This window comes from Microtus pennsylvanicus, chromosome 19 (genome assembly GCF_037038515.1).
Source record: "Microtus pennsylvanicus isolate mMicPen1 chromosome 19, mMicPen1.hap1, whole genome shotgun sequence".
In the NCBI taxonomy this organism is placed as follows: Eukaryota; Metazoa; Chordata; class Mammalia; order Rodentia; family Cricetidae; genus Microtus; species Microtus pennsylvanicus.
In genome coordinates, this window is record NC_134597.1 from 10,160,378 (window position 1) to 10,232,466 (window position 72,089).

A 72,089-nucleotide genomic window follows, 5' to 3' on the forward strand; every position below is an offset into this window, starting at 1 on the left:
GTCCATTATGTGAAAAATGAGATTCTAATACTGTCTCAGAGCCCCCATGTTCCTTGTTCGAGCCCCGCCCACTCTATACAGCACCTTGATGGAATTCTCTTCCCTAGGTTCAGGCAACAGGCACAGGCTTTCCTCATCCTTCCTCTAGGTTTGCATGTCATTTCCTCATCCTGTCATGGTTCCTTCCTAACGACTCAAACCTCAAGTCACGATTAGAACAACTCTGGTTCTCAGATTATCTTGTTTTCCTTTATCCTCACACAGCAGAGAGAGAACGGAGAAATAAAAGAGAGCACATGAACATTAAATTACCAATGCTTTAATCCTGGGATTTCAGCATCCAAAATTGTAAGCATAAGTAGTTGCTGTTTAAACAGTCTGAGAATCTCATGGATAGCAGCTCAAGCTAAGCAAAACAGACACTTCCTTTAGCAGGGTCTTTCTTCCTTCCTTTCTTTCTTTCCTTCTTTCTTCTCTTTCTTTTGTTCTTTCTTTCTTTCGTTCTTCTTTCTCTCTCTCTCCCTCCCTCCCTCCTTCTTTCCTTCCCTCCCGTCCTTCCTCTCTTTCTTTCGTTCCTTCTTTTTTTGGATAATCAGCTCTCAAATAATGACATGGAGACATTATTAATTATGAAATCTTGATCTTAACTGAGGCTTGTTCCCAATTAGCATTAATAACTTAAGTTACCCTCTTTATATTAATTTACCCTATGCCACACGACTTGTACCTCTCCTCAGTACCATGCATCCCACTTCATCTGTGTCTGGCTGGCGAATTCCACTGCCTCTCTTTCTCCCAGAGTTCCTGTCTCTTTGTAAGTCCCACATATCATTTCCTGCCTAGCTATTGACTGTATAGCTCTTTATTAATCTGATCAGAAGTTTCCTTGGTGGAGACACTTCTTCACATTGAAAAAAAAAGATTAACCCACAATTTCCCCTTATATCCCATTATTTGCTACCTTCCTGCTTTGTTTATTTTCTTAAGAGTATTAAAACCCTTAGTACCTTACGAACTGACATAGTAATAGTTATTAGTTTTCTCTCTATCAGTTCCATGAATGCATACTATTGACTTCAATGACAAGATTATACCAGGCATTTATCTTATTTCACGACCCATATTAGATATCCATCAAATATTTGTTGGAAAGAAAGGAATGGATATTCAATACTTCTCTGTAAAGTTTTGTTCACATTGTTTTCATTTGGAAAAATCTTTTTGTCGCTCAATAACAAAAATAAAGAAATACCAAGATACTGTATTTGCTACAATTTAGGGGTTATTAACTATTATTATTTCCATATTAAGATTTAAGATTCATAGTTAATTTATAGCTATTTCAGAGGTCATACTATATTGTAAAAATTACAGGACTAATTATGTTCAGCTCACCAATTTTATATGAGTTTCTTGGAAACACAAATGACAATGGTAAACTTAGGAATGACCTAAAATAAAAGATTTAATCTTGTTAAATAAAACTTTTAATTTACTTATTTAAGACAGGGTTTCACTGTGTAGTCCTAGCCAGCATGGACCTCCCTGTGAAAATAAGGCAGACCAAGAACTCACAAAGACCTGTCTGCTTTTGCCTCCTAGAATGCTAAGATCAAAGAAACCACCTTTCCTGCTCAAAATAATAAATTTTCAAAAGATAACACTTTCCCACTTTTGAAGAAGCAATTTTAGAAATCAGGAAGAAATACATAAGTATAAAATTATTTATACATCTCATAGTTATTAGAAAACTTCAATGTTGATGTAAGTATTGCAGGCTATGACTCAATTACATATATTTTGACTGGCTAAACTAAAGTTTGTTTTAGTACTATCAAGTTAGAGGATTGAAGTGGTTTATCAAAAATATGAATTTGATCATTTTCTATAAAATTTATCCCAAGGCTAATTGCTTATGATCTCAATATATGCCAAATAAATGAATTGGTAATTTTCTTCAATGCATTCTTTTGTGATCTTTATAAATATGATCTTCACCCTTAGGTAGAACAATGCTTAGCAACAAGGACTTTAGGACAGGCCTACTAGCCTTGTCACTTACAGAACCACTTAGACATCTTTTTCTGTTATCCAGAAGATAATATTTATCTCACTGGGAGTTCCTGAGACTCGTTGCCTGTGGAATGGTTTACATCTCATAAGTATCCAGCCAGCTATTACTGAACATCATTGTAAGATAGATCAATAGACAGTATGATAATTGGCTATCCCTTCTGCCTCCTTTATCAAGTAATTTCCAACACCTTTTGAAAGGCCTTACCTGGACAGTGTTCTCTTGAAGCTATAGTACCTATGTAAGATGTAAATGTGTTCAGTATTAGCTAATAACCGAAAGAATTTGCTTATTTATTCTTCAAAGTACAGAGTCTTTATCGGTAATTAGAAAATAATTACAGCAAATTGTAGAGGAGCTCTTGATGACTACTAAAGCCTTTGTATGCTCTATCCACACAGTAACACACAATAGCACCTTTTGTCTTATTACAGAGCGCTTCTTTCCCTAATTTTACCTGCAGGGGTCACTGGTGTCACAGGACGATCTCTATCCCTTTTGATGGGCAATTACATGTTGGCAGGTAATGTATTATAGGAATAAGGTAATATATTCGTTCAATTTACTATTCAGTAAGAATTCATTAACATAAAGATTATGACCCAGAATATACCCTTGGGAAACTTTCATGTTGATATGCTTTTATTTGGAAGGTGAGTCACTGTGTTTGCTACAGGAAAATAGTTGACAGTGATTTCATTTTAAACTTTTTCTTGGATGTAACTGTGAGGCTGAATCAAATGACACTGAAACAAAGGAAGGTGAGTAAGTTTAAAAAAAAATTAAGGCATACATTCTTGAATGCCATGGAGCTGCTCTGGTTGTCAGAAGAAAAGTGCATTATGTAAACTTGGTTAATAAAATATGTATATTTTATGTTTCTAATAAATTTTAAATAGTAGCCTTCATTCCATCATGATTTGTTTTTTATTAGAGGAGTAAAAAGACTTACTGTGAGATATTGAAATAAAAATGTGACAATTAAATTTGATTTAGTTCATTATATTTAGTTCAATTTTTATGTCCAATTAAGTTATATGCATACACTCTTTGTTCAAGTATCAAACACTAATTTTAAAATAAATTTTTTATGGAAATGATGCAATCGACTTTGGTTCTTCTCTTTGAACAATTAATTGCTAAGATATATTGGTGAGCAGTAAACTGAACTGAAAACAAGCCAATACTTTTTCTAACACACACACACACACTGAGTAGGGAAGAAGATACTTTACCATTTAAAAGCATCCATGCAACTATTGTCTCAGGAGAATATGCCCGTCATAGGCATATATATACAGGCAATAGAATAGGAAATTCATTATTGTTATGTTTGTTGTTCATGGAAAAAGAAAAACGAAAAAAGACCCAAAGAAGAAATAGCATTGAATAATTTCACACTAAATGACAATACAACGAATTTATTCTTAAGAACTATCTCTTCTTTCATAATAGCCTGAATTGTTGATGAGGTCATTCCACACATATAAGATTATTCTGCAACATTACAGTGTTTTAAGAATGAATTAATCAAGTTTTTGAAAAATTAAAGGAAATTTTTAGAGTTAAATTTTAACTCCTTTGAAGGTTCTATATTACTTTTTTGTATTTCCCCTATGAAAGGCAAACACTATTTTGAAGTTTAAATGCAAGTGAATTAATTCTGAAAAAAATGTATATTTGAAGTAGAACTGTAAATGTTTGACAGATATTGGAAAGTGGCTCTTAATGGAACTCTCAGAAGGAGAACCACAATTATTTGTAAGATTCACATCTACTTACTTCTCAGACCAACATGACGCTGTTTGTCATGGTATCTGAAAGTTTCTAGAATACATTCAGCCTTCAAAGGTCAAGGGGCATGTTTACCATGACCAAAGAGCATTCTGAAATATGAATCAGCTATCACAAAATTCTCATACAAAGGCCATTTCACTGAAAACCAAAATTTTTTATGTCAAAAATATATTGAGACTTTTAATAGTCTGAAAAAACTATGTCTGCATCTGTCTCCTATACTAGCGATTAGAATATTTTTTGAAGAAAATATAAAATACATTTTACTCTATCATAGATATGTGGTCTAATCGTGAAGAAATGGGAAAAACTTACACACACACACACACACACACAAATCTAATAAGGTTTTTAGCTTACTGAAACCATGGCAGCTAAAGGAATGAAAATTTTACTTTTCCATGTCAGATTTGTTCCAAAACCTAGGTCTGGATAAGCTGTGCTTCTCTGGAAAATGGCTATTATCACTGCACAGAACTTCAAACTATTCTTAATGAATTAAATAGCTAAGTATTATCAAATCTATACATATATTCTTATTTTGCTTAGAGATAAATATAAAAATAAGATCATTCTCTTAATTAACTTAATTAACTTGCTTTAAAAGAATACAAATAAGAAAAGAAAAGAATGGTTCTTAACAGAGTACATTGTGCCATTTGAATAGGTTGTTTAGGGAATAAATAAAAGTTAGAATTTAATGCAAGATGCCCATAAGCCACCGTGATCAACAGAAATACTTGTAAAAGCATTAAGTACAAAGTAACACATGAATGACTTGTGACTTCCTTAAACTGATGACCATGTATTTATCAATTTGTCTTCCTTATTTTGAGATGATGCAACAGAGGATTAAAAATAATAGGAGATGATAAAGTTAAACCAGGCATCCAGCATGCTGTCAGAATGTAAAGGGGAAACAAAGCGGCAGCAGACCTTGTTCACTTCTCCTACCCTCCCTGCCTCCACTCCAAGCTTTTTTACACAGAAGGTGTTTGCAAATGTGCTTTTGATCTGGGACTGGCTTACTTGAATACTTCTGAAAGCTACATAAGAGCTGAACTTAGGACTGCTTCCCTGACTCCCAGTATCTTCCATCACCCCTGTGTAAACAAGCCACACTGTTCTCTAAAGATAAGCTGAACATTTCGAGGACCACTTGCCTTAATGTGTGCTATCTCTAGCTTCAGAATCTCCACGTCCCACAAACTGAAAACTCAATCCCACATATGCTCTCAAGGCTTCTTGGCCTCCCCATCTAGAATGAAATCTTTATTCTCAGCCCATTATGTTTCTGATCTGGTTTGTGTATCTACTTATTCCAGGATGCTGAATGGTCATGGAAGAGAAAGATCTAATTGCTGTATTTGCGCTATTTGTAGTACTTTAGAGACTTTATACATTGCTACAGAGGAGTAGCTATAAAACAGTATTCTATTGTAGACAATTGCAATACAATTAAAATAATTGACATGCATTAGACAGTTTCTCAGCACCAAACACTGATCTCGCAAGCTCCTTACGTAGTATTAACATTTCAAAGGTAAAGTATTTACTCAACATGCTGGTAAAATCCTAATTTCATTTAGTAGTTCCCATACAGGAATTGCTTTGGTATGTGAGCAACCACACTCAGTATTCTAGGTTACATTAAAGATTTGTTAAAGAGGTACTCTATAATGATTTGTTTTCCTATAATGAAAACTCAGTATGTGCCAGGAATTGCAGCTGAAGAAGATCAAAAGGACCTGGTAACTTACAAGGCCAATTGTATTCCACACTATTGTTTGAGACAGAGACACAAATGAAAGGGGAGAGGCAGCAAGGAGCTACATTGGCACTGATGTATTTTTTTGCTTGGTTCGTTGAAACCAAACATAACATTAGCTTAAGTCAATCATTAGCTATATGATTCTCAAGATGAAGACAGTTTTTCAACCCTTTTCTTTGGTGGAAATAATCTATATACTGTTAGATATTGTTTTATTTTTTAGAGGTTTTCCAATTTAGTGTGGTAATAGCAAGCACTAATGGGTTTTAGCTTTGTCCTAAAGTTTCATGATATGTTTTATTTTTAAGTGCCTAAAACCATCTCAGGCAATGGTAAAATACTCTTAGTGACAATGATTAGGAAGAAAAAAGAAAGTGGAATATAAAATGGATAAGTCAATGGCAGAAGGAGTGTTAAGAAGTTCAACCTTGAATCCTCTCTCAGGCCTCCCTGTGGGATTTCATGCTTCTGTGCAGGCCTGTTCCTTCCTACTGTGGGAGGTATGTGAAATAATAGTGTTGACTTCAAATACACAGATATGGATCATTTAACAAAGTTAGCCTGATTTCACCAGTCTTACGGACATAGATGCCAAAGCTCTGGGAATCCTTGGTGTTTACAAAACAGGCTGTTGTATAGAATGGCTCAGAAATGTTCCTAATAAGTCATTTCCTTCTCATGTAAACAGCAAATATTTTGGAAATGATAGAATTTTTTGTATTTTAAAAATCTCACAAAAAGATATAGTATAATGTATTAGTATATCAAAAACAGTTGAGAAATTTCTTCTCTACACTACAAATTCTAATTAATTTTAAGATATGCAGCACAGTGCTCATCAAAAAGAACAAAATACAACATAACCAATATCATTAGCTTTTGTTAAAATTGATATTGATTAATTAGTTCTTCTAAATAAGGCTTTTTATTGGAATACACTGGCCAAGGATAATCTCAGATATATATATGTTAAAGCAGAAGCATCTGCTATACCAAGCATCTCCCATTTCCCTTTTGTATCAACTTTACCTAGTATGGTGTGGCTTACTTTTTATTCCACCATTAGGCTCCACTCTGCCATATCCTAGAAATGACACAGAAAACAAGGGAACAATTGAAAGGAACATATGATAATGTGATCCAAAGCAAATGTGCATATGACATGAGGACAGAGAAAAAAGCTATAGCTAAATTTTGAAACAAAACATGATCAACCAGGCAGTGCATACACTCACTGAAAACAGCAAACTTACTTTACTTTTAATACTTCATGGCATTTTTATTACCCATATAACTCACATGATCCGGACCTAGTTAATTTATCTAGTTCTCCAGCAGAGTACTGAAAACGCTGGGGAAACACAAACAAAACAACAACGAAAACAACACAAACTCAAACAAGCTATTGAAATAGTGAGAAAACAAAAACAAACAACCTCAGAGAAAGTTTTGATATAAAAGAGTTGATGAAGCCAAATGTCAAACAATTATATGAAACTAAGTCCATAACTAGAAGAAAAAAAAATGTTCTAAGTTAGATTATCTTCATGGGACATTCACATGAAGACTTTCAGTATCTGACCTGATTGATAAGGACAGGAGAAACTTCTTACTTTTAAAGCAGTAATGAGGCATATATTGTGTTAGTATTAATGTTTTTTTCTGAGCTAGAAGCATACTGTGTATCCCAAGCTTGTCTTTGTTCTCTAGCTCACCTGGTAACCTCAAACTCATAACACTCCTATATCCTGAGTTTGTTGGGTTGAAGGCATAAAACAACAAAAAGCTTATTTAAAAAATTTTATCAAGACATGAAAAAGTAAATTCAGTATTCTTATATATAATATGTAGTCATGAGATTTTGAAAGAAATATCTACTAGATATGAAAAGGAGAAAAATAGTAAATTAGAAAGGCATTTTATGAAATTATTAAAAATGTAACAGAAAATAAGAAAACAAAAAATATTAGCTTAGAAGTATTGAGAAAATAGAAGTATTTAAAGCAAACCTGAAAGGAATTATAGATGGTAAAAATGATAGAGAATTATTATTTTAGAGTTACAAGTAAGAATTATTGACAATTTGGAGAAAATCACACATTGTGAATTGAAACCCACAGTCTGGCTCCCAAGAAGAAATGCTTACAGGCTTAATGTTTTCTCTGGAAGCTTTTGTGGATGAGTTCCTCATTTTCAGAGTTCTGGAATTTTATGACGTTATGCATTCATCTGTATCAATGTATAATCCTTTGCTAGGATTGCCAATGAGGTTTTCTAATACAACCATCCGCATCCTTCAAACACCAGCGCGCCTCTCCTGACTAGCGATCTCTGATCACCGCACTTTCGGTTGCTATGTCTTAGTTGTGTATTGGACTTCTGAACTGATGCTCATCCTCTGATTTATTTTTCTATCCTTTTTCCTTCAGTCTCTTGTCACTTCCTCCTAACATTGTGGCATTTCTTCTTTTTTCTCTCAGCCTTTAAATTTTTAAAAAGCTCATGATTATTTGTTTTCTATACCATCTCACCATTTGCAGAAGGTTTCCTGTGTTTAGTGTTCATTGTCAGCTATTTGAGAGTACCAGTAACAATTGTTTGGGATTTATTTTCCGTTCCCGACTTGGTCTCTTTTGATCAGTCCATTTGGTTCAAATGTATCTTTAGGTTTCTGCCTTTATTTCAAAGAATTTCTTCAAATAACTGTTCATACTGCTTTCTACTAACATTTTAGAATATGTAACAAGATACTGGAGAGCAAAATAGATGTTGGGTGTGCTGAGAAACATAGGGGTTTACATTGGTTTTATTTCTCACAGTAGAGTATTCTAAAAGAATGTTGCAATGAGGAGTCTCCAATGACTCTCCAAGTTTGATTATCCCCAAAAGCTTTTTTTTCCCCTTTACTCTATTCATGGATTATCAGTTTACACAGAAAAGTATAGTCCATCCAGGACTGAGGAACAGAGTTGAATGGCTGTGTCAGCAGCAATTCCAACTTGGAATCTGACTGTATCCTGCATTAAGATTTTGTACATGTTTCTTATTTCTCCAGCCTTTCAGAAAATGTTGGTGCCCTAATGCTACATTCCTAGTAGCAGGTGGTGCCAATGCATTGCTTCTGTGGCCCTGCCATTGCTTAGATACATTTTAACCCTACTGGAGCTTTGAAGTCAATTATGACTTAACATGTGTTAGAACTTAGGAAAGTTTGCTGAAACGTTTTTTGCAAGTATTTTTACCTCTGTAGTTCTTTACATTATTTTATCCCTTCATCTCATTTTTATGGAATTTTAAGAAGGAGAAAAATTAATAATCATTTTGGCTGTGGTTCCCATTAAGGAGAAAAATGTTACAAGTTCATCCATGGGATAACACAGACTACCTGCTAAGAAGTCAGTAGATAAAGCAGTATCATCAAGTGCCACACTTAATATGAAGCAACACCAAAGAAAACATCTGCCAATTTCCAAAGGTTAAGAAATTTAGGCATACACAACATCCTCACTAAAACAATGCTCATTGTATTTACATGAAATGAAGAGATAACTCAGCTTGATGTTACAAGTTACCAATATTAGGAGTGAGCATCAAATTGGATGAAATAGTCACAAATTCTTTCTTAAGCATATAAATAGAAAAGAGGAAGTTTTTACTCTTTCAAAATAGCAATAAAATCTTTAGCATGAGAATAAATATAGTAGTAATTGTGCACCATGTTCATAGACAGAAATAACGAAGAAACAACAATGATACACTAGGATTATTATCAGATTATCTTTGACCCTAATAATAACAATAATAAATGTGGTGGAGAGAGAGATGGCTCAGTAGGTAAGAGCATTGACTGCTTTGCCAGAATACCCAGGTTCTATTCCCAGTACCCACATGACAGCTCATAACTGTCTGTAACTACAGTACCAAAGGCTCTGATGACCTTCTCTGTCCTCCATATACACCAGGCACATGTTTGGTGCATAGACATACATGTAGGCAAAACACTCATAGATATAAAAGTAAATGAAATTTTAAAACAATTAAAAAATTCATGGTGCCCAACTTTTGAATACCATAGTCTTTCTACCTCCAAGAACAGATCATTTTTAAAGTACCTGAGGGTGATTCTAATGCTATTTTTGAAATCAAGAAAGAGAAAACAGTTTTAGGAAACTGTTTCTCTATCTCTTGTATGGAAAAAGTGTTGAGGCAGTGGAGACCTGAAAAGCTCTTAGATAGCTATGCTAGTTGTTGACTAACATATCAACATATTCTTTGGCCCTCAGTAACTATAATACATTTTGTATAAGACTATCAAACAACCATCAAGCTTACTTGTAGGAAAAACAACCCGTTTTCAGTCTTCCTTTCAGTCTTACTCCAGTTACAGCTATAATCCTTCAAAGGCCAATATGAGATGTCATGAAACTCCTTTGGCCCTCAAATATCTTTCTCTCTTCATACCATAATAAGCATCGTATGTTGTTTATATTGTCATCTATTTTGTTACTTTGGTAGTATCTTTTAATTTTGATTGTTATGTCTTAGTGATATGATCTAGTTATATCGTCTCAATTTTTGTTCCTATTTATGGTAAGGGGAAGAATTACATTCATAACAAAGCTTCCAGCAACATATAACACTATAAGTTTGTTGGTTAGGATAGCAAGCACAATGACATACATACACAATCTTCTCAAAAGTTTCTTCAATTTTATTCCACTTTGGGTATCTTGGATCATAGAAAGATGATGGCTTAAGACATATAAATAGGATATATGTTGCTTCATGATGCAATCATTATTGTCTGTTATCACTTTACAAATGATATTGACATACTTGGAACAGCAACTTCTTTTAAAAATCTGTGTTTTCCTTCCCTGGTCAATTGCCCTCTACCTAACTGAATCTACAAAAATATTGCTGTATTTTCCTGGATGACCAGGGTCTGATGAATGGTAATTATTGACTGTGGCCCTGAAGACAAGGATGTCAAGTTATAAATGTTTGTGTTAGAAACTTCTCTTCATGCTCATGAGACACTTCGTTAGTCACATCCACTGTGCAAGTTCATTTGTTTAAGTTTTGCGCATGAATTTAGTGTTCATTTGTTTTATTTTAGGTTCATTCTAAAATTCGATATTCAAACCATGTTGTTTTTAAATGTTTAGATGGATATTAGTATTTGTTCCTCATCCTGGTTATTCTATGTATTGTATGTATGCTAAGGTGCATTGTAAGAAGGCATTTAGTAGGTCTTGTGATTTCTTATGGTGTCAAAGAGATGACCTATTGCTGAAAAGAAGAAGTTAGGAAAGGGACTGAGCTGTCTTTTTGGGTGTTACTTCTAATCCTGCATTTTTACCTTTATTTCTGATTTTCCTTCACAACTTCCAAAGACTGTGAGGTACATTTAGAATATTTCCACTACTGCCTATGAGAGAAAAAAATAAAGACCCTTAATATTGAGTCCTTTCTTTACCTCGAACTCGGGATCTACTTCACTCAAGAAATGGTGAAAATTATATTCACTGATGTCAAATTCCCCTCTGTATACTGTGAATATGTTTTAGTACCATTGGTTAATAAAGAATGTGATTTGGGTCTACGGCAAGGCAGAAAGAATATAGTCAGGAAGGAAATTTGAATAGAGAGAGAGTAGGTGGAGTCAGAGAGATGCCATGTAGTCGCCAAAGGAGCCAGGTGTCCAGGAAACTTTCAGGTAAACCACAAGCCTCATGGTACAATACGAAATAATAGAAGTGAGTTAATTCAAGATGTAAGACATCGTTAATAAGAAGTCTGAGTTAATAAACCAAGAAGTGTTGTAAATAATGTAGTTTCTGTGTGATGATTTTGGGTCTGGGTGGCTGGGAACCAACTACTGGCTTTCACCTATAATTCCCAAGAATTAGTCTACTAATTGAGAATTTTCTGTTGTGTAGTAAAATAATACATCATATTAGAGTGTATGAAGTGATTCAAACGTGTAATGCTTTCATTTATTTTTCTTGTTAAACATAAACTCTATTGTTCATACTTCATACATGTAATTCTAAAAGTACATTATGATATATTTATGTATTTTCATTGAGAGCTTGCAGCTTCTTATGATTCTTAAGCACCATCTATGTTGTTGTTTGATATTGTCTTTTATAGAGTGTTTCTTTTGTATTTTAAATTGATTTTCATCCAGAACCAATTCAATTAATACAAGATATTAATGAATTCTAAAAGAGAGTGGAGTGTGTCAGGTTTTCCCTCCAATCTTAAGTGACCAATTCCCGATGAACTTGAAATGTTAGATAAAAAGCTATTGCATTCCCTGCCTGCATAGTGTTTTTCTTTGGCCTAAACCTCTAGAATGTATATGTGTTTATAATACCATTTTATCTACTTGATGAAAAATAAACTTTTGGATATTTCAAACATTACCATATGAAATATTTGTAGGTTGCTGCATTGGTGTATGTTTTATCTGTGTGTGCTTTCAGAGTCTCTCTTATATGTTAGTTAGGCAAACACTTTTCCTCTTAAAAATACACAGACTATTTTCTATTCCAAGTTCTGTTTACTTACCCTGAAGGTTGACAAGCAGAACAGGTGTGGAGTGGAGAGATCAGCCATTTTCAAAGGGCATGGCAGCAGCTGGGCAGATTGGGTTTCTTGAACTTTATACCTTGTGATGTTTGCTGATTTCAAACCATGGGCCACACTCACTGACAACGTTTTGTGTTCTTTTAATTTCCACCTTAGCCAGTTAAGTAAGTAATGCATTATTTCCCATAAATTCAGAATAATTTAGCTATTTTTCATGAAATAAAATGACAGGGATAGTTTATGTACAAGAAAGAATAATTTTTGTTTGTTTTTTGTTTTTTTCAAGACAGGTTTTCTCTGTGAAACAGTCCTGGCTGTTCTGGAACTCACTCTTTAGACCAGCCTGGCCTCAAACTTACAGAGATAGGTCTTCCTCTGCTTCCTGAGTGTGGGGATTAAATGCATGCACCATGACACCAACAGAGAAAGAAATTTTTAAGATGGAAAATAGATGACATTGTTAAGGGAAATGTGAAGAAAAAGCCATTTTCCTTCTTCCATATCCCAAACCCAGCACATCATTCAATCTTGCATCTCCACATTCTCTTTGCCTTTTTGACATTATCTTCAGGTATCTAATCATCCCACCTACAATTTAAGGAAGTTTAGGAAGTTTTAATTATATAGCAGGGAACAAGAGGAAGATCCATCATTGTGACCAGTACTGGCTCAGCCTTCCTGCAAACTAGACCATGTAGGATAACTGGAAGAAAGAGAAAATCAATATTTGTTTCCAAAAATTATAATCAGTTCTGTTGGGATAGCCAAATGACAAGTGCAGGCAAGGGCAAAAATAACATAGAAAGAAATTTTAAAAAATCTTATAAACTATGAAAGGAGGTATGACAGAAAGGATGGGACTTGAAGTATGCATAGAAAATTTGCAGCACTAACCAGGAAGAGAAGGATAGCCATGCAGTCTAGGCAGAGGGTACACATACGTAGTGCTAAGAGAACTAATTTCATTTGTTCAGTTAGCAAGGGGATTTGGGGACAGTAAGGATGGCTGAGTTATTAGAGCAGTGAAATAAAAAAAATCTGCACCAATTTCAACCAAGAGAAGTAATTTAATTATGCATCACAGGCTATTGTAAAGTCAGATATTGGAGGCACCACAGCCAAATCAAAATAATTTCATAACCTTTTACCCTTGTTGACCTCTTACTTTATTTTCTATCAGTTTGCAAGAATTGAATATAGTAGAAAAAGACTTGGGGAAGCTTTCATTAAAATTTTGCACAATATATTGTTTTGCTTTCGAAAAACCAATGTCCTGTTTATGAATTTGAAAATATTAAAATGATATAAAATGAAAATCTTATACTTTTTAAATAGTTGTTTTTTTAATAAGGTTTCAGCAAACCACAATAGAACAATTTATTGTAAAATACATGCACATGCAAAGGTAGGCGAGAAGCTTCATTAAAATTTAATTTATAATTTTAAAAGTTTGGTATATGTGATAGAACATCATATTCATGACTAAATATGTTTTAAATGAGGAAAATTAAGTTGTGTTGACAATATTTTTATTAAAAAATTTCCAAAAAAAATACAAAAGCAACCAATAGTTAATCAGAAATAAAATAGTAGCCTTTTTAGACGTTCTTTTCAAAGATACACAGCCCCAGAGGTACCTGGCAAGCATGGCCTGCCATTTCACATCTTATATAGTTAAAATGGATCTTCTTCGGTTCTGCAGGAACTGATTAAGACAGGATAACACCAAAAGGAGGTCCTATTGTAAAATTCAATTTCCAGAAGCCCTCAATAGACATTTAAAAGAAAAAGCCTATTATCATAAAGGAGATCACTACCGACCGCCTATAATTTTATGAGGCCTATTTTATTTATTTGGTGTTTATTTTATTCATATACAAAAGGAACCTTGATAATGTAAAAAAGGTTTTTAGCATGAAATAAAATTCATTTCTGCAAAAGAAAACATTTAAAATTCTCCATGAATACTATTGAAGAGAGACAAAATATCTTACTTATTTCCCTTTATTTCGTCTGGTTGTTTAAAAGTTTTCCATTTAACCAGAATACTAGTGTAAGATGAGGTATAAGAATTTCCTGTTTTGACAAAATATTGACAAATATTTAAATATAGATAAACATATAGTCCTTAATAAACTTTCCTATTGACATATTAGACCTTCTCAGATATATGTTGTTCTATTAGCCTATCATCCCTCAATACTGAAGAGTAATATTATCTATGAATTCACTCAATCATGGCTGAGAATTCTATTGTGATACAGATAGCTCAGAGAAGTCAGATTTCTTAAAGAAGAGTTGCAGTTACTACTTATACTTCCTAGACTTGTCAATTAATTTTCAGGGCTTCATGTCTAAGAGTGAGAAGTCCATCGTGATAAAGAATGATAACAATTATATCAAATTTCTTATTCAAAATGAGAATGGGATAAAGTTCCTCACTGCTAATTACTCTGCCATGTCCTCATTATGCCTAAAGTCAATGTTGGTGAGACATGAAGCACACAGTTATGCATTAAAAATGGCATTTACCAACATGGTCCATAACGAAACCCTTCTTAGCAGAGGCCACGAGTTCTTCCTGCTACCCACTCTTCTTACTCAGCATAGCGAAGTGATCAAAAGAGACTACTGAGCTTTACCTCGCCACACAACAATCACTTCACATGTTCTTGTGACTTTGTTTCAAATTCCTCATACATAATGTTTGAAGAATCAGTTTAAATCAGCATTTAAAATCTTTTGACTCTTGTTCCTGTTTTATTAAAAATTCATGAGAATGGTTTGTGAGTTAATGTTACCAGAAAACAAATAAAATTGATAAAAGAAGTTGGATTGATCATTTCAGAGAAGAATTCCAGTTGGGGCACCTGTGCTCATAAAATAATAGTGTTCTTTACATTAAAGAGAAATGATATTGACCAAAACTCTTAAAACTTAGACTTAAGAAACTCTAAGTCAAAAGACTCTGAAGGAATGCTAACTTTAACTCCAGCTTAGTCCTGACTACAAAATATAATGGCAACAATTTTAGAGATAATTTCTAAGGACTGCTTAAAGAAATTCCACTTGTATTTAATGGAAATGTGCTTCTGAAAAAAATAAATATTTGATCTACATTCTACTTCAGGATGTTTGCATTTGATCAACTAGAGAGTTGAAGCCAGGCAGTCATTTTCAAGAGGACTTAAGAATAGCATGCAATTGTAAGATTGAGAAATAATTGTGTACATAAAGAAAATTAAACAAATCTCTAAGTATCAGATAAAAGTCATTCAAAATATTTTTATTTTCTCATAAATGCATATTTCTAAAATGAAATGATACGTAAGTTTATCATTATAAGTAAAAATACCATTTTAAATTAAAGATTCCTTGAAAAAGTTCTCATAAAAGATGACCATTTAAATAGGCTCGCTCTATGTGACATTTTTCATGCTCCAAGCAAGTGAAAAATATATTATTTTGCTATATAAAGGGATCCATATATGTTCATTGTATCAAAGGACTGTCACAGAATAGAGCATACAGTGACTTGTATATTACAGTCATCCAAAAATTGCTGAAATAAATTATATATTTTTCTTGGCAGTATCATCATCAAAAATTCTATTATTTCACATTCTTACACATAATTACAGTGGTCCAGACCACTGCCATACTTAATGATTACTTATTTTCTAGTATGATTCCAGCTATACCTATTTTTCCTGCTTTCAATTTTGAATCATCAGCTCACAACTTAAAGATCACATAATGAGGATCAGCCAAGACAAGGTGTTTGTTCTGTCCATGTACAGTAGGTATAATTCTTCTCCTCATTACTTGAAAATTAACAACTAAGTTAAAAGCAAAAGAACTATCATAAAGAGCAAACCATTCTATTATCTATTTTATTATTGTCATTTGAGGCTTTATGCTCTATAGCTGTGATTCTCAATATTCCTTTTCTTGTGACCTTTAATACAGTTCCTCATGTTGTGGTGACCCCCAACCATAAAATTATTTTGTTGATACTTCGTAACTAACTTTGTTACTGTCATGAATCATAATGTAAGTATCTGACATGCAGGATCTCTGCTTTGAAGCCCCAAATAAGTCACGACCTACGGGTTGAGAGCTTCTGCTCTATAGGTACAACATAGTCCAAACATGACGCTTACAGGTTTTAGTTTTCATGTCTGGACACTACTTAAAACTAAAATTGTTAACTCTGTTATAGTCTACCCTTCCAATTGAAAAATGTTGCTTAAAATGGGCTATCCACAAAATTTGTAGAGTTGCATGAAAATTTTCAATTTGATACATAAGTATTGGTCAAATTTGTTTCATAAACACCCTGCTATTGTAGGTGTAAAGAGATACAAGGCTATGCATATGAAGTATAAAGTGAGTGTGCATAATACATGTTTCCATCTTAAGGTTTTATATTGTAACACACATGGGCATGTTCTTGAAGGTATAAAATAGAAATTTCAGTATTTGATCTATAAATATGTGCTGATAAATGACACGCTGCTAAATGAAAATTTCATCGCTACTTCTAAGGGCTAAAAGAAAAAAAATTCTCTGCTATTGTCTGTGTTTTATCTATTTTTAAAAACCAGAGGGGGAAAGAAAGTGCTTTGAGGGAAAAAAATATCCAAAGCTTTACTGTGAAAGAAATGATTCCAAGAAATAGCACTTTAAGTAGCAAAGAGATATGAAGCATTGCGACTTCACAGCCTGCTAAGGAACAACAGCTGTACCTAATTTCAACTTGACGTGCTTCAGACCTCATATTCATATAGGTGTTTAATGATCCAAGCATAATGGTCCTATATAGAATAATTACTTATATGAAGGAGCTAACTTCATACGCATTCCTTTTTAAATTTTCCTTCAAGAGAAAAACTGCGCTCTTTGAACAATGAATAGTCTCTCTCACCAACCCAAATGTTTGGGACTAAATAGCTTATCATTCAAGAGAATAGCTTATCATTCAAGAGAATAGTTTATCATTCAAGAGAGGACAATCATTGTGTCAACCTCACTTCTTTTTGACTGACTCTCTTTGCCTTCCCCCTTCCCAGTATAACCAGGACAAGGAAAAAATGTAGAACGCCAAGCCAATCATTAAGTCATAGTAGTAGATAGTCACAAGAAATATCAGAAACAAAAGGAAATAAGGTATTTTAGAGTTGATGTATGCGGAGAGCAGAGACTCTGTAACCTGAGCTTGGACATTCTGGTCAGAAAGAGTAGCAGAAGCAGGGCTCTCTGACCCTTTGTCATCTGAATGGCTTTGTGACTTTTCAAAACACCTTACTTCTTCAATGTCAGACCTTGCCTCCTCCAGATTCTCAAGAGGTTCACTGATTAAAATCATTGGACCTTGGGACTTTTCCAAGCTTTTACCTTCTTTTTGTTGGACAATCCGACCTACATGTCTTTCTCTTCCTCTACCTGATTCCATTATTTCCAAACTATTGGAAACATCATCAGATTTAGACATGGCATGGCCCAGGATCTCACTTTCTGGATGGCAAGTATATTCTGATTTGGTAGGAAAGGACTGGAGTATTGTGCTTGTAACTGCTTTTTCTTCAGTAACTGGCCATCCGGAAGAGCGTTCTGAAGTTTTTGACTGGCTTTTGTAAACTTGAGGGCTGCTCTGGGAAGGGCTGCCACTGTCTGAAATAAACACAGAATGAACAGCATTGAAGTCTGTTCTCCGTGATGATTCTTGAAGCAGCCCAAGACCTTTATTTTCCGGGAATATTGCTTTGTCTGTTGGTAACACTCCCAAATGTAAATCCAGGTTTGGCGTAGCTTTTTGATTGCCTGTAATGACCTGTGAAGGTTTGTCTGTAGATGTTACAATTCCAATTCCACGTTGTTCCTCGTCAAGTGTCTTCCTAGGATTGCGTGATAATGTGGTTGCCTCCTTCTCCATTTCATCTACATATACATTACAAATAGCTGAATGGGATTCCTTTTCAAAATCATTGACATGGATTACACCTGCTGTATCTCCATGACAAAGGGTATAATGCGAATCATCCCCTCTGCCTTCATGTGGATCAAACGCTGTTTCTTTTACCTCGATGGGCCTGTCACTTCGTGCTGTCTCTTGAGGTAGCTTAGCAATTATTGCCTTTCCTCTAGCAGACATGCTTTCTGGAGTACTTTCTAACGTTGTCTTAATTATATAAGCTGTAAGTGCTTCTGCTTTCTCAGTAATACCACGATGAGCTGGAGAAGACAGTTCATAGCCCTCTGTCTCTTGGCAGGTAAACAATTGTTCTGCAGGGGGAGCTTTCACACCTCTCATGTCGTCTCTTTTTTCCCACACGTCTTTACACTCTGCTTGTTCTTTGATCTGCTTGGTTATATTTGTTTCAATCCCTCTTGTTTCTGGCTGACTTTCCAGAACATTCCAATTTTCTTCATGCTGTGTATTCATATGCTGATCTTCCTGACTACTAGCATCTGATTTTCCCCTTTCACCTTGAAAAAGATAATCATCCGTCAGAACATTGCCATTTCTTGGTGAACCAAGATGAGAAGCTCTTGGTTCCAAATTGGTACCGTTGCCAGCTTCTCTCCAATTCCCTTTTCTCTTTGGCGAAGGATAGGGATCTACTGTCACTGTCCAGGGAGCAATTGTAGTGTCTTTGCTTAGTAGAGTGGTTAATTCTTTGTTATTCTCTTTAGTCCCTTCAATGTGTATTTTGGGATGCCCCATTTGTCTATCTTGGTTCTGGAATATTGATTGAAAATCCGTGCTTTGATTTTCATTAACACCTAAGCAAGTGTTCTGTTCCTCTGCAACACTGTCCTTGGTGTAATCATCTTTTGAAAATGTATTTGATTCTTCCAGATTTGTGGATGCCTCCAAATAGAAATCACTTCTTGAATATTCGTAATCTTTTATTCCAGTTTTCTTGACTTCTGCTTCATTCTTTTGAAGACTGCCTGCCATTAGCTGGTCATAGGAGGAGTATACTGTTTGCATTTTGTCAGACCCGTGGGCTGGGTTGGCATTGTCATCGAGGACTTCCTTGCTGCAGAGGTTCAGTTGAGTTAATTCATCAGAGCTAGCATCTTCCAGTGCTGGCCCAATTTCGCCTACATGTGAAGGAATCTCCTCTGAAGGTGTATGACCATATTCATTTCCTGGGGAATAGTTTTTGCTGTGATAGAAATCTTTCTTTAAGGGGATTTCTTCTGGTAAACTTGGAGACAAAGGCCTTCTGAACAAGTCAGTAGGAATTCCATGGTAACCTTGCTTCTCCTCAGACCCCTCAGCTCTATATGTGAAATTGATTGGATCTGTTGAAAATGTCTTCTTTTCATCCCGGGAAGATATCAGCCGTTGGTTTAACTTATGAAAAAAGAACAACAAAAATAAGGACAATATAATCTTTTTAAATGTGTGAAAAGTGAACTAGATTTTATTAGCTCAAGTAATTATCAGATAGATTTCCTTGGTTCAATTCATTTGCGGATTTCACACAAACTCTGGAAGTTGCATGTTTGGGGCAAGATCTTTGTGGGATATGACTTGGGAATGAGATCAGTGGGAAGGGGGCCCAAATTAATCACTCTCCTTCTCAGCTTCCAAATATCACATTGTATTATTCAACCATTCTTGCTTGTCATTGCAGGTTTTCCTCACTTCGAATGTACACATTGATAGCTCCATGCTAATCAATTACAGAGCAGCTTCCTGGATGCCCCTTGCCACATTGATATGTGCTGTAGGTGCCCCCATTACAGTTTCTCTTATTAATATGTTTTCTGCAAAGCCTCTGCAAACTATTAATAGCAAAACGTCACTCAAAGAAAAGTGAGGGAGCTAATGTCTCTGCAAATTCTGTTTTAATGACCCTCTGCCAACTGGTACTCAAATGTATTTGAGCTCTTCAGTGATGCCAACTGTCAGGATTTAACAGTGAGATGCCTGTGTTTTTTTTTTCCTCCTCATAACTGACATTTGCATGATCTCAATAATTATATGCAAATCTTACGTTTTCCCCTTCTTCTCACATAAGGCTCATGTTACTTGTCAACTGCACAGCTGTCTTATAAGCCAATGCCTGTGGGTTCCACAGATTTGGTTGTATTTCCATCTATTATGGAGCTTCATTGTTTTATGCAGTCACATCAGCATGGAGCAAATTAGCATCTAAATTACAGCTCCCTGTTCATTTATTGAGCGTACACTCTCAGTAACTTCTAAACAAACTTTTATATTTGAGGCCGCTCATGGTAATGAGGTGTATTGGTGAAGTATGTGATTTTCCAGGGGCCTTTCATTATATTCTGTGGTTTGAAAAAAAAAAAACGGTGATGTTAACTTTCAGCTGGTAAGAATTTTCACAATGGGGTGACAACTTTGTAGGGCCTTAAAATCGAGCACAGTAAATTGCATACTTTAGTGGTGGGGTTGCCTTGTCCCTACCACGGAGGTGTAATGTGTAGGAAAAGAAAAGAGTTTTAGCTCTTTTGGGCTTCAGCACTGACACTTGAAGAGGCAAATGTCATTTTAATCTACGATGATTATGAATCCTTGTAACCCCATACTGTGAGCTCCAACCGAATACAAGAAGGATAAAATAAATGTGCTATGTGACTCATTTACTTCTACCTCTCATTGTGTGTTAAGACTGTGAGCTAAACCAGCTCCTCCAAATTTCAGAACAGATTTGATGTTCATCAAGTGTGGAATTTATGCTAACAAATACTATACTTAATTGTAGAGTACTAATTTTTTTTTTTACCAGTTTTAAAATTATGAAGCACTGGTTATTTTCTTCTTTGGTAATTTAATATTTTACCACGATAATCAACTTTATGATTATTACCTGGACAGAAATAGTAAAGCAAAAGACTGACAATTGTAAGAATTAGAGGCTTGTCCGTTGGATAGGGCCTTAACCATTTCCTATTCCAGTCCTCTTATTTTAAAGATGAGTTTATGCTAAGTGTACACTCGTTACAAAGATTAGAAGTACACATCAGGCTAGTGCCCCTTGCCTCTAATTCCCACAAACTATTACTCAGAGCCAGTGGCAAAGAGATGGGAAATGAATGTCATTAATTTACCACACGCTGAAATCAAAGTGCCTTGTTGGTCTAGCTTGCTAGAGATGCTAGGACAGAGGCTAGGCTTTCACATTTGTAAATGATATTAGCTGAGGCCATTGCAAGGCAGGAATTGCAGCATCTTTGAAGCGTAAATAGATTCATCTCCTCTAATACCGTGGCAACCAGAACACTTACCATCAAGTCTATTTCTTTTTCATTACGTTCATCATGCTCTCTGTTGATACCTTCTACATTTTGATGACTGGCTCCCAAGTCATCATTGTCCTCAAGAGAACAAATGATTGTTGGGATGTAGGCATCTGAAAAGTTAATACGATTGGTTATTAAGATTATTTTCATGGAAGGCTGTAACAAAAACAGATTTTGTTTAATTTTAAATAAATACTACCTGTGAACTTCAAATTCTCAAGCTTATTTTCTTCAGATGTTAGCAGTGATTCTTCTTTACTGCTAAAATTTAGAAAAACAGACATTTGTTCTGAAATTACATGTTTTGAAGTGTTCTACATAATGGAAAATTAGCAGTAAGACGAATAATGTTCATACAGCCATACACAATTTTGTATTATTATATGTAATTTTATACAAAACTTAAAAATTTAAGTTTTTAATAAATCTTTTAGAAAGACACACCAATAAATACTGATTCTAGAAAAACTTAAATCATCTATGCAAAGAACTATTTCTAAATGAAATTTTGCTGGGCTTACTAAATCATAGCCAGAGTGAAATGATAAGCAAATGCGTAATGTATATTATATTTTTTAACCTTTCAAATCAAGAGTATTTTCCTTTTGGTTTAAATGACAATGTTTTATTAACTGATCTTTCATTGTTGTTATAAAATTATTTTTTAACATTTCAAAATTTATCTTTTATATCCTTTTTATCTTTCAATTTTATTGTTATAACAGTAACCCTTTATCTAGAAGAAGAGTAAGAAGTAAGCTCACTAAAACCTGAAGGCAACTAAATTTATACTCAAAAATTTAATGCATGAATTGTCACTGGTAAATTTTAAAAAGGAGACTTCAGAGTGAGCATACCTTAACACATAACTTTCCTTTAAAATTGTTAAAATTACATTGCTTTTTCTAGTGTAATCTGCATTCTGTTTTAAAATGATGAGTGCTTTTCCCTTCAAATATGAGTGGGCAGATTAATTAGGTCATTAGAATTATATTTGTGATATTCAATATGAAAAATATAATTAGTGAAAATTACAGTTTATATACAGCTACTCAGAGTAAATTTGTGTCCTTTAAACTCTTTCATTTTTAAAATATTTTATTTATTGTTATTATTACTGAGTACATCTGATGTTCGTGGTGGGTTCATGTGTGCAATGGCACAAATGTAGGTGACAGAACAAACTTTTTTGAAGTTGATTGTCATGTTTACATGGGTTCTGGGGATTGACCTCAGATCATCAGACTTGCAGACCAAGCACCTTACCCACTAAGTCTTCTCAGTCTTCTTGGCCAATTTCTTTCTCTCTCTTTCTCCTTCTTTCTTGCATCCTTTCTTTATTTCTGTTCCCTCCCTCCTTCCCTCCCTCCCTCCCTCCCTCCCTCCCTCCCTCCCTCCCTCCTCTCTCTCTCTCTTTCTTTCTTTCTACACTGAATATTTCCATGTAGCCCTAACTGCCATAGAATGCTCTACGTAGACCAGGCTGGCCATGAATTCACAGAGAGTTCATGTCTGAGAGCTGACCTTGCCTCCCAAGTGCTGCGATTAAAGGCATCTACCACCACCATGTCCAACCTCCAATCTATTTTCCTTATACTAACTTTTGTCTGTGAGTTTTCTGCAATAACAACCAAACAAACAAATAAAATAGCAGCAAAATAACAATAACAACAACAACATGAAGCCTGAAAGCTTCAGTTGCTGATAAACTAGTGTCTAGTCTGTTTGCACTGCAACTTTTGATAGCATGACTAATTTTATTTCTACAAACCATTTGAAATTTGTAAATTTGTGCATCCTAATTATGTAAGAAAGTAACTTAGTTTTGCATATAATTTTATTGTTTCATTTTAACTTTACTGGAAACATGACAAATATATCATGTTCTATGTACATAAAAATTCTTAGACATTAGAATTTGAAGTACTGATGTAGAATTAATATGAAAGTTACAGTGTTTAACAAGTTGTGCAACTATACCACGATTTTATTTTTGTGAAATTTGCCTACAAACCAATATGTTTTTCCTTTCTGAATATATAATATCTATCTCTTTTAAGAACATGTAAACCTGAGGCACATCCACCAACTCTCTATGAGCCTTGGGGTAATGGAGGTGATATAAACGTCTTCTTTGGGCTAAAAATCATGCAGGCTCTTCTAACTTTTACGCTTTGAGATAAGTTGTAGGTCTCTGTGTTAATTGCCATCTAACTCCCAAATGATAACTTTCCAATGCTAACAGAGAGACACACTGGTCTATGGGGATAGCAATAAGTTATCAGTGGCGAGTGGCTCCAAAAGAACTGTTTAATGAGCACAGCAGGGCAGCTGCACATATAGATGTGCAGGGATCATAATAACATGAACAAGATCTACGGAAACTCACGCCAGACAAAATCCCAGCATAAAGTGGGAGATGGGCATGAACAATTGTTGGCATTTGATAACTGCTGGGAAAAGAAGGGTCAGTCTTCTCTAATGGTTTACTCTGTGGAAAGTCAACCACACTCCAGGCAAGGGCCTATCCGAAGAGTAGCCAATCAACAAAGCATTGGAGACAAGAGCTTTCTAGGGGATAGATAGATATGACAGACAGACAGACAGACAGACAGACAGACAGACAGACGATGATAGATAGATAGATAGATAGATAGATAGATAGATAGATAGATAGATAGATAGATAGATAAGAAGAGAATAAGCATGAACTTGGGTGAATCGAAAAGTGGGACTAGTTCTGGAAGTAATTGGGGAAAAGACTGAATATGATTAAACATATTGTATAAAATTCTAAAAGAACTAATAAATATTTTTAAAAAGAATGTGTAAACTATTAAAATAATATTTAGCTATTCCTGACTCTCTTTTTGTTCCCAATTAGAATTGGGAACTATTAGAATTTTATTTGTGGAGAGAAAATATTTGCTACTAAGCAATGTTTTATTTTTTATTTACTAAGATATTATCCTTGAATTTTCTAAGAAATTTTAGTTGCTTCATTAAAAATGATTGTTTGGAAAAAAAACAGGAACTTCATTTTTAAAAATTTATTTCAGAGACAAATGATTAGAGATAAAACAAACTTACTGTGAATAATTCTTTTCAAAACATAGAAATTCAGGAATATAAAGGAAAATTTTATGTTCAAGGATACACACAATATGCACATATACCCATGAAACATAAAGATTATACATAAAAATATAGAAAAAACTTATAGAAGTGAAAAAATCCTAAAAAAAATAAAAAATAACATAAAAATATTAAAGAAGTTATGTATACTATGTTCATAGATAGTTGTAAAATATTACAACTTTACAAAATTAATGTAGCGATCCAATAAATTGTAGTCAAGATTATAAGAGCATCTTTCATAGAGTTTGGACATGTGAGTCTACAGAGAAGTGCAGAGAGATGGTAGATGTATAGCTGTGGGAAATATGAAGAAGGGACCTGTGCTAGCTAACTTTAAGAGTTTCAATTCAATTGAGAAGTAGTTCTTGAACTTTAGTGAGAAGAAGACACACATATGCCCGAAAATAGGTGGAACATAGGATCTTCAGAAATGAAGGCAGGGGAATGGCTATCCTTGGAGAAAAGGCTGACAATAGAACATGAGCCAAATCCAGGTGGACTAAATTCTTAACGTGTCAAATTCTTCAAAACTCCTAGGAGAAAATATAGATGAATGTATACAGTAGGAAGTATCTTTTGAATAATGGAAAAAGACAACATACAGAAAAAAACACCTTAGTTTTTTTCTATTAAAATTTAAAGAATATTTAGGACTTATTTATTTTTAATCTGTGCATTGCTACATGTATGTCTGTGAACAGCATGTCCACAAGGGCAATGGAAATCAGAAAAGAAACTTAGGTCGCTGGGAACTGGAGTTAGGGATGATGATGAGTCACTTTAGGGATTCAGGACACCAGACCTAGGTTCTCTGCAAGAACAACAGGTCCTCCTAATTATTAAGCTATCTGTCCAGCCCCAGTATTAAATTTTAATACATTATTCATTGAAAGACAAAAGGGACCAAAGGGTGGCTTGCTGGTTAAGAACACTTGTCTTTCTTTCAGAGCACTCAGGTTTAATTTCCAGCAGCCACACTGTGGCTCACAACAACCAAAAACTTCAATTCCAGTGTATCCAACAGCATCTTCTGATCTCTGAGGGCACCAGGCACACATGCAATGATGTGACACACAAAATACTCACGCATATCGAATAAATAAGGCTAAATTTCAAAAAGACTTTTTAAAGTTAAAAATGATTAAACTTGGGGAAAATATGCATCACATAAAATTAACACAATCAATAACCAAAAATCTATATCTGTATACAGAGAAAAATACAGCTTCAAATCAATAAAATTGCTACTTATCTCAGTAGCAAAGGGGAATAATTCAGAAACCAGAGCACATATATCCATATAAAGGAACAGCCAGCTTACTAGGGAGCAGAAATGAAAGCTGAAACAAGGTGGCAGCATTGATACCTGTTCAACACAATAAAGTAAAAGTTTATCAGTCCAGAGAGTGGAAGATGGTCTGGGGAGACAGGCTTTCTTGCACATTACTGGTAGGAAAATAATTGGTGAACGTCATTTTGAAAATCAATTTAACATCAGTTGAAAAATTTAGCGTTCGTCTACTCCAGTAGCAGTGTGCCCAGTGCACCCTTGGTGTGCACTCACGTCTCCTCTGTGTGCCGTGTGAGATAATTACAGTAATACTTGAATGACATTCGTGTCCATCCGTCAGTTTTGAACGGACAAAAATGCACACTCATAGAAGATTACAGAGTATCCTAAAATGTATATTACGTAGGATTAAAATCAATAAATCATAGAAACACATGGAAATATGAACCTCTCTTAGCAATGCAGCATCAAATAAAAAAAGCTGAAATGACTGCTTAAAAGATTTCTTTCCCCAAAAAGTCTAAAGACAACTAACATGATTCCACATAATTATCAAAAAAGACAAGACTATCAAATAGTTTTACCCAAAGGAAATCGAGCTTTTCAGGATTACAGTTACTACAAGTAAAGCAATTTATGAGGAAGGAATCAGTACATGTGATGACCAAAATCTGTCATTGTTTTGCATAGAGTTAATGCATTATTTAAAAGGTCTAAATAGTTCAATCCTCATTTGTGATAATGGCTTGCTTTTAGTCATATATGATAGGATATGTGTAAACAAAGCACCACTGTTAAATTTGAAATAATATTTATATGACCAAATCCATGTACGTAGTTTAGTTAAAAAGGCTTACAGTTTGTGCACAGATGGAAACTGTTGGTTATTGACAGCAGGACTCTCCTACATCAGTACGTCTGACTATGGCATAAGTAAAGTTGTTGTTTCTAGCTCTCAGGTCCCTTTTGTGTCTGGAGAACTTTTTAATCAGAAGATTTTTCTTCCTTTCTTTCCCTTTTATTTTTTTTTATTCCTGGTGATTGACATGCTGCCTGATGCAGTCTAATGACAAGAGGTGTTGTTGAATAAATGCCCAACCCTCTTTCTACCTTCCCTTTTAGTATCTATCTCTTGCCAGCATTTCAATAACACCGTTTCTTCTTTACACAAAATTTACTCAGAGAAGAACAGCATATGTTTATCTGTTTATCTTCTAAGTGTTACATTATTGCCACTTCCAAAGTTTAGAATTCCGGGGTCACATTATTAAATGTAATTGTTTTAATTTATTTTTTTAATTTTAAAATTTGTCTGAAGCTTATCTAGGAACTTTACAGCAATGGTTTATTTCCAGTAAATTTTGAGACATTTGATATAGTCAACCACATTATTTAATCTGGAGAGGTCATTCATTCGTCTACAGATATTTTCAATATGTATGATCAACTATAACAAACACTGAGAAATCAAAGACTAGTAGTATTTCAACTCTTATCCCAGGGAAGCAATGAAATGATAGGAGTATATAAACCAACACAATATAGTAGTTACAATGAGTTGTTAAGGTTATAATAAATAATGGGCTATATAAGCTACTGCCTTTGAGAGGAAAGAGTTAAAATAGTAATTCAGGAGAGTAGGGAAATTTTTCAAAGATTCATTTCAAGAAATAAGAAGTTTCTGAATTCAGAAGAATAATTAAAAACATAAAGAGTGGTAAAAGAAAAATAGCTCAAAAGAGGATGTACCCAAGAGCAGTAAGATTGTCAGAGAGTTTGGATTGGGTTTAAAGGCAGAAAGGCAAAGACGAAACTGGAGTTCGTTTAAGCCAGACTTAGAAAAGGGTTACTCTATGTTACTGTATTTCAGGATACTTGTTCACACTATGAGTCCAGAGGTTCCATTGTTTCGTGGAGGAACCTGCTTCTAGCTGTAGTGTTGCTCAGCCCCAGCACACACCCTTACCAGAAGCTTTCTGCTTGAATATTGTAAACAGCATTTTAAAAATCAATCATAGTTCTGGAGGCAGAGCAAGCAACTGGATGATAGGAAATAGTCACAGAGAGTGGGAGAAGGTCAGGAGGACAGAGAGAGATGTACAGGAAGTAGAAGAGAGGGGATAACTGCTTGGAGGAACTTTTGTTTGAGAAGGTATAAGAGAAAGCTCTCTTTCTGGGATGATTAAAGAGGAAGCAGTTGGGTACCTTCTCTGCCTGTCTAATCTAACAGGTGTTAGCTCAGTATCTGGGGAGACGTAGTTAAAAACAACATCACTGTATAATCAGAATGTGGCTAAATAAATTCCATAGATATTCTTATGTTTTCTTTTCTGTTTGTTTGTTTTTTCTAACTAGTGGACTCTGGCCAGGGGTATAAAATGGGAGATAGTCATGATAAATTTATTTTATATCCCTTAGCAAGGTGTATTTAACTTATATAGGATTTAGATCTGAAAGGGACTTTATACTAAGGCAATATGATCTACCTTTCTTATAGGGGAAATAAAGTTTCAATTCTACAATGTTGGCAAAATTAGAAAAAAAATAACTAATAACCAAATTAGAGTTCCTTCTGTCCTGGTCTCCAAGTAGGGATTCTTCTTGGAGAATTAAAACATTTGGAAAAAGTACTAACCCTACCGTTCCAAGTGTTTATCCATTACTAAACTTGTACTTAGTCATTGCTAACCATGTCACTTTTAATTAACCATGTCACTTCAAACAAGACACATTCATCTAGATATTTAGCTTTCCTTCACAAGACCACTAAGTGTATTACAGAGTGATTATTTGATACACTTTCCAACCCAAGGACTTTTAATACAGTCATTATCACTGATATTATTACTATTGATGAGAGCATTCACATACTGATCAATTTTATAGCATAGCAGTTGACTGTCAGTTCCCTTTTTGCTAGAAATTTTCTGTTCTTAGTTTCTAGTGCATTTTCTCATAAATTCATCACCTTCTTGTAGGACCAAAACTTGCAGTCCATGGCAATATAGTCTCTTAAACTTTAAAAATAATCTCTCTTGCCGGGCGGTGGTGGCGCACGCCTTTAATCCCAGCACTTGGGAGGCAGAGGCAGGTGGATCTCTGTGAGTTCGAGACCAGCCTGGTCTACAGAGTGAGTTCCAGGACAGGCTCCAAATCCACAGAGAAACCCTGTCTCGAAAAACCAAAAAAAAAAAAAATAATCTCTCTTTATCACTAGTCCATATTCCAAAAATAAAACCTCACCAGACATTCTAAACAAACAACTTTTATTTAAACAAAACTCTTCAAAAATGGTCTGCCTGGGTGCAAGTTTCCACCTTCCTTTAATACAATACTGAGAACTCAATCTGAGAAAGTCACCACCAAATTAATAATTCTAGAGATTTGGCAGCAGCTCTTCTTCCATTCTTGGGCGTATGGTTTGTTTCTACCAATGCCAAAACATAGCAGATTTAGGATCGTTAATAATCCAGTTGTTCCTAAACTCCTATAATGTGCCACAATGTCATATACGTTCCTTAACATATTCGAGAACCTTCGATAAGACTTGTTCAACAAAATCAAAATCTGATGTGTTGGAGGTAACAGGGTGAGTGGCAGGAACCAAAAAAAAAAATCCTTCAAAAGGGATTAAAGTGTTTATAAAAGCAAAGGACCATTTACTAAAAGAGTCGTGGGTGTTGAATGTGCTCCGAAGTGCACAAAATAGTCCCTCCTCATCACCTCTCATTTCATGCTAAAAAGTAAATTCTACATTACTCTAGATCACCATTTATGTTTAAAGCTTGTGGTTTTATTTATGTCCTTTATGCATGTCTTCCCCAATATTTTTTTCCTTTAAGTTATGATATTCCTATGTTGGACAAAACAAAGCCTTGATCCTCCTGCCTCTGCCCCCAAAGTGCTTAGACTACTAGTACAGGTTGCACCACAAACAGTTCATAAGTGGTCTTTTAAATAAAAAAATTTTGTGAACCTTTTCAGCATATCTTTAAACCTGTTGTAAAACTACATATATCAATATAAGTCTTACATAGATATGGACAAACATGATAAAAATTCACTTGGTTTAAAAAAAATCAGGTAATATTCCTTTCCATTAAGCTGTATCCCTAGTAGTTGGCTTTATAGAATTTAGATGGTTTATATGCATTTGTTATTGGAAAAGGAGAGAGAGCAAAGCCTGTGCTTGAAGAGAGATAACATTCATAGTGCTCCAGCTATCCTACCGTGTTTTCCTGGGGTATCATAATACCATCATTTTTTTTCTTGATCGGGAATAAAACTGAGAACAGAGGAGATACTAGTTCAAAGAAATAACTGTGATAAATGTCTCATAGCAAACAGACCTGTCTAAAGAGAATAGAAAGCAAGGTGTTTTCAGAGGGCGTTTAAGATGGAATGATGCATTAAGATCAGTTTTCTGATGATAACACCAGAGTTCAAAACACAAATCACACTTCTACACTACTGAGAGTCACCCAGAAGAGTAACGCTTAGTCTAGAGGAAAACATGAGAATGTTAAAATTGGTTCTGGATTCTTCTTTATCTGTTAAGTCTCCAGACTAACATACAGCATGATGCACTTTTTGTATATTTTTTTGTCTTATGGTTTTTCATTTGCTTGTTTTGATTTGTTTCTTTTGTTGGCTTTAAGACAGGGGGAGAGAAAGAGAGAGGGAGAGAGCATGAAGTTGGGTAGATAATGAAGTTAGGAGGTTCTGGGAGGATTTTGGGGAAGGACAGTAATGTGATCAAATATATCACATGTAATTTTTAAAAAATAAAACAATAGAAGCAACTATTAATTTAAAATTGTAATATAACCAGTTCAAGCAAAACTACAGATCACAGAATTATGACCTACATAGTTTTTATTCTCTACTTTGTATAGTGGAATAATGTATCCCATATTATTTTATACGTATTGGAAGTTTGCTTATATTTACCAGCAATCAAGGTAAACAAGTGTATTAGAGAACACTGATAACAGAAACTAACGTCCTACTTTAGTATATAATCAGAGGTCATGGAGGAAAAAAAAATCACAATCTGGTTAAACGAATTATATGAACTGCTCAGGCACTGGAAGAAGTAAGAACAACCTGTTAGACAACGTCACAGTTATTTTTTTGAAAGTTGAATTACTGTCCTTATAATTCCTAGCTGGCCTAAGCAGCACTTAATTCCTTTCAACAGGCTGAATTTTCTTGCTTTCCATCCTTTAAATTACTTTAATTAATTAAGTGTGTGTGTGTGTACATTGTGCCTTCAGAGACATCAAAGGCAACTTACATGAGTTAGTTGTGGTTTCTAGGCATTGAATTCAGGTTGAGAGGACTGGTGGCAGACATAATACCTGCTGAGTCTAGTTGTGGTTTCTAGGCATTGAATTCAGGTTGAGAGGACTGGTGGCAGACATAATACCTGCTGAGTCTAGTTGTGGTTTCTAGGCATTGAATTCAGGTTGAGAGGACTGGTGGCAGACATAATACCTGCTGAGTCATTGCTCTTGGTTTTCAACCATTTAAGTCCCTTTAAATAAAATTAAGATATTCTGCTTCATGAGCCCAATAAGTTATTTTTTTATTTAAAGAATATTGAATCACTATATTCTAAAATATATCTTATATCAATATGTTTTATATATTACAACACTGTGTTTCACCATGATTCTTCAATTTAAAAGCATTGGTGCTTTATCTTTTTGATGAAGAATAGTTTCAGTAGCAAAGAAAGAAGCAACTTAAAGTCACCCTTCCATGAGGTAATCCTTGGTAGGTCTTTTATTTTATTTTTCAGAGATTCATTCTTTTCTACCAAGAAAAATTACAGGTTTGAATCTGTTTGGCCATGTCAGTGTGGTGGGTGCTGTTTTTTTTCCTAGTTGCTCCCCACAGCAGAAAAGACATTTTACCTTTTATTATTCTGTCATGGAATCAAGCATCACACACTGACGGAAGTGATGTGCACTTTTCAAGGCACTGACTGATGAGGGTCTAGTACATCATTAAGTAGAATCTTGGAAGTTGAGATGTGGACAAAAAAACATTGTAGGTTGCTTGGGAATGTGGTGTAATTACAAGCAGAATTCATGAATTTTAAGTAGAAGAAGACTATAGATGAACCTGGCTTAAGGGACTTCTCTGCTACCACCTGCCAATTATATTTTATGGAGAGAAATGTAAATGTCTTTAGGTGATGGGTATCAGAACAACTGAAGAATGTATATCAGCAAGTTATCTGGGAAAAAAAAAGTGTCTCAAACTTACTGCCCTAAGGTCCTTACTTTATCTAAATTCTTAAAAGACATAATTACACCCATGCAGCAGATAGATGTCAAGAGACTCGTGACTGTCCAACTGAAATCCTCACTGTCTCCAATGTCTGACGGTCCAATCTTCAACATCCCCACAGACTGATTGTTAAGATATTCCTTTCAAATTTTTCAGAATGTTGCTGTGTTTTTTTTTCTGAATTAATATATTTCAACTATTATTTTCTTAAAAATTATGTCAAATTTTGATACATAAAAACTAACTTTAACAGAGTTAAACTTGCTGAGTGAGCCATGTCAGTACACATTTTTAAGAAGTAAAAATTCTGTAAATATGCTGTTTTCCCTAGTGAAGTCTGTAGTGTTCACACTCATCATGTAAATTATTTAATTTCTTAAATACAAAGGTTTAGGAACAGAGAAATTGCTCAGTGGGCAACGTACTCACATGGTACGTGAGTTCAGCCAGTTCAAGGGTAACTGACATCTCAGTTCTGAGGAAGCACAGACATAACTGTCCTGGAAATTGATAGCTCTTATTCAATTGGTGAGATCCAAGGCAAATGAGAAACCCTGCCTCAAAAAGTAAGGTGGAGAGGCACTTAAGGAAAATACCTGGTGTTGATTATCCTCCACTTCTATATACATGCTCATTAAATGTGTGTATATATATATCTATCAGTCATATATATGACTGATTTACAGGCTGTGGTCCAGTTAGTTCAATGGTTGTTTAACAAAGAAAAGTCCAAGAACCCAGTAATTGCTCAGTGCACTAGATTGGATGTCTCAGCTGGCATTCTGGAATCCTGAAGATGTAGGCTCTAATGCCAGTGAAGGAATGTATTTGCCAGATAAAAACAGAGCTTTTTCTTTCCATGTCCTTTATATAGGCTGCCAACAGAAAGTGTATCATCCCACCTTCACAGACCTGGATTAAAAGTGGGTCTTTTAAAATTCAAATGACTTAAGAAAAAGTACCCCACAGGTATACCCAACCACTTGGATTTTAGTTCATCTCAGATGTAGTCAAGTTGAGAACAGAGAATAGATCTCATTCTGAGGCTGCAGGTGTGAGGCTAGAACACCAACTCGCCATCCCACAACTGAGAATGCAATAACCCTCCCTTATCTAGAAGAAAAGTGAAATCGTTCATTATTCAATAAAAGTATGTGAAGAACAATTGCTTGGTGTTTTTGTTTTTATTTCCTTTGGGTGTTTCATCTGCAGGTAAGTTTGCCTGTATGTATGACTCGAATGTATAAGAGATCCTGTTTCAACAAGCCATGTGTAGGGGCGTTTAAGAAATATGCCTTATGTTGGCCTGTGTCCCCATACACCACCCTCAGACTATTTGTTTTCCTGATTCCCTTAGAAGCTAGAGGAGGGTTTCAGATCCCGGAGTTATGGACTTTCATTAACTGTTATGATGATGTTGCAAAATGAACCAGGATTTTCTGGAAGAAGAGCTGGTACTCTTAACCTCTGAGAAATCTCTCCAGCCCCAATTCTTCAGTCCTTTTATGGTACAACATAGACATAGTGTTTGCTTTAAAGAATCAACTAGTATCCTTAATATAATCGTTAGAATTAACAGAAAATAATGTGTCCCGAGCAGTTTAGAAATGTTAAGGTATTAGGAATATTGTTGTTTTACTTTTAATTAAATGTTGAATTTAAATGTTATGAAGTCATCCTTTCAGAGCATAGGTTGTCCAGCCTCTTATTAAATCAACTAGGTCTAGTATTTATTATATATTTTAAAGTTATTTCTATTTTCAACCATTGTTTTAGTTTAAATAAGCACTTAGTGGAATGTATGTTATGAAGTCTGTTTGAATTCAGTTCCCTATTTAAGTAATTCCATTTTGCGATCATACTTTCAAAGTAACTCTTCTACTTGCACTAACCATCAGAAATTAATATAGCAAGAAAGCCAGGAGCCCAGTGAATTAGCCTAGACAGTTCATCTTAACATCCAAAGACAGTCTCATTTCCCAAACTTGGTTTGTATTTCACGGCATTAGCAAACTTTTTAGCAGCCCTGGTAGGGTCTTAAGGCACTATTTCTAAATTTAATGCTTTTGTGAACTTAAGTCACACATTAAAATTATCTTAATGGGCCTTTTTGTCAATTCTTCACAATAGTATTACAAAAGGAAGGGGAGAGAAGATACATTTAAAAAGCAAATGAAAAAGAACTCAATGGGAGCCTATTTAGGCTACCTGTTGATGAGCCTGTTAGAGAGTCATTAATATGCGGATCATTGACATGATAGACCATAATGACTCCTCCAGGGACATATCAGTCTATTGTGTCAGAAACTAGTTAGGGATTCATTAATGTGAAGACTCCTGACTTCTTAATATGCAAATCATCGATGCAAAGCAATGAGGCATACCTCTCAAATGTCCATATTTTGTGTTACACGTTTTCTCTGGCATCCCCTCACCCACACTTTCTGTGAACTGCATTTCCCCCTTCAATCTTCGGTGACAGATTTCCTCACAAACGATTCTGTGCTCCAGTGGAACCCACCAGTTCATATTCAAACACCTCCTCCCCTTCACTCCTCGCTTCTTTGATTTAAGCCGGGTTTAAAAATGTACAAACCACTTGAAGCATTTTGACTAAATCAGTCAAAATTTAGTATAAAATATGATTTCATATTTTTCTCCAGTGTCTAATTGGATTTTTGCTCACAACAGAGCAAACTGAAGAAAGCATTCTTAAAAAGCCATGGGCTTCAGGATTGTGTAGTGTAAGCAGCCGTTGCATAATTTGTAGTGGGAGCGGGTCAGGGAAATAGAGTGGAGTATGGTAAGAGCAAGAGAGCAGACAATAGCTCAAGGAAGTATGCAAGAAAGAAGATGCAAACTACTCACATAAGAATAAGGATCCACACTAAGGTGCAGCCCTGAACAAAGGAATCAATATAAAGCACATGGTGTCCAGTGCACAGCAAGCAAACCCTAACTAATATTATTGTTTTGGCATTTCGTATATATGCAAATATAATACAGTTACTACCGATATTCAAACAGTATGGAAAATGTCAGAGAAGACAAGTTGATCAGGCTTTGAACTAATAGACTTCTACCATGGGCACCAAGTACATAGCGCTGTGATAACAGTGTCTGTGGAAGCCATGGAAAGGCATTGAGCTGTCCTTTGGAGTTCTTTCACACACTCTTCATCTGAGACCTTACATGTTGCCCATATTCATTTTCTTGCTACTTTACATTATAGTACAAACTTTTAAAATAGAAAAGAATGTGGGTTAATGAACGCGTGTAAGAGAAGCAATATACTTTGTTACTATTTTCTGTTAAATTTTAGGAAAAACAGAAAGACCCATAGTTTTTTAACTTATAAATGCCTTAACCTCTTATTCTGTATCCACAGAAATCTATAATAATCTATAATAAAATATACCATGAAACACAAAATCAGTCATAAAAATTTTAAATTAGGTTCTCTATCTTGAATAGATTTTACATCAGTTTTATTTTACTAAAACTGCTTAGGTAGAAAGTAATATTATTTTAACATAAGTAATATTTATTAGAACAAATTATTACCAACAGAAAATTATATTTTATATTCTGGTTGGCATTCATGTCAATGTTAAAAGCCATTAACATTGTTTGTCCTGCTAAGGTTTCAGACTGGAGTATACAAGTGCAGATTTAGCGTTTATGTATCTAGACATGTGGATTCAAGGGAAGAACTCTGAATCAAGGACCTCCCAGGTCAAACACTGATACATTATCATCACTGACAACATATGACTTTAGGGAAGGTCAGAAAGTTCATAGTGTGAAGATAGGTCACTGAACTCAAAATTTAGGCACCACTCTGAACATAGTAATTTTCATCACAGTAAAGAAAGTTGAGGCAGAACAGGGCTGGAATATCACAATAACTATCTGATGCTCAGGAAATCAGATTGGAATGCTAATGAAACTTGAACCACTCACTGAAATTGTTGTGTTAATAAGAGAGCTTTGTTTTCCTGAGATGGAATTATGTTGACAAAGGTCTGAGCCATACACTTTGAATACTGCAGTACACAATTTATTGTCATCAGTGTAACGAATTCTGCAAGTGGTTTTGAAAGAATTCAATACTTCTGCCGTAAGTTCACAATAAAGCTAGATAAAATTCAACACATATTCATGAAAAGAAAATTTGGCTTGTGTTAGACATTAAGCTTAAAATTGAGCCACAAGACCAGGCCGAAAGGAAAGCTACTATGGCGTCATGAAGTTTACAATCTAATGAAAGACAAACAGACATTAGTACTTCAAAATCCCCTTCAGGGCTAGGTGAGAGAGCTCAGCAGATCAGAACGCCTGCTGTGCAAACCCGATGACCTGAGTTCAAGTCTTTAGAAACCAAAAGATTCTGGTTTTAACTGCACACCATAGCCAGTCCAGCACTGTGAAGACAGCAGCAGGACTCAGGGGCTTCTTGGAAGCCTGACTAGCTCTAGATTTAGAAAAAATCCCTGTGTCGAGGGAACAAGGCAGAGAGTGACAGGTTAGGACATCTGAGACTCTCCTTGGGACTCCACACATGCACATGTGCCTATACAACACACAGACCTCCCTTGTACAGGAGGTAATGTGCATGTGCGCATGGCTGCACAGGCAGACAGACATACACACACATGCATGACTGAGGTAACCATCATGAAACAGCTCGAACAGCAATAATAGCGATGGAACTGCAGCACCTCTGGGGAACTAAGATAGCCAAGCAAGGGTTTCCTACAGGAAACATTTCATCTGAAATCTGTGATTCTGCAGATGAGCCAGCCTGGAAGTAGGCTATGCCGGGGAAGCCCAGGAACAAGATGGTAGGAAGGACTTCATGGATCTCCTCGTCCTAGGTTAAGACAAATACCAACACAGTACATGACATCTTAAGGGCACAACCCAGGTTAATCCCACTTCCCCTCAAAGCCCCTATTCTCATGGATCTCACCTTTCACCTAAAATTGTTTGAAGGAGTAGGAGATATCTAAACCTACAGGAAGGCGGAATTCCAGATCTACTATGGTCAGTTGAAGACATAGTTAATTGGAACTTACATAGCTGATACTTGGTGACTTTGCACTTTTACTGTAGGAAATCCTACAGTCAATAGCCTTTAAGTTACCCGCCCACTCAGGTGTGGCTTCTTAAACTATTTATGCCCATGTTAATCGTGCATCTGGCCTCTTTTCAGGCTCTGGGATCCAGTTGCTGTTCTCCATTCCAACAGAGGATACTGACTTGTGAGTCCACCCCTAAATAAATACCCCCTATAATTCTCAATTCTGAGCTACTGTGGGATTTCTTTTAAGGGTCCTTCACACTTTTCTGAGTACTCAGATGCTCTTTGGTATCTACCTAACATTTCATTCTCTAAACTCGGCTAGCATTTTCCTTCTTGTCAAGGTATCTCACTGATTCAAATCTTCTTTAATGCCTCAGTGTATTAAAACAAACAAGCATGCAAGCAAAGAAAAAAGAAAGAAAGAAAGAACACTCCCTAGAATTTCCTTTTATTTTTAAATAGAAATTAACTTTATCAAGCTAAGCAATGCTCCCTTTTCCCTAAAAAAGACTAACTACTTTCTTTTTTTAACCTGCTGCACAGACAAACATCTTTGATAAATACAGTTTGTCTTCTTCATTTCTAAGTCTCACAAACCATAATGCTGCTACTACGCATGCATACAAATTGCTCATGTGACATTTTTCCAAAGTTGCATTTCATTTGGATTTCTAATTTGTCAAAGGTTAAACAGCCTTATTCATTTTCAGATACTACAACTAATAACAGATTTAGGATATTTTTTTAAATTAGAAATCAATAGTATTTCTATCTTTTGTTTACACTCTGTTCAATCTTGTGTAGGGATAAGTCCCGCCCCTTAGGGGGCGTGTTTGCCTCGGGCTAATGTTTACCTATAAATCTGGAGTCTACAGAGGACTAGACAGGGCTCTCTGAGATATGTGACAGATATATAGCTCGGTCTTCTTGTGGGACTCCTAGCATTGGGAGCGGGGGATGTACCTGACACTTTTGCTAGCTATTGGGATCCTATCCTCATACTCAGTTGCCTTGCCCAGTCTTAATACAAGGGGAAGTGCTTAGTCTTACTGTGACTTCATATGCCATGCTTTGTTGATATCCATGGGAGGCCTGCCCTTTTCTGAAGTGTAGCAGAGGAGAGGTGGACTTGGGGGGAAGAAGAGAGTAGAGGTTTGGGAGAGGGACTGAAAGGAGAGGAGTGCTTGATATAAAATAAATAAGTGTAAAAAAGAAATAAAAAAGTAACAAGCAAGAATGAATCACACACCTATACCTGATCCAATTGATATTTTGATTTTGTGTTTTTATACAGTGAGAAAACAATACACGTTTCCTCATTGTATATGTATGTAATTGTAAAAGACAGTCATCATTTTTTTTTTGTTGACAATTACTAATTGTTGTAAAATTGATCATGTTTGCAAAGATTTGAATCTGGTCCAGCAAAATGTTTTCTATTTGTGGAGCTCAATGGCAAACTGCCAAACAATTACTCTAAATGCAAGCACCATAAAGCATATTGCCAAGGACACGAGTAGCCTTGATCCCATAAAAGTAACAATTAGTGTCTGGAAGTGAAAGTAATAGAGATGAAGTGACAATTGTTTAAAAAGGGAGAACATGCAGTATAATGACTCGAATGCAAGTTCACAGATAATGCTGATCATTTAATTTGTGGGCATTTTCTCACGTATAAGGAAATACTTCACATAAAATATGAATAACTATATTTATACTTGTCTTTGTTTTTCTGATACAGTATAAGAATCTGACAATATTCCACTCGCTGTCTTTCAGACTTTCTGCTCAGTAGCTAGCTTGATTTCTATCCACATTATTCTGATTTGCAGAAAATATTTTCTTTCCTTGAAAGCCGATTTATACAAACGTGTCTAATGTATACCAAAATCATAGCATATATTGAAGACAAAGCATTTTGAAAACAAAACGATATACAGTGATTTAGAACTTTGAAACATAAACTTAGATGGGGAATCTCTTCTTTGACCACACTAACGGTAGCAACTCTATCTTCCTGTGAAGGGAATTAGTAAGGAGGGCATTCAGGAAAATCACAAGACCTAAACCAAAGGATTTAAAGAGAGTTCAGGTGTTAAAGACAAGGAGCCAAGTAATGGATTCATCTGTGTCTTTCCCGCCCTCCTCCTTTGTGCTTCTAAACTGTTGGGTAGGAATTGTCACTGCAGGACATAAGCACAAACAGCAACAGAAGACTGTAAGAAATGAAGCGTCTCCTCTGTCACTCTTTACCTTCAAACTCTTCAGTGCGGCCTCTTCGTGCCTTCAGTATCAGGTATGACTCACAGTGGCCATGCGCCAGTGGTGGAAGGCTCCCTCGAGGGAGAGAGGCACCCTGTCTTTTCCCTTTCATTGACGCATCCGTCTTCGAAAATCACATGATAAATCTTTTGTTTATTATCTACATCACTTTCTTGTCCATTAAATGTGAGCTATGTGAGAACAAAATTGGTGTCTTTTCCCTGCTATGTCTATAGTGCTTAAAACAATACCTGGAGAACGTGTTCAGAAAGTAGTTCTCAACTGAATGAAGATCCTCCAATTAGTGTATTCTTGTAATTGATGTTGATTAAAACTGTCTATCAGTGCACAAAAGAACACAGTCAGTGCTTTCTTACTGGTATTTTGTTTCCTTATTTTGTGTTAACCAAGATCCCAAACTTCTCAATCTTCAGGTTATTATGGAAGCAATCCTACCAATTTCCATGTATTCACCAAAAAAGATATATTGAAATGCCCCGATTAATATGTTTCTACATGTTTTTCAAGGTTTGACTACTGTAATTTCTTTTAGGTGATCTGACTGGCTAATAAAGAAAACAATTTGCCTTTTTTTTGCTATTAAATTCATTAATCATTTCTACTCTTTATAAAAGCCCTCCTCTATGCTATTTCCCTAATGCCCACTTTTTCTATAAGTATATGTTTCATTCCATGTGGCATGTGACATATCAGTGTCAAACTCTATTGCATCAAGATAGTATCCTTTTAGAAACATATTTGAAGACAGAAACATATTTGAAGATCATAGTTAAGGGTAAAATTAGGACTCCATAAACTCTTTATGATTTTTTTTGTTATGTGATGCTAATCTGAGGAAATGCAGACCCTCCCTAGATACAAACTCAGCTTCTCATCTTATATATTTCCTAAGCAAAATTTCTTCCTTTGCAAAATGGAGCTGGACCTGCTTACTACAATGTATGGATGAGATATAAAGAAGATAAAATATAAAGTCCCTAAGCTTATATAAATAGAAATTTCTAAATTGAGGAAGAACAGGTCAATTTACCAATGTAGTAAGAGTAAATAAAAACTGAAGTCCATTGAATATATTTCATCATACACGAGAATAAGATCACATGACTTTTGTCTCTAACAAGGTCTAATAAATATAGTGTATATTCATGCCCAAAATTAAACAAATAAAATAAATTTGTTCAAAATCATCAAGAGTAGTCAAAGAGTTCTACAGTATTTGAGAATAGATATAAATAGCACAATGTTGCTCTCCTAATAATGTCAACATAATTTTGAAGATAATTCCAAAATATTATTTTCTTCAGACACTATAATGTATCATAGAAAAATATGACTTATTATGACGTGTTGATTGGCTATCAGCTAATCTTCAAGAAAATAAACTTACTCTAACCTAACAATAATTTCAGTAGGAACATCTTCAAACTTTTCTGTTGAAAGTTAGTAGAAAAATTACAAAACTCATGACCAGACCCTCAGGTATGAGTTGATATTGTGGAACTTTTATTCTGATAACATAAAATGTATTCATGAATAATGTACATTATCTACTTCAATAATATATTTAGACTTAGCATGAAGAAGTCAGGGGTTTTATAGTAGAGTTATTTAGGTTACTTATATATACATTAATATACGAATGAATTGATATGCTGTTATATATAGGTCAGATTTATTTTCTTATAAAAGACAATGATTTAGAATTCATGTGAACTTCAATATATGTGTTTCTAATTTTTATTGTCATACAAATTATCAGATTATATACAAAGCTTTAAAACAATGATTTCACAAAATAGTACTAAGAATACAAATGGAATTACATGTTAATATTTTTATCGAAATTTTAGATGTATCTTATGTGAGCACAATGAGCAATTGATTGCATACTAGAAAACTGTCACTGTGTAAAGTTCATTTTCTTAAACTATATTTTACTGATAGTTATTATGTGTGTGTGTTTGTGTGTATGTGTGACATATATTTAGGGATATAAGCATGTGGAGATCAGATGACGAATTGTGGAGTCAGATCTCTCCTTCCACCTTCATATGGTTAAGGAGATTTAGCTCATGTGCTTTACCTGCTCAGTCACCTTGCTGGGCCTGGGTAAAGATTTTAAAAATGAAGCTCATGCAAGTAGGGGAGAAACCGGGAGTTAACATGTAAAGCATGCAAATAGATCCATATATATCCCAATGCAAGAAACTCAAGTCCAAATGGACCAAAGACCTCAATATAAATCCAGTCACACTGAACCCATTATAGAAGAGAAAGTGGAAACTAGCTTTCAATGCGTGGGCCCTGGAGATGACTTTCTAAATATAACACCAGTAGCATAATCATAGAGAGCAACAATAAACAAATCGGACCTTATGAAACTAAGAGACTTCTGTAAGCACACAGTCAATGAGACAAAACGGCAGCCTACTGAATGGGAAAAGATCTTCACAAACCCCACATCAGACAGAGGCCTGATCTGTAAAATAAATCAACAACTCAAGAAACTAAACATCAAAATAAAAAATAATCCAATTTAAAAATGGGGTACAGATCTAAACAGACAATTCTCAACAGAGGAATCTCAAATGGCCAAAAGTCACTTAAAGACTTGCTCAACATCCTTAGTCATCAGAGAAATCCAAACCAAAATGACTCTGTGATACCATCTTACACATGTCAGAATGGCTAAGATCAAAAACATCAATTTAGCTTATGCTGGAGAGGATGCAGTGTAAGGGAAAAAACATCCATTGCTTCCTGAAATACAAACTTGTACAACCACTTGGAAACAAAGCACAGTCCACAATCCTAGAGAATCTAGGTAACAAGGAGACCCCTAAGAGAAACAAACATAGATCTTCCTGAGAAGGGAAAATAGACAAGACCTCCCGAGAAAACTGGGAGTATAGGGATGAGGGAAGAAAGGAGTGAGGAAGAGGATGGGGAGAGCAGAAAGGGATGGGGAAGAAGAACCTAAGGGAGTGAGATGGTTGAGATGAAGGAAGGACAGAAACGGTGAGCAAGGAAAGCAATATCTTGACTGAGAGGAGCCATTATGGGGCTAAGCAAGAAATGTGGCACTATGGAAATTCCCAGGAATCCAGAAGTATGACCCCAGCTAACACTCTAAGCAATAGTGGAGAGGGTGCCTGAACTGGCCTTGCCCTGTTGTCCAAATGATGTCTACCTTAATTGTCACCATAGAACCTTCGTCCAGCAACTGATGGAAGCAGATGCAGAGATCCTCAGCGGAGCACTGGACTGAGCTCCCAAGTCAAGTAGAAGAGAGGGAGGAGTGAGAATATGAAGAAAGGGGTCAAGACCATGATGGGGATAACCATTGACAGCACTTACCAGAGATAACGGGAGCTCAGGGACTCTGGCCTGACAGCAGGGCAACCAGCATAGGACCAAACCAAGCTCTCTAAATATGGATGACAGCTGTATGTCTGAAATCGTCTGTGGAACCACTGACAGCGGGACCAGGTTCTATCACTAGAGTTTGAACTGGCTTTTTGGAGCCCATTCTGTTTGCAGAGATACCTTGATCAGCCTAGATATAGTGGGGGAGGGCCTTGGTACTGCCTCAAAGCGATGTGCTAGAATTGTTGACTTCCCACAGAAAGCCCTACCCTCTTTGAGGTGTGGGTGAGGGGGAAGGTAGAGAAAATAGGAGGATGGGAAGGAGTGGGAACTGAGGTTGGTTTGTCAACAAAAAAGATTGTTTTCTTAATTAATTAATTACTTAAATTTAGAAACAGTAAAAAAAAATTTAAAGTAAAACCTTTGCATATAATAACGTTGACTAGACCCCTTGGCTATAATTTTAAGTCATTTCGATATAGAAAAACCTGAAAACTTTATTTTTATATACATTTATATGTCCAAAACTACAGTAGGTTTAAAAATTAATGTTTCAATAGTGAATATCATGTAAGGGATATATGAGATTACTTTTCATAAGACAACATTTAAACCTTGACACATTACCTTACTTTTCACCGTCTCTGATTTTCATACTTTATTGATTTCATGTAAGGACAGACTAAGATTCCTAGTGAGTTCAAGACCACTTGGGCATCTGGAGAGCACTAACATGGACCAATGTCATAAGAAAGAAGGAAGGAGGGAAGGAATTTCCCGGTCATCAGGCACACAGGATCTTCCTTGGTCTTTCCTTGTTCAGTCTTGGGCTGTTCTGCTTCCCTTTCATTTTTTTAGATCCTAAAGACTGACCAATGGATAAGTCTCTAGTACGAGTATGATGTTGCTGGAAAGTAAAATTGGAGTAATTCAATGGAGTGATTCCTCCAAAGGCATAAAAAAGATTATTTTTATGGTAATTTGTTCCTCACTTTGATAATGTATTTATACCTTAAAAGCCTAAAAAAAATTATCTACATGCAGACTGTCTATACAATAGTAAAATAATAAATATATTGAAACCTATTTTTAATTTTCATTCAATTTAAATAAGTACTTAGTTTTTACAGAATGAAATTGACATTTTATGTTGTTTATGTTATATAAACAGTAAAGAAAAATGGAAGAGCTAGAGGCCTCATACATACATACATGTCTGTGCTACCAGGAGAAATGGGATGTCTTAACGGGAGATGATGCTCAACTCATAATGAACTGATATGGCACCTTCACTCTTTAATATCCCTGAAACTACAACAGAGTCACTGTTTTGTATCCATAAATGCTGACGACCTTTCTAAATATTTATATTTTAGAACAATGATCGCCTATTACATAATTGAGACGTAATAATCTTAATACATGTTTGGCTAGGTACAAAGAGAGTGGTCACTGCAGAGGAGAGCATAATTAGTAATTCAATAATTAGAACCGGCTGCAACCCCAACTATGCAAAGGATTACATTGAAAATCCCGAGTTGCAGTTCCTTCATCTATATCTATAAAAACCTGCTTGCAAGTTTAAAGGAATAAATGTATTTTTGTAATTTAGCTATGTAATCTAAAAAATTTGTTTCCATTCTTTTGCCTGCTTATGGTCCATAACAGCCTGGGGACTGTTTTTGTTAATAGTCCATAAAATACATGAGAAATTTTGAAAAGTAAAATTATTTGTATAGGGACTGCTGACAAATGACCAATAGTAAGCATTCTGATTCTGACAGGAACTTTTGCAGTCCGATTCAGAAATAATAAACTGAGCAGGTTCATGCTAATTTTTATTTACTTTCAAAGATAAATTGTATAATATATTATGCCCAATACAAAGCCTTTTAGTTAAGGAAAGCTATTGTATTTTGTATCCTCTGAGCAGTAGCTCTATCGGCCAGGGTAAAGAAAGTATGGAAAGTAAGGAGAAGTAAAAAATAAACCTTCGAATATTGCTAAGTCAAAAGTAGCCTCAAGATTCATGTGGAAATATATTTATAAGACCTGTAAAAATAACCTTAAATTTTTGTATTATTATAATGTTCTGCCATTTAACCCACATCTGCTTTGAACAGGATGTTACAATACAGAAAGTATAAATTCTAGACAAATCATTAGCAATTTGAAGCAGGCATTATGTATATGTGGTCAAACACATGTACATACACATGCATGTAAACACATGTACTGGTGGAGTCAGGAAATTTTATATATATTCAAAATATTTCTGCTTGGAGATGAAGTATTAACTTACCCACACAAGGATATACTTAGTGATTATAAATTTCATCTGCTCTACAGAACTCTACAGTCAGTGATAGACTGAAGGACTGTGTACCTCTTTAGCCAGCTGAGACTGACCCACTCAGTGCCACCGAATCTTTGGACCTGGCAACATCAGTTCCTGGTAAAGGTGATGCCGTCCACGGATTAGCCAGTTAACTAGTTAATGGGGTCATTCTTCTCTGACATTAAATTAAGCCACTGCAAACGGTATACCTATTTATTAGCCCAGACCTCAAGAAAAACATCTAAAATTGTTGAGGACACTTAATGTGGAAAACGGAGAACAATGATAAAAAACATACCTGTTTAATTTAAAATTGTAATCTTAGAGACTCCAGTATTTCATTCAACTAAAATCTGGGGAAAACTAAATGACTAAAACCTACAGTGCTATGAATGGACATATTACAATCACATAATTTCCTTATCAAATGTATTGCTGAATAACCCACTATTCCCAGAAAAGAATTAAGAAGAAACCATAGAGAATTGGCAACTTTCAGAATTACTCTGTCTGAAAGTAAAGGGTAGGATTTGAAATATTCTTCTACAGCTGGGCAGTGGTGGTGCACGCCTGTAATCCCAGCACTCGGGAGGCAGAGGCAGGCAGATCTCTGAGTTCAAGACCAGCCTGGTCTACTAGAGCTAGTTCCAGGACAGGCTCCAAAACCACAGAGAAACCCTGCCTCGAAAAACCAAATATATATATATATATATATATTCTTCTACAATTTGATTCAATGAAAATCATTCATAAATCATGTTTTGCATACTGGATATGCTGCTAGGGATAGAACATGAGTCAACCATGCATGAGACCCTGTCTGAGCACCTTGACAAAACAAGAGGAAAAAATAATGAAAATATTTTGTCCAGTGTTGTATTAATATTAGAAAACATGACTGTAACTTCATTTCCACCAAACAGAGTAATTATTCTGTCTTGCTAAAGAATGTAGCGGTTTTTCTGTTGTGCCTGGATATGATTTTTCTGTTGGTTTCTTTAAGTACTTAAGTTGTGTCAATAGCTTATAAAAGTATAAATCTGGGCTGGAGAGATGGCTCAGTGGTTAAGAGCATTGCCTGCTCTTCCAAAGGTCCTGAGTTCAATTCCCAGCAACCACATGGTGGCTCCCAACCATCTGTAATGAGGTCTGGTGCCCTCTTCTGGCCTGGAGACATACACGCAAACCGAATATTGTATACATAATAAATAAATATTTAAAAAAAAAAAAAGTATAAATCTTATTCTCCAGGATCAGATACAGCAGGATGCTGTCACTGCCAGCTTCTTCCCTGAGCAACGCTATGTAGCCAAATGGCACTGTAATCAGCAAAGACATTTTCTGAAGTCTTTGAATGGGAGTCCGGTGTTTCCATCCTCGGCTACAGTAAATGAGTAAGTTTCATAGTGGTTCAAGTATGTGAAATAAGTCAGAATTCCACTGTAGTGTTGGGATTCTGTTGCTGTTAGAGGGCAAAATGTATGTCTGCGTCTTTCACCATTTAACAATTTACAAATATCTATTTGAGAGTAAACTATTTTGATTTAATTACTGCTATAATAACTTCAAAAAGAATAAGATTCAAGTTCTTCACTTGAACACAAAACATTTTTTCTTCTAGTATTAGAATTTTGTGTGTAGTTGCAGTCTGAATGCCACTCACAGCAAACACTGAACATGCACAGGAGCATGGAGGGAGAGAGTATCAAACCTTCTGAAGATAGACGTGTTGAACGCACATTTGGTCTTTGTAAGCAAATAGCGCAGAATATTACACCAAATCATTAATTTTTTGCATAATTTCCATTTGGTCTTTAAACACAGAGATGTATGATTAACCCTTCAAAACAAATCACAGATAGGAACATGTTAATTAAGGATTCAGAAGAGAACCTGGACAGATTTGAACTTTGTGTCTAAAAAAAAAAGTGTTTGTTTCTTTAAGCACAGAGGTAACATAGTTGCAAAGATGAATAATATATTTTCTATGAATAAAGGAATTATATAAATTTAAAATTTACTCCTCTAGTCATACATATAAATAGAAAGCAGGTGGTAGAGCTAGTGTTTTTTATCTAAAGAGCATCTTTTTGCTATAACTCATTTTAAAATGACCTAAACTTCAACTTCCCAAAAGATTAATATCCCCATCCTATAGACACACATATATATTAACTATGTATGTAGATAGATATAGATATTAACTATGTATTTAGATAGATATAGATATATTAACTATGTGTGTATACATTAACTATGTATGTATATATATATATTAACTGTGTATGTAAAGATAGATGATAGATAGATGATAGATAGATAGATGATAGATAGATAGATAGATAGATAGATAGATAGATAGATAGATAGATAGATAGATAGATTAACCTACAAGTGGCTGATTCCGAAAGTCATTTTTTTCCATAGAAGCATAATCTGAGGTATCCAGGTTAATGTCAAATGCTTATTGAATGTGACTAATTTAGAAACTATTTATATTCCTTTGGGTGGTGGCAAAAGGAATGATAATGAGGGGCAAGTATTTCACCATTAACCCTAGGCACAGAGCTAGGCCACATTCAAGAGGGTAAGCTGGAATTTATCACCACAGTCATTGAGATTACATTTGGGAATATCTCCAAATGTCAGCAACTTGGTTTGGTGAGTTGTGTGTGAGTAAATATGCTTCTATTTTCAGCTATGAAAATAGTATTATAATCTCATTTTTACATCTTAATAAAGCAAAGGCAAGATACAGTTTCACGAAGTTCAAACAGTAACTAATTAGAGAAGAAGCCAGAAGTTGATTCCTATTGTCCCTTACTGTCTTTAGAAGCCAAATACACAGGACTGCTTCAGACCTAACCTTTTGCCACAATTATCCATGTAAATCTGCCTTGTAACAAACAGCATTCTGGACTCTAAAATTATCCATTTGCATTATCTTATTCAAACTCAGAGATCTCTGTGTAACTGATCTTGGTGAGTATATTAGAACCTTTCTTAAACATGTCTATAATTAAGGGAGGGAGAAGATGGGTTTGTGCGGGTGTGAGTGGGTGGGTGGGTGGGTGGGTGGGTGTGTGTGGGTGTATGTTTACATACACTGCAGGCAACATGACTGCAGTGAGGTGTCAAATTGTAGCATATCTGTTCAAGTCCAGCAAGACACTGGACAGTGTCAAACCACCTGAAGTTTGCTCTGAATCCTTTCTGCCAATATTAGTCTTATTGGTGGTTGGGGTAAAATATAGGAACAGATTGAAAAGGAAGTGAAAAATTACCTTCTTATACTTCATTATGTGCCACCATATGATGGGGTAGCTGGGGCTCTCTCTAACGTTACAGGTTGAAGATGGGCTCCAGTAGAGAAGACGGACCCAGATACTCAGAAGAGGTATTTGAAATATAGTTGCAGCAGGGATTCCTTCTAGTAAAGGCTAAATAACACTGGAGGATGACCTCCTTCTCCTTTCTTCTTGCAGAAAAAAAAAATCACACCCATCTAATAGTAGTCTAGGCTTATAAGGGCACAGCCTTCTACAACACCAGGAAGCCATGGAGCTTTGGTGGGTCTCCAAGGACAGTCAGCAGATTGGCTTCTCACTGTCAAGCAGCTGGCATGGCTCTCTGCACCCTCTTGAGGGGCCTGTGCAGCTGTGGTTTATGTTTCCATGTAGCCTTGCCAGAGGTCCCTCCCCTTAAACAGGTCCAGCTTCCACAATTAGTGTGTATTCCAAATGAGTTAGGTATGGAACCCATTAGGTCCCAGAGGCCTCGTGGAGCTATTTACTCTGCTTTGGACTCTTTCCAGGATCGCAGACTACGTGGGATGTGTAAATTAAGGAAGTCTCACAGAGCAACGGCTGTGACTGGAACATACACCATGACTTTAGCTCATGCCTATTTTTCTATTGCTTTTCTTGGCTTCATTTTCACAATTTTATTGTTCTGAAAGACAAACGTTCTGTATTTTTAAAACCACACTTTAGAAAGAATTTCTTTCTTTCCCTTTCCTCCATGTGCCTAGTTCTATTCCTCAAGCATGAAGAAAAGGGAAGACTAATGATTCTTTTCTTGGCATTAAGGCCATTTGGGACTTTTATTTGCATTCACCTGGCCAAGTCATAAATGCCATTCATCACCTACAAAAATGGTTTCTTTAGTTAGAATAATAAATTGATTTCAGTTAATAAAAAAAAAAGCCAGGTGAGTTCATCTTGTGTATAGTGGGGAACACGCATTAGCAGGTGTGTGGGAGAAGAGCAAGTTACAGGAAGGCCTTCCTCTAATCTTGAAGCCTAAAAATCCCAAGTCAGAAACATTTATTTGTTAATCTGTGGCTTCAACTCTACACTCACAGAATATGATATTGACTTTGCTGGGTTTTCTCTCCCACCTTCCTCTCTGCCCATGAGCTATTTTCTCTCAGAGTCTCTCCATATCTTCATAGCCCCAAGTTTTTGTCTCATTTACCAGTTTGTTACTGCTGCTTAGTAACATCGAGCCTAACACACTGGCCCTGATTGTACAGTAACTTAATTCTTTGGGTATCTGGACAAGGAAATCCTTGATGTCAAGAAGAGCAATGGCAGTCAAGGCTCAGGAAGTTAGTTATCAGACGAAGACTTGACGATGATTTTGATGGTGACAATTCTAGAGCTGTGGATGCTTAACTTGAATATATTCAGCATTCATTTGGAACGGTTAAGGATACAGTATCATTTGGTTTTCATACCAAACATCATGATATCCCTACTAGACTAACATGATTTCTTAAAAGAAAGGACATCTCCAACCACACAACTTTCTATCACATACTTTTTTTTCTCTAATTAAAATGTGTGTTTGTTCAATCCCTCAAATGCCTCTTTTACTCTTTTAAGAATGGTCTTCCAGGGCTGGAGAGATGTCTAAATGACTTAGAAAATGTGTTGCCGAATCTGATGACCTGAGTCCAATGCCTGGAACCCACCTGGAGGATGGAAAGAACTGACTCCTACAAGTAATTCTTTGACTTTCACATGGATGCTCTGACATTTGGCAGCCCCCATCCCAAAATGGTTTGAACAAAATAGGAATATACCTTCAATTTTCATCTATTAAATGATTGAATTTTAGCAGTTTCTACTAAGTTTTTGTCCTGCTTTAAGTCACTCAAAAATATAAGGTCAAACACATCTCAAGAAAATTGACACTTTAAGTTTTCTTATGGAATAAAATCTTACAAGAGGCAAAGGAATGCTCTCCACCTGAACATCTAGGAGCAGTGAAATTAAAAGGCTGCAATTTGGGGCAGCCTGAGCCTTAGTGTGTGTTTTACAGATTTCAAAAGCTGAAGCTAGTCTTGGCCTGTTTAAAGCAGTTAACTAGGATTTTTAATAATTTACTAGTAAATTTCAAAAATCTGGAAACAATATCAAAATCATCTATATAATATTCATTATATATATATATGTATATATAAAGTGGAAGTGTCAAGAATACTCCCCAATAGACCATTGCTACTCATAATAAACCAAGGAGAAAATCAATCCTACTTGCCCAAGTCTACATGTCTAGTCTATGGGAGATCTGGAACTTACCTTAGATATGCTTAATTTTCAATCTTTCAGTTACTGTACTGTATCTGAATTCTCTTTTTAGCTTATTTAGATCTTCACATTGAATATGACTTGCATCAATGACATTTCTCACCAAAACATTTGCTTAGTTCGTTAACTAGCATCTTCTGCATTGCTGCCTGTGTGGCAACACCTAATAAATACCCCATGATGTATGTCCTTCACTTACATTAGATACTCGCGGTCACGTGCGGTCACATGTCTTTGGTGACTCTGATATTCTATCTTTTTATATATTTCAAATCACATGAACTAACAAGCCTCAAATGAAAGTAGACAAGCCACGCCAGAGAAGGCATTTACAAACTCCAACCTGAGAAATGTTGCCACAAGGAGAGCCTCCCACCTGTGTGGGTGCTGGGCATAACAGAACCTGTCTTGCTGCATGTGTGCCTGCAGTTTGTGCTATACTTATTAGAAAACATCACTCCTGTGTGGGTGATGGGCAAAACAGAACCTGTCTTGCTGCATGTGTGCCTACAGTTTCTTCTGTACCTATTAGAAGGGATTATTGACACTTTCAGAAAATACCGTCTCAGGGAAACCAATAGCAAATTAACTCTGGTATGAAAAGAAATTGAAATTAGTTGTTGCTCTGTGAGGATTGCCTAATTTTCATTTGACTCTGAGTTATTTCACACACTATTCTTAATCTACATAAGAATCACAAATTCATGTATATTTCTATTCAATTTTTGTCCCATAAAAGAAATGTCCTCTAAATCAAACCGCGTAGAGAGAATAAAATGCTTTGTAAAATTCCTTTCCAATCTTACAACTATTTTGGGTGTAGGGAGGGTATTTTGGAACCATAATCTTTTATCAAATGAGTACAAATTTATTTTAACCATGGGTACATTTTATAAAATAATACTAATGGGGCAGCCCTTTTCTTTCTTAACCAAATTCATCCCAATTAAATTCAACTGCACTATTCATTTAGAAATTTGATAATGTTTTTTTGAGTGAGTTCTAGGAATATTTGAAAGCCCATCGCATATAAATTATATCATGGAAAAGCTGTATAAATATTCTATTATGGCACATGCTGTTCTGAGGATCTGTCAGGATTTCCTTTATACACTCCATCTTGAGTGGTATATAAATCAGATGTAAAAATTCATGTTGGACTGAAACTCAGCACAGAAAGCCTCCTCCAGAGGCGAATGCTTTCTTCAAAATGTGGTTTGAATTATGCTGGTCATTTTTAAGTTATAGAAGTAGAGAAAATGTATTTGTGGTTTTGAAGGAAAGAGGTTTTTCCATTTTCATAACTCATTAGGAAACTTTACAGGCCTTTAGACCATTTTGTGGTTTAGTTTTTCTCAGTCTTTTTTCTCCAAAGAAATATTAAAAGCTGAGTGGTGTCTGCTATGAGCTGATGATTCCCATTCTGAATAGAAAGGTGTGTGGGGATATATATATATATATCTCCCAAAGATACCGTGGTTAGACTGCATGGTTGGGCCTAGGTCTGTCAGCTGCCCTTTGTTTACTCTTGGTATCACATGAAGACCTGGACTCAGTTCAGAATGTACTGCTTGACATTGTGAAGTGGCATTTCTAACTCACAGAGGAAAAAAAAAACTGAGTTAAGTACTGCTTCCTTTTGCCAAATGTTCTTACCTCCATTAAATTCTGTTAGCTCTAACAGACTCAGCCAATGACTGGCTGCATGTTTAAAAGTATTCAATAATTAAAAATGCGTACATTTTTGTGCAGAGGTAGTACTAATTCACTGAATTACATTTTGTGTATAGATAATGTGGCTGACTATTATTACAAACAACCAGGTTTTTATTTTAGCATATGTAGAAGTTATGATTATATTATCTCTTTCAATAATATAAATTAAAAACTAAGAAAGTCTCATTTGGAGTGAGAAAGTCGGCAAAGTTCACACAGCAGAGTAAGATTCTTTCAAGTTACTTGAACATAAAATTAAAGCTCCAGTCTTTCATATATTTGAATTGCTTTAACCTATATTGCTTAATTCACTAATCCAGTAGATCAACAATTTTAATAGATACTACTTAATGCTTTATTCATTAAAACACAAAATTGTTAACATCTTCTCGAAGTAACTTTTTAAAAGTTTCTGTTTAGTACTTGGAGTCTGAGTTCCCTCTTTGTCATGTTAAACTATTCCTGGTGAGGTCACTGAATTATTTGTTTGGGGAATAGTTATGACGAATCACCTGGAGAATAATCAAACATTTGCCTGTTTCTCGCAGAGCAGCGGGGATTTTTCCTTTGGGATACAGTGAGGAACAGACAGTGGTCTCCCTGCTCCTGAATGTTTGATCTGCCAACCTAGTGTCGTGGAAATTAGCCAGCGCTATACTACAGAGTGAGCTGAAAGCTACTTCTATTTTTCAACATTAACAGAGAAGCAGGGTTACTAATGAGGGGTCATATCCCTAAACTCAAATCTGTAGAGCTGAATATCCTTATTTCTATCTGGGTCATTTTTTTATTCTGCTCCACTTACTTTACAAAATTGCTCTAATTTGTGTTCCATAATGTTACACTTGGTATAATTTTAAAATGTTATATGCAATTTATGCATCACTATAATTATCTTTTTGTTAGTTTATTATTAAATTTATTTTTCTTATGATTTAACCTATTATACATTTCCAAAACATCTTTATATAACCCACTCAGTCATTAAAATCATCATTTTAGCTTTGGAAGGAAAATCTACATATTTTATTTTTTGAGCACCAGGTACATACTGAAATACAATTTTATGTTAGTCAAATATGTTTCAAAGTGAAGAATGGGCATTTAAGAATCATTGGAAATAAATATACTCTAAATAAAATGATTTGATAAACAAATCCTCTATAGTTCAAGATTTGAGATCAAGCAAACAGTTTACACATCAACCAACCCACTTATTTTCCTTAATTTAGAATACTACAATGCTAGTATTTAAACAGCATTGACTTGCTAAATCTAACATTAATTTTTATGAGCAAGAGATTTTTGTTTGTTATTTTTATGTAACATGCACAATCATGACATTTTAGAAATTTTCAAGAATGTAAAACATCTCCTCACCTTGATTTTACCTTTAAGCAGCCTTTTATTTGTCTACTCGAAGCTTCTTCCAATGGTTTTACGGGCTCCGGCTCTTTCCTTTTCTTTTGACAAACCAGTACATAATTGGTGCCATTATTATTTGACCAAAAGGTACCAACAGAAGTTTCATAGCGTATACAAAACTCAACTTTACTGCCATCTTTTTGATACGGAGGAACCAATGAAATCTTAAAAGAAAACTGGTCAGTTTCACCATCACATGAATTAGGAACATATTCTGCTAAAATGTCATAATGCGACTGCCAGTCATCCAAGGACATGCGCACATATACTAACTTCTGAAAAGAAATGTTCAGAACTCGAATAATGCCCTTCACACTTGTCGACCCGGGAAGGTATTCAGTAGACTCCAGCACTGCTTTCTGGACTTGAAGCTGTTCCATAAGCTCTTCTTTAGATGAGGGCAGTTCAAACAGTGGAGACAAAACATATTCTTCTGTGTGGAAGATGTTCCCACTTAAGTCAAAATCGGTTGAACTTGGTAAATCCCAGCAATCAAATTCTTTAACGGACACAAGACTGAATCCAAGACTGTCAGCAAAGGAAACCCTCCTGGACGCTGAAGTTGGGGTGTCCAGGTATGTGTCTTCAGAAGATCCTGACCCTCTTCTGCTTGGCTGAGGGGAGTAGCTAGGCTTGAAGGTCGCTTTAACTTCTTCATCTTCACACACAGAATCTGACAGATTAGGAACTTCTAAAAACTTATCTTTGCGAATCTGACAAGGTTCTTCAGTGGGCTCCATTGGGCTGTCTGATATCAATAAGAGAAAACTGTACAGCTAGTTGAGGCTGATATTTGAGATACTCAGGCTTAAAATAAGTGTAAGATTACAGTTGACATTGCAAAAGAAGTCAGCTCTATAAATAGGTCCAATGGCTTGTAAACTATGCTAGCCTGCCTCCAAGGCCTTTTATATGATAGCGTCCAAGCTGCTCTGGCTGGTGTCCTCCAGATTTAACTCTTGATGTTACACGTCGTATTTGTTTAATGAGCACAGGTCCAGAGACATAAAAATAATTTTTGTCACTAAAAGTATTAAAAATAAAGGCAAAAATGCTTCTTTAATTAGTTTCTATGAAATTTTAAATGTATAAGAGAAATAAAAGCAGTGAAATAATGAATATGTACTGTGAAGTCAAGCCACTCTTGAAGCAGAAAATATTAGACAGGGAATATATAAATATTTGTAACTTGGAGAGATCTATAACTTGCTAAAACTGATAATTAGAATATTCTGAGACTTACAGTGTCAAATATTGACTGTCAAGGGGTCAAAGACAGGTGCAAAAGAAATAAGTAAAAAAATAAGCTAGAAAAAATTAAAATACTCATATGCCTTGTCACAAAAAAATCCACCAGCAAGAAATCTTATTAATACAATGGAAACATGCGCACAAGTCAATGTCACTGTGTGCTCATAACCTAAAAGTTTATTTTTAAAAATCTCCAAATAATATTGCAAGGCTGTCATGCAGGAAAAAAAATAAATAATGCTACAAAGATAGAATCCTTACAGTCAATACAAAAATTAAACAGCTAAGTATAAAAAGAAAAAGGAAAATAGATGTGCACAGGTGTCTGTATAATTAATTCCTGAAAAGTTTCAATAGAAATTTTAGTGGTTTTAGCAGTAGTGATGGAGACTGAAGTCATTTTTGAAATGTTGAACATGGCATTTTAAAAATATCTGTAATTTCAACTCAACTGAAATATAAAGTAAAAGAGGAAACTCATATTTTCAAAGTCAAAAGGTGCAAATGGCATCATGTTTTTCAAATGACAACTTCATAAATATTGCAATTTACTGTACAACTTTAATTGCACCAATTCTGTAACTGAAAATTTACTCTCCAAAGTTTGAAATGGATGGCACCTAGGAAAATAATAACATGAAACTATTTGGGCTATTCTTCATCTACATAGCTAGGGTGATTATGGGCCATATGAATCTTTTCAGACTGGCAAACAGATGTTACTGCAAATCGGGGGATTAGGAATAGCTATTTTTCAAGGTACATAAAGTACATCATTAGGTAGTGAAAGGAATTGGCAACAAGATTTTATAAATGGAAAGCACCAAACAAGCATGAAAATAATTGAGTATGGGAAGTAGCCATGTAATTTTATTCTAATGTAATTTATCCATTGACTTATAGAGGTCAAGACCTTGGGTTCATATTGTGCTTCTAGCTCTTAATAAAATTTTCTAAATTTTTCTGTTTAACTTTTTTTTGAAACAATAATGCTAAATCTTTATTTTTACCAGTCAATCACAAAGAAACTAGTCAATGTTTGGTGAAACATACGTGTAATACTATTATTTAGGAGTCAAAAGCCAAAGATGAAAATTCAAGATCATCCTTTGCTACATACTTATTTAGAGGCCAGCCATAGCTATATGAGAAAGAAAAAAGACAAACAGGCAAACATACACACAAACACACACACACACACAAACACCCAGAGACCTGAATACATGGCTCAGTGTGTAGCTTGCTTGTTGTTCAACCATGAGGACATTACTTAGAATCCACAGTTGGCACTTAAAATATCAGGCATGGTAGCATGTGTTTGCCAAACCAATATGGGTGTCCATCAACAAGAGAATTAGAGGCTCACTGGCCAGCCAGTCTGGCCAATGGATGATGTTCAGGTTTGTGAGAGTTAGTGTTTCAAGGTATAATGTGAAGTAGTCAGTTGGTTAGTTAGTTAGTTAGTTAGTTAGTTAGTTAGTTAGTTAGTTAGTTAGTTAGTTGGTTTTTCAAGACAGGGTTTCTCTGTGGCTTTGGAGTCTGTCCTGGAACTAGCTCTTGTAGATCCACCTGCCTCTGCTTCCCAAGTCCTGGGATTAAAGTCGTGTGCCACCACCGCCCGGCTTAAGGTGAAGTATTTAAAGAGTATGTGCAAATATTGGCCTTGGTTTTCCTCTCATTCATGTACGAAAACAGAAAGGCAGAGACAAGGAACACATGTACACACAAACACACACACACTCACACAAAGACATACACACAGACACTCACACATTTGAGAGAGAGAGAGAGACAGAGACAGAGACAGGATGGGATGATGAGACATTGCAAAACCAGAGAAATTGAGAGACCCAATGAATACTGAGAGAAGAAAAACAAAAACAGCATAAAATAGAATTGATTTGATTTTCATTTGATAGAACCACATCAAGGTTATACATATACCAATTCAGTAAAAAAATCATTGTGATTTCCAGAAGTGAGTATAGAGTTTACAATAGAAACTTTGAACCATCAAGTCTGTTTAACTTTTACAGTATAGTGTGAACAACAAAATATGATGCACATAAGCAGTCCTAATAGAAACAATCACATCTGTTCTTTGTAAAAGGGTGGCCTACATATCAATAGATGATAGTGCAGATATCCCATACAGGTCATGTTAGGAAAATATCTGTAATTGGATTACTGATATGTTTTTCCTTGACCAGAGTCTGAAAAATTAACTACAAAATTATAAAAGGGATGGGCAGTGGAAAATGGTCTTGTTTACTTCCCTATGCCTGTTCCTCTTCAATGCAGAATTGATGTGGGATTCCCCTTTGTACGCTGTGAATATGTTTTATTACCATTGGTTAATAAAGAAGCTTTTTGGACCAATGGTTTAGCAGAGCAAAGTCAGGTGGGAAATCTGAACAGAGATACATGAGAGCATGGCCCGGAGTCAAAGAGATCCCATGTAGCTTCCACAGGAGAAAGACACCAGCCACCAGCCAGAACCTTACATGTAGGTCACAGCCTCATGGTGATACACAGATTAATAGAAATGGGTTGATTTAAGATGTAAGAGTTAGCTAGATATATGCCTGTTATTGTCCAAACGGTGTTGTAACTAATATAGTTTCTGTATATGTTTCAGGTCTGGGTGTTAAGGAATGGAGCAAGCAGCCTCTGCCTACACAGAATACTCTCTTGACTTACTGTTACCTCAATCTTTCTTTAGAGTGGATAAGCTTTACATAATTGGAGTCAGATGGCCTGTCCCTTTAGTCACCATGTTGCTAATACACAGTGACCTCATCTTCCTAATCTCTTCTTACTTGCCAACTCTCCATTGCTTTCTTTCTTTTTTAATAACTGTGTCACTCCTCTCTACGCTCTTCCCAGCTCCCTCTGCTCTTCTATTAGTGGCTGGATGCACTATCACAGGACACATGCTCCTGAAGCTTAGGAAACAAACAAACACGCAAACAAAATAACCCACTACCATCCTCCTTCTCGTGATTTGAGGTTTGTGTATAGTTAAAAGTCAGAATCCTGGGTCATTTCTATACAATAGAACAATATCCATTTTCTCACTCCGCAGCCCTCAATTCCAACAACTCTCCTGCCCCTCCCCAGGTGCTCAAGAGCACAGTTTAGCATAAGAGGAGCTCTTTGTGAAAACTCGGTTTCATACATTTACCTACCTCGCCGTCTGAATTGATAAAACATTCTCAAGTACCTTTCTTTCACATAAATAAAACAGTTTTCTTAGGAGTCAAATAAACAGGGTGTCAAATAAAATAATCCCACGAGTCTATTTATAAACTGCAAATAAGGATAAGTCACACGACTAGCGTAAGAACTTGGACCAGTCATAATAACTATTCCTATTTCTACAGGCATAGGAAGGGACATGAGACTATGAGCTTAAAATCATAAAGTGTCATGAAGGATTTCCTGAAGAGACCTGCTCAAGCAACAAAGCTAGCTAATAACCTTGTTAGCAGCAGTACAGCATCATAAATACACTGGATTCGTTGTGCCCTTTGCTAAGGCCTCATCCTGTTACCAGTGGTTGAGAGAGCATGGAGGTTAATGCTTCATTAAGATCTGTCTCTGGGGGCACCAAACACGGTAGAAAAGGTTGAAAGCTCTGTAAAATTGAGGCAGATACAAGGGATGAAACATATACATAAGTGTGATATGCGTATATGTGTGTATTAAAAATATTATACATGTAAAGCTTAAAATATGTTCTCTTCTTTATAAATATTCCATATTAGTCAGTGAAATTGTTCCTTAATCTTTTACTGTCAGGATAAAAAAAAAGAAATGGGTTAAGAGTTCATGGTCTATAAATTCTGAAACATTAGGAGTCACAAATATTTGGTCTTAAATGGATATTTATGCAAATTGATGGGGAAAGTGATGATTTATAATTTATTTGTCTCTTTTATAGATGTGAGGCTATGACCACAAATCAAAAGTCAAGAAACACTGAGTCACAAGAAAATCTATATCACTGGCTCCTAATTAAAATAGCTAAGAATGATACTCAAATTATAAAGGGGATGCAAAATCAGATCTCCAGACTAAGATTTCCCCAGATGAAGACCTTCTCCATGGGGCCTGGAGCACAGACTCGGTTCAGTGTTATGATCACATGATCTGTTGACCTTGGAGTTGGAGACTTGCTTTACTCAGTGAGCTAATTGCAACCATCATTGCTCCTGTGATGTATGCTCTTTTTGTACAGATGCTATAAAACATTGCCAAAAAGGCACGAAAGTACACCAAAAGTATATACTAGCAATTTAGGTGCACTTTGTATGAATTTGGGCTTGTCTTTCACACAGGAAACAAATTTAGGACCGTACCTCATTGTTTAGTAACTGAGCTTAGAGTTGACCAAAATGCTTGTTTTCAGTCTGTGCTCTTTATATTCTAACACACATACACTATCACAATACACTATCTCATTTTAGAATTCATAATTAACAAATTAGCCAGTCTTTGAGGATTGTCATTGAACTTCATTTATTTTTAATAATTAACTTTTGTGAACTTTCTTTTTTCCCATTTGATGAAAAATCTCTGGGGGTGTCCAGATAATTTTTCTTTTATGACAGAGCTCTCAACCTTCTCAACCCATGTGCGCTAGCAGAATATAACATTTCTGGCTGTCTTTTCTCATCCTCAGAGGCTTGGGTTTGTGAATGGTAGAGTCTCATTTTAAAAAATTTAAAAAGAATCACAATCTCTGTACATCTAGTGCTGTCAAATGATTTTTAACATATGCTATCCCAAACAAATTTTAAAAAGTTTTTAAAACAAATTCAATTTTCCAAAAATGCCAATTATTGAAAAACAATCTGTAAATAAATTGTGGACATAGATGTCAGCAGAAAATAGAAAATTTATCATTGATAAAGCTAAAATTTTAAGAGACATGGCATTCACTTCTTAGATATTTGACTGATGTACCATAGACAACAAATGATTTGTTGTAGCAAAGGGCTTTGTCACCAAAAGCAGCATCTCAATTCTTTCCATTTATGTGGCAAAAAGCTAGTGCAATGCTCAGATACTGAGGTCACGTTTTATGTGGATTGCAAAGTCTGACCTAGTACCAGTGGGCCTTTGAATAAAAACATGTAAATATAGAGATCTGAGTGCATTTAACAAGAGAATATTACTTAAATCTTTCATTTAGCATATGACAAAACTGAAATCTCAGAATTCTATTCTTATGTTGAGGGTACTCAGTTCAGTATTATCTCTGAAAGGAAAATAAAAGTACCAAATTACTGATAATGTACAACAAAGTTAGAACTTGACCAATAAAATGTTTATAGCATGACATATTTAGATGTTTACAGTATAGATAAGCATTAGGATTAAATATGACAAATCCTTAGAGTTATGTTTATGACAAGTAATTTATTTTAGAAATCTTTTAGGTGGTTTGAAAAACTCTTATTTTATTTTATTTTATTTTTAAAGACAGGGTTTCTCTATGTAACAGCCCTGGCTGTTCTGGAATTCACTCTATAGAATAGGCTGGACTCAAACTTGCTGAGATCTTCCTGCCTCTGTCTCTCTAGTGCTGGGATTAAAGGTGTGTGCCACCACCAAGTAGCGAAAAGCTCCAAATAAATACTTACAGTCTCAAAACTAAGCAGTACAAGCAAATGTGAGCCATTTGTCAGGAAAGATGGTACTAGAAGTGATCTCTTGGGAGAAAAAAAATGTCAACACAATGATACTTAATGATATTCTTCTATACTCATAGATTGGTAACTACCCCAATTGACATCAGAAAGCCTTCATCCATTAGCTGATGGAAGCAGATGTAGATGCAGAGATCCAAAGCCAAGCATTGGGCTGAGCTCACAAAATCCTACTGAACAGAGGGAGGAAGGAATATATGAGCCAGGAGCAGTCAAGGACATCACAAGTGAACCCATAATAACAACTAACTCTTGAATCTGGACCAACAGCCAGAGAGCCTGCTTTTGACCAACGTAGGCCCTTTACATGTATGTGATAATTGTGTAGCTTGATCAACTTGTGGGACTACTAGCAGTGAGAGGAGGGGCTGTTCCTAGCCTTTGGCAGATTTTTGGGAGCCTATTTATTACAATGGGTTGCCATGCCCAGGCAAGGCTTAGTCCTATCTCAATTTGATATGCCACACTTTGTTGATACCCATGAGAGGCCTGCCCCTTTCTGAATAGAAACACAGGAATGCATTGTGGCAGCAAAGAGATGATGAGAGAGAGAATGGGAGGAGAGGAGGCCGTGAAAACTTAAGTTGGGATGTAAAACAAATAAATAAATTTAATTACTAAAAAAAAGAAAGATGTTACTCATTTTTTAATGAAGCATGGACTAACTCCACATTCTAGGTCAGAAATTGTGTTACACAATAAGTTTACAAAGTAGACCTAAAATGTAAAATTTGTTCTCAGCTACATAATACATTGCTCCATCATGAAGCATTCACTACTTCATGAGTGCCAGGCTCTAGTACACCTTTGAGACAATCCTGATACAAGTGGCTTCAAGGACTCTGTTCACATCCTCCTATCTCCATGCACAAATTAGACTGCTATTCCCAGACGTACTTTTAAATAGTTTTTAAAATTATTTGTTCCCATTTCAAGAAGTTGAGACTACATAAACTGCACAATATTGACTCTTATGGTTTCCATTTATTTTGTTAATTTCATTAACTATTCATTTGAGTAAGATCCAGTGTTTGAATGTAAACCAATGATGTGAAGTTTTCATTCCACACTGTAACTCAAGGTCAGGGAACCAGAAAGACAGAAGAGTCTGTGTCCAAGTGCAGTATCTTTGTATAATGTAGGTTAGAATTAATAATTGTCACTATAAGAGGAAAAGTAAAACCAAAGACACTTTTTCCTCTTTTTAATGTGAATCTTAAAATATTGTTTTAAATGTTAGCATAGGATTTGAAATTAGAATACCTGGTCATTAAATTTTAGACAGTATTTATTTGGGTTCATTCTTGGGTGCCTTTTTTGAACATAGGTTTTACTTTTCTTAAATGTATTTAAATAGAGAGAATTTGATGAGGTAGTGATGATAATAGGTCTTAGAATAAAGACCTGATTGGAATATCGGATCTTCATGTTTTATAATCTGTTTGATTTCAGGTAGGATATGTGTTTGTCGTTTTAATTATATGCAAGAATTACAATATTATCTAACTCATTTGGTATCTCTGAGGATTAAACAAAAACATGTCCATAAATAGTTATAAATAATGACAAATCAATCAGATACTTTATAAAGGATATATATCATCAGTCATCATGATTACTACATTGCCAATAGCATTGCAATATTGTTGATTATGTTAACACATTTCTGCTATTTCAAGAAAATATAGTACACAAGAATATTGTCTATGAAAATATACTGCCTAAGATCATAACATTCTATTCATTGTCAGGTGAAATTATATAATTAATTAAACTCTGTACTGTAATTCCTTCATCTTTACAATAGGAATATTAGTAGATATTACCTCAAAAATTTGTTATGTAACCAAATCAATTAATACCTATAAAATGATTTGTAATAGTGTAAGTATAAATAACTACTAAAAATTACTAAAAATTACAATAGTTAAAAATTTATAGGGGAAAAAGATAATTTAATTAATACAATTTCCATGTGATTATTTCCAGGGCTAAGCTAGCTTGGTGGTGGGATACAGCCCGCCGCTCACCTCATATTACAATTACACATGCAATAGTGTGCTAATATACAAAACATACAAAGAACTTAAAAAGGTAGATATCCACAATACAACTAACCTAGATAAGAAAGAGGGTACATATCTAAATAGATTATTCTCAAAAGAGGAAACTCTAATAGAGAAGCCCTTAAGTAATTGTTCAGCATCCTTATCTGTCAGGAGCATGCTAATCAAAAGTACTTTGATATTTTATTTTATACCTATAATAATGGCCAATATAAATAAAACAAATGACACCTCATACTGGTGGGGATGTAGAGTAAGGGCAATACTCATCCATTGATAATGGGAGTACAAACTTGTACAACTACTATAAAGTTGAGTGTGGTAGTTCCTCAGAAAGATAGAAATTGATCTACCCCAAGATCTAGCTATATCACTTTTGAGCATACACCTAAAGGATATTTCTGCATCAGGGTTACTTTTCCTGTGATGAAACACCATGACCAAAACAACTTGGAAAGGAATTTATTTACTTATATTTCTATATTGTTATTTATCACCAAAGAAAGTCAGGAACTCAAATAAAACAGGAACCTGGAGGCAGGTGCTTCTGCAGAAGCCAAAGAGGTCTGCTGCTTAATGACTTGCGCTCTAGGGCTGGTTGACCCTGTTTTCTTATAGAATCCAGGACCACCAGCTCAGAAATGGAACCACCCACAATGGACTAGGCCCTCCCCTATCAATCCTTAATTGCAAACTGTCCTACAACCAGATTTTAGGAATGTGTATTCTCCGTTGAGGTTTCTTCCTTTCAGATAACTCTAACTTGTGTTAAGTTGACCTCAAAACTACCCAGTACTGGATGTTTCATCCTACCACAGAGATACTTTCTCAACTGTATTCATAGCTGCTGTATTCATAATAGCCAAAATTGGAAATGCCCTTAATATCACTCAACATAAGAATGGATAAAGAGGAGACAGAGCCCCAATTGGCCATCTCTTCCCTCCAAGTGAAGTTTCTAATACTGGGGTGGGGCTACATGTAATTGAGATTTTGGCCAAAGAAAATCCATGGGAACCCCCAAACAACTTGGACTGTTGCCAAGATAATAGGTTGCTCTTCACATACTAAACTGATGGTAAGGTCCCATTGGTGAAGAAAACACATGCACAAATCACCAAGGATGGAGAAGTCCAACTACATAGAAGTGCCTACATAGATTCTTCAGCCCTAAGTTCTAGGGCCTTTAGTACGCATGGTACTATGCAGGCTATGAAAGGAGAAACATAAACACCAACCCAAGCCAGCCACAAACTACTTTATCTACAACAGGATTTGTCCTGCCTTGAAGAAACATGATAGGGCAATGGTGGCATAAAACTTGTGGGTGTATCCAACCAATATTTGATTTGACTTAAGCTCCACTCCAGAAGATGCAATTCATACCTGCCAGTTTATATGATCAAGAGCCTGATACTAGGTAGTCAGAGATATAAGGTAAATCCAAATACTACTGTTCTAAAAATGAAATAGGCAATAAATAAATTGATGCCTAATGGCATTATCTTATACTTTTTAGACAACCTTTCTCCTGTAACAGATGAGAATAAATATAGAGACCCACAGCCAGGCAATATGCAGAAAGGGGCAGACATGTCTCTATCAAACCTCTGCTTTCGGTGCTCAGAGTACCGTGAATGAGAAGAAATATGGGCAGATGGAGAACACCAAGAAAACAGGGCCTTTAACTCCACTTCATCAAAACTCATATTTACTCACAGAGACTAGGGTAGCATGCATTGGGCTTCTACAGGTCTGCACCAGTTTGCTTATGCCTTCTAGCTTAATGTTTTTGTGGTATTCCTGAGTGTGTGAATAAGTGGGTCTCTGTTTCTTATGCTTTCTCTTAGACTCTTTTCTTGCTGTTTGTTATGGTTCTCCAATTTCAGTACATTTGTTTTAACTTACCGTATCTTAGTCTAATATATGCTAATATATTATATTACTATTCCTTAAATGTCTGTTACTTTTTTCTAATTAGAGACAGAAATGTAGTTGCTCTGTATGGGAACAAAGGTGGGGAGGAACTGGGAGGTGCAGTGGAAGGAAATATCATAATCACCATATATTTTGAGTGAGAAAAAATTTTATTTTCAATTACTGGGGGAAAAAAGACTCAGGAGGTGAATAACTCACAAGTCTCTGAAAGTCTCTGAAATGTACCTGTGTTGTGGGCTGTCCTTCTGTACATATGTTGTTTTTATTGGTTAATGAATAAAGCTGCTTGGCCTATTAGCTCAGGCTTCCTTTTTTTTTGTTAAAAATTTCCACCTCCTCCCCGCCTCCCATTTTCCTCCCCCTCCTCTCACTCCTCTCCTCCTCCCTCTCCAGTCCAAAGAGTTCCCTGCCCAGTGGGAAGTCCAAGGTCCTACCCCCTCCATCCAGGTCTTTATTAACTAACTCTTACATCTTAAATTAATCCATTTCAATTAATCTATGTATCACCACAAGGCTGTGGCCTATGGGTAAAAATTTGACATCTTTCTCCTTTGGCAGCTACATGGCATCACTCTGACTCAGCCTGACTCTTTATATATCCCTTCCAGCTTGGTTTATTTTGCCCTGCCATATGTCAAAGCAGCTTTATTTATCAACCAATAAAAGCAACACATATATAGAAAGATACCCCACATCATACTTGATTTACAAGCCCCAGGTTCTCCCAATGCTTAGGTGAGCATCATATAAGGAAAAGAGACACTCCTATTTTTTAAGCTATCTGTAAGTCATTCAGTGTGCTCCAGGGTTCCAGCTTTTGTAAGCTAACCCCTATAGTAGGATTGGTTTTTGATGTAACATCTGCCTTTGAATTGTTCTTCTGTAGGTAACTCCAATAAACTTAGGCTTCACTATCACCACAACCACCACCACCGCTGCCAAAACACACACACAAACTAACAAAAACTGTTTTGTTAACAGTTGTATCAGTATGTGTCCCATGGTTTATAAATTGATTATTTTGTGGATGGATAGATGTACTGATTGACTGACTTATGAGTAAATTTTGTATGTATAAATATGGAAGAATACATAACTTTAAATAATTCTTAATTTTCTATTAAAAGTTGAATTTTTGCTATACATTTATTATAATATAGAAAAATCAATGCTCTCAGAATCCTAAAATAAGTTATTTTAGTTAGTTAATACAAAATATACATGTGTGGTATACATGGCAAATATCTACGTCCTAAAATATATTGTCCTAAACCTCCGTGCTTGACATGATGGTGTATTTCCAATACTCAAGCAAATGTGGGAGATTACTGAGTTTAAGGTCGTCCATGGCTAGAGTGAGACAGTGTCTTCAAAACCAGGAAAGAAACCAGACAATACAAAGCCAATATCCTGAAATTTCTGTTCTTGCTTTGGACTACATATCTCAAGTAGAAACCCATGGTGATCTATGTTACTCATGATCCTCTATTATGTCCAAGGAAGAGTGAAAGAAAGAACTCTTTTACTTCAGAAAAAAAATCTTTTCCTTCATTTTATTTTAACACCCACAATTAATTAATAATGCTAGGAAACCGTTACTATCTTCCTCCTTCATTAATCATTCATTGGTGTCATGGAGTTAAATTGGTTTGAAATGGATAAAACAACTTAAAGTAAAAAATACTAAGAATTTTAAGCCCATTGTGAGAGCTTGTATAATTTAAGATGAAAGAAATTCCATTTTACTTATTTGTTTAGAAGTTTCCTATTTGTTTAGACCAAGATTTGTCACTAATATTTTCAAGGATGTTCCACTACCTGTCTTATTTAATAAAGGTAAAATATTAATCAATAACTATGTGTGTCTTCAAAACTTTCTATGATTAATACATGCAGTGCTTGCACAGTCTGAGTGATAATGAGACTTAGAATTGCTGCAGAAATTTAATGAATCAACTAAGATTATCATACAATATAGGAATCCTAATACTGTTTTAAGTCAGAATCATTGTTAATATTATTTAATTATCTAAAATGGTACATTGACTTTTCAAGAGACAAGTGTACCCAGATATTGCAGCAAATTACCAACAGAGTTCATGTATGAAGAGTAGGGACTTTAAAATCCTCTGTACTGATAAGATAATATGTGTGTATCTACATTTTATTCTGTTGAAAACACAGTACATAATTTTAATATCAGGTTCCTGAAATATAAACATCAAAGCCCACAATTGATTGTTATTATTGTTACCTACAAAAGAGCACTTAGTCATTAAGAGAGAATGGCCTGATGAGTTAAAAGTAAAAGTAAGGGAATCTGCTTTGGAGCACCTAAAGTTATTCTTCAGCTCAAACTGAATAAGTATTCACTGCAAAAATTCTCTTTTCTGTGTAATATTAAAAATACATGATAGTGTTTATATGAATGCATATGCATTTATGTATAGCTAATCTGAATATTTGGGAGAAATAAATAGAACTTGCTTCATTTTTTATAGCACACTTTCTCCCACAGTGGCTAGATATATTTAGTATCATCCAACTTTTTCAGCGGCAAGACAGCTTTTACCAATGGGAAGTCAATGATCTTTGGATTATTTTGGGTATTTTCTTAAGAATAGAAGAATTTTTAGAAAGGAAAAAAAAGAGTACTGACATAATCTCCTGTTTACACTTGGTGACTCAGTCATATGTATAGACATACCTATGTAAGTAATCATAGAGTAATTGGCCAAAACATAAGGAGTAAAGATATATGCTCATCGAGTAGAGCTGCCGTGAAAGTTTAAAAGATTTCTTCCCTGATGGAAAGGACTGATGACAATGTCTGTCAAATCATGTGGTAGCACCCAATGTTATACAGCATTAGAAGGCATAAAATTATACTTTACAATGAACGTTGCCTAGAAATCACTTAGGCCAGGACCCATTTGTGGAAGATATTCCCCTTTGTGGACATCTTACTCAGATACCTTTGTGCTCAATGTGTAACTATTGACAGCAGGTCCCTCTTTCCAATTTAGCTCACTTTATTTCTTATATCTTCCTTATTGTTTTTTGCTGCATTGTAATTTACATTATATGTACTTTATTTCATTTTGTAAGAATTATTTAATAACCTTGAATAACCAATTATATGAACCAACATCATAATAAAAACTTTTAGTATCAACTGGCATAGAATCTTGTACTGAAACTCAGTGGAACATTGAACTTAGGTATATAACTCCAGGAAGGTCAAGAAAATTATTACTAATGCTATACACAGTAATCTGTCCAATGCAAATTGCCACTATTTTATATAGGACATTGGAAAACATTGTTTTCATGATCTTTGTAGTTAAAAGAAAGGGAATCAACTCTATAGCATATAGAATTCATTCCTTACTCTACTGTTGGAGAGATTAATCCCTTCTTCTTGATGTGTTGTATTCTAGATTATCCAGAATTTATAGCTAGTTCTGTGGTTTTCTAGAATTGAAACCTTAAAGGTAATTCTGCTCTGAGCATTTTTGTTATACTATTTGGTGCACAGGTATATGAACTTTCATTAGGTTTTTGCCAATGAATTGTTTTAGTTGTCATAGGATTGTATATACGACTAGTGGACATTACCAGTTTTCTGAAGTAGGACAAATTTACAGCCCCCCAAACAGAAATGTATGAAAGACAGAGCTGTTGTCTATGCTTTTCACACTTAGTATTGTACCTCTGTCAATTTGTCACTCATGTCTGAATATCTTATGTTCGTTCCTTGCCCATTTAGGTGGTTATTTATGGCATGGATGTAAAGTCAGCCAATAAGGAATAGACCCAGAGATGGGTCTTTTACCACCAACACGTGCCTCCCTGTGTACATGCGTGCTGTTTCTCTTATTAGACAACATGCTTTTCCACTCCTATATCTGTTGACGAACAGAAGTTGTTTGAAATACAGCCCACTTGTCAGTTTTTCAGCATATTCTCCTAATTTCAATTTCATATGTAAACCTACAGTCCATCTGGAGCGAAAGTGTGGGTGTGCTAAGAAGAAAACGAACAGTTATTTTTATTGCACAAAGATATTGAAATCAGCCCAGCATTATTTGTTGAAAAGCTCACTCTCTGGTAAAACTCATTTCCTTGAGTGTTGGAATTTATTTCTCAAATCCAGACAGTTGTCCTATGTCTTAGTTAACTGTTCTTTTGCTATGAAGAGTCACCATAGCCAAGCCAAATCTTATAAAAGAAATCATTTGATTGGTGCTTGGTTACAGTTTCCGAGACTTAGTTCACTATTACCATGACAAGGAGCATGGTGTCAGGCAGGAGTAATGCCAGAGAAGGTCTTGCGAGCTACATTCTGATCTACAACCAAAGAGAGATAATTGGGCCTAACAATTTTGAAACCTCAAAATCTACTACCATGACATATCTTTGGCACTTTGAAATTCTATTTAAATTTTAGAATCACCTTATCATTTTAACAAAAACTACTATTTTGATTCAGTTCTGAGTACAGCTATTTAGAAAGAATTTGATGAGAATGATGTCTTCATAAAATTGGTTTGCTTGCTTTCTCTGCTTCCATGCCTGTAAATATTACATAGCTCTCCATATTCTAGCTTTTAATAGTATTCAATAATACTCTGTAGTTTGCAATGAAAAATCCTCAGTGTACTATTAGATTAATTTCTTGGTGTTTGATTTGTAACAGTAGTTGGGAGCATGTAAACTTAATATATTACTTTTAATTTTAGCATTGGTTGCATTTTTGTGGTAGTAGGCTGCTTGTTCATTTCCTGGCCATCCAGACTCCCCAAATTACCACACAGAAACTGTATTAATTAAATCACTACTTGGCCAATCACTATAGCATATTCCTAGCAAGCTCTTAGATACTAAATCAACCAATTTCTATTATTTTATATTTTACCACTAAGCTAGTGGCCTACTGGCAAGGTTCCAACTAATAGCTCACATCTTCCCTCTCTGGGGGCTACATGGCATCTCACTGACTCCACCTTCTTACTCCCATCATTCAGTTTAGTTTTCCCCACCTACCTCTGTTCTGCCTGGCTGTAGGCTAGAAGCAGTTTCTTTATTCATTAACCAATAAAAGCAACACATATAAATAGGACTTCCCACACCACATTTTAAGTGACTTTATGTAGAGTGAGCCTTCTATATTTTATCACCCAGTTGTTCCCCTGTCTATATTTTCTGTGTGCACTATCCCACTAATATTTGTGACAGTTCACTTTTTAGTTTTTCATCTTTATCTCTTTAGTTTTGTTCCTGTGTTATTGCATAGGCAAAGGGCTTTAGTCAAGTATTTATTAGTACTGCCTGTGATTGACAATTTTCACTAACTCTTACAACAGTTAAAAATAAACTCAAATCAGCATCTAATATATTCATTGAAAAAGCAAGAATATAAAGTTTTATACAGGAAGAGGCATGGATTTTCCTTCCATTCAATTATATTGTACTTTTATAGTTGTGATATTCAAACCACAAATGACATAAGCAAAAAATAAAACAGATTCAATCAAAATTTAAAGCTGATCTGATTTATAATCAATAAAAACGATCTTCAAAGTACTCAATCAAAGGAGAAATAGCCCAACTGAAAATTTAGATTTAAGTGAAAATTTTCTAAGAGGAAAATATGGAATCAACACAAATATGTATTTGATCTCATTAATTGTTAAATGAATGTGAATCAAAACCACAAAGACCACTCATTTATCATTCATGGAAATGGATAGACAGACAATAATGAATGTTTCAGTTGTTTGAAAATCAAGACTCAGGATTAGAGATAGGTGGACCACTTCTAAACCAGTCTGGACTACTTAGTAAGTTCCAAGGCAGCCAGAACTATACAGCAAGACTTTTTTCAAACTTAACAAAACAGAATTTATATCTGATAACTATTTCTTTATCTTTTCCAGATATATATTCCAGGCTAATAAGTCTTATACAGAAATGGCATCACAAGAGAAAAGTTAGTTCTACATTGGAAAATAATTTACCAGTTCCCCCTACTTGGTATTTGTGTAATTAAACTTATGAAGTTAAGCCAGTGTTATTTTTTTATTAACTTTTTTCCTTTTCTTTAATCAAGAATTTTAGTTAGTGCAATCTTTTCTCATTTTACATAGCCATTCCCATTTCCACTTCCTCCTCTCCTACCATCCTCCCCCCCCCCACTCTCCTCCTTCACTCCCCATCCACTCCCCAGAAAAGATAAGGCTTCCCTTGGAGAGTCAACAAAGTCTGATACTTCACTTCAAGGCAAGACCACGACCCTCCCTACTATATCTAGGCAGAGCAAGATATATTCTCCAAAGAGAATATGCTCCAAGACACCAGTTCAAACCCTAGGGATAAATCCTGGTCTCACTGCTAGTGGCTCCACAGACTGCCCAAACTTCACAACTGTCCCCCACATTCCAAGGGCCTAGTTCAGTCCTATGCAGGTTCCCCCGTTATTAGTTCAGAGTCAGTGAGCAATCACTAGCTCAGGTCAGCTGTTTCTGTGGGTATCCGCATCATGATCTTAACTCCTTTGCTCATATTATTGCTCCTCCCTCTCATGGACTGGTCTTTGGAAGCTTGGCCCCAGTATTTCAAAGTAGATCTCTGTATCTACTTCCATCAATTGCTGGATGAAAGTTCTATGATGACAATTAATGTAGTTATCAGTCTGGTTACAGGGGAAGACCAGTTTAGGGGTCCTCTTCACTGTTGCTTAGGGTCTTAGCTGGGGTAATCCTTGTGGATTCCTGGGAACATCCCTAGTGCCGTATTTCTTGATAACACTTTGATTACTCCTTCAATCAAAATATCTCTTTCAGTGCTCTCCCTCTCTGTCCTTTCCACTTCTTAAGCATCCCTTTACCTCATGTTCTCCTCCTCCCTCCACTTCTGCCCTCCTAATTCCCTCCCACCCTCCTTTATCCTTCCCCCTTACTTCCATTCTTTTCAGGAGATCTTGTCTGCTTGCCCATCCTAAGAAGTCCATCCTCTTAGGAATCTGCTTGTTACCTAACTTCTCTGGCATCATGGGACTCTAGA

At 35.5% G+C, this 72,089-nt stretch overlaps 1 protein-coding gene across 1 annotated transcript; it reads right to left on the minus strand.

Moving 5' to 3' along the window:
• Positions 1–14,097: 14,097 nt before the first annotated feature.
• Positions 14,098–54,842, minus strand: Ppp1r3a (protein phosphatase 1 regulatory subunit 3A). Its single transcript, XM_075953653.1, has 4 exons — positions 54,011–54,842; positions 21,721–21,782; positions 21,507–21,631; positions 14,098–19,605 (listed from the first exon to the last, which is right to left on the minus strand). The coding sequence occupies exons 1-4, from the start codon at positions 54,793–54,795 to the stop codon at positions 17,269–17,271; spliced, it is 3,309 nt and encodes a 1,102-aa protein (XP_075809768.1). The 5' UTR covers positions 54,796–54,842; the 3' UTR covers positions 14,098–17,268.
• Between the last annotated feature and the right edge of the window lie 17,247 nt (positions 54,843–72,089).

What these genes read in the sequence shown, in the direction of transcription:
- Ppp1r3a (XM_075953653.1), bottom strand. Translation starts at nt 54,795, where the DNA reads ATGGAGCCCACTGAAGAACCTTGTCAGATTCGCAAAGATAAGTTTTTA. An exon ending in TGAGAATTTGAAGTTCACAG is followed by an intron (nt 21,632 to 21,720) that starts GTAGTATTTATT and finishes TTAACTTTTCAG; the next exon opens with ATGCCTACATCCCAACAATC. An exon ending in AAAAAGAAATAGACTTGATG is followed by an intron (nt 19,606 to 21,506) that starts GTAAGTGTTCTG and finishes TTTTTTCATAAG; the next exon opens with TTAAACCAACGGCTGATATC.